The sequence below is a fragment of the Chelonia mydas genome, chromosome 12 (genome assembly GCF_015237465.2).
Source record: "Chelonia mydas isolate rCheMyd1 chromosome 12, rCheMyd1.pri.v2, whole genome shotgun sequence".
Taxonomy (NCBI): Eukaryota; Metazoa; Chordata; order Testudines; family Cheloniidae; genus Chelonia; species Chelonia mydas.
The window spans coordinates 20,006,629-20,078,717 of record NC_051252.2 but is presented as its reverse complement, the minus strand read 5'-3'; the positions used below and the strand labels follow the sequence as shown (position 1 = coordinate 20,078,717).

The 72,089-nt window shown below is 42.6% G+C and overlaps 1 protein-coding gene across 2 annotated transcripts; it reads right to left on the bottom strand.

The window, feature by feature from the left end:
* Positions 1 to 25,119: 25,119 nt before the first annotated feature.
* Positions 25,120 to 60,330, bottom strand: VSTM2B (V-set and transmembrane domain containing 2B). 2 transcript variants are annotated; one of them, XM_043526124.1, is made up of 6 exons: positions 60,213 to 60,330; positions 58,291 to 59,036; positions 57,326 to 57,510; positions 55,643 to 55,672; positions 51,521 to 51,917; positions 25,120 to 25,820 (listed from the first exon to the last, which is right to left on the bottom strand). In XM_043526124.1, the coding sequence occupies exons 2-6, from the start codon at positions 58,361 to 58,363 to the stop codon at positions 25,732 to 25,734; spliced, it is 774 nt and encodes a 257-aa protein (XP_043382059.1). In that variant the 5' UTR covers positions 58,364 to 59,036; positions 60,213 to 60,330; the 3' UTR covers positions 25,120 to 25,731. The 2 variants fall into 2 exon arrangements, with proteins under 2 accessions (XP_043382059.1, XP_037734111.1); XM_037878183.2 differs by lacking the exon at positions 60,213 to 60,330 and adding an exon at positions 59,624 to 59,877 and having other exon boundaries at positions 25,146 to 25,820.
* Between the last annotated feature and the right edge of the window lie 11,759 nt (positions 60,331 to 72,089).

Below are 72,089 nucleotides of genomic sequence, written 5' to 3'. Positions count from 1 at the left end.
CTTCCCAATACCACCCTGAAAGCACTCCTCTCCGGTACTATCCCTTTGTCACTAGCACATGCTTATCGATACCTCCCTGATACATCCCAATCCCACCCCTTTCCGGATTTCAGTCACTCCCTGATTCTAACCCCTCCCAATACTTTCATCCCTTTGTCTCTACAGTACCATGATGTCCCTAATACCGCCTTGCTGCTGCCATCCTCTCCCCAATATCTTCCCAATACTAACCGCTCACCAAATACTTCCTTGATTTCAGCCATTTGCCCATATGACCCTGATACCATCCTCTCCTCCGTACTTCACCAACACCATCCCTTCATTCATACCACTCACTCCCTAATACCATTCCCTTACTGATACCTCCCCCATACCACCCTCTGATAACCTCTTGATATCAGCCACCTACCAGTGCCACTGCAATACCATCCATTCTCTATACTACCTGCTCTATGTTATGTTTTTAACACAGTTCTCTCCACACTATCAACCCATTACCACTTCAGAAGTTATTTTTCCTCCTTTGGTATCCTGCTGTCAATTGAATTGTCTCGTTAGACTAACCTCACACTTGGTAAGGCAATTCACATCTTTTCATGTATTTATACCTGCTCCTGTATTTTCCACTCCATGCATCTGATGAAGTGGGTTCTAGCCCACAAAAGCTTATGCCCAAATAAATTTTATAGTCTTTAAGGTGCCACAAGGACTCCTCGTTGTTTTTCCAGTGTCATCTGTGACTTGATACCACAGGAGATACTATTCCTATCCTGATATCTCCCTGATACCATTGAATCCCCAGTATCATTCCCTGGTATCACCACCCTAATACCATCCAAACCAGCCAGAAACTAATAACTCCCCAGTATCCTCCCAATACCCCATACACCCTGATGCCACAGTTACCATCCTGGTACGTATTCCCTAAACCCTAAAATTCTAAATCTACAGAGATTTATAAAAAGAAAAGGAGTACTTGTGGCACCTTAGAGACTAACAAATTTATTTGAGCATAAGCTTTCATGAGCTACAGCTCACTTCATCGGATGCATGCAGTGGACAATACAGTTGGGAGATTTATATACACAGAGAACATGAAACAATGGGTGTTACTATACACACTGTAACGAGAGTGATCAGGTAAGGTGAGCTATTACCAGCAGGAGAGCGGGGGGACGACGGGACCTTTTGTAGTGATAATCAAGGTGGGCCATTTCCAGCAGTTAACAAGAACATGTGAGGAACAGTAGGGGGGAAAAATAAACATGGGGAAATAGTTTTATTTTGTGTAATGGCCCATCCACTCCCAGTCTTTATTCAAGCCTAAGTTAATTGTATCCAGTTTGCAAATTAATTCCAATTCAGCAGTCTCTCATTGGAGTCTGTTTTTGAAGTTTTTTTGTTGAAGAATTGCCACTTTTATGTCTGTAATCGAGTGACCAAAGAGATTGAAGTGTTCTCCGACTGGTTTTTGAATGCTATAATTCTTGACGATTTAGGTTCACTAAAGGAAGAGGATTTAGGTTCACTAAAGGAAGAAGAATGCTAAAGTCATGTCACAGGGATAGATATGGAGTTGGTGCATAATGAATTGCTCTTTGGTAGAGGAACAGATAGTTATGAGAGACAGTTACTTACTGAGGCAGTGTATAAAAAAAGATGACTACTCTGTTGAGTGCTACTGTGGAGCTGTAAAGCACTGGCTCGGTACCTGATAACAGTGAATTCAACTGTAAGTTTGAGTGAAAGCAAGAAATGGGCTGGTGGTGAATTCAAATCTCTATGGATGTAAATATGGGTATCCACTGAATCATCCTAAATATCTTCCCAGGATTCAGCACCACCACAACAGCAAGCAGATCTCTCTATTTTAAAAAGATTTAACTCTTTGAATTGTCACCGCTATTAAGAAAAACTCAGTTTTCCTGAACGGGAATATCAGGATAAGCACTATAGGTCTTTAGAGCCATATGAGTGCTCCTTCACTGGATTTATGCTGCAGTTCCTGAAGCACTTAAGGGATTAATAGTCAAATCAGTGTTGGCTGTGCTGGTGTTGTAAATCCAATGATCCAGGCTAAACTAGTGCCTGGGGAAGCCAGTCTCTTCCAGCAGTTCCATGTCTTCATCCTCCAATTTACCTTTACGTCTAATGTAGTGAGGGAGGAATGCATATATGAGTGTACATGTCCCAACAAAAAAATTCTAAGAAGCAGGAGTGAAAATTTAATCCAATAAATATGAGGAAGAATAAGAAAAGAAACAGAAAGTATACAAAGAAAGTGCAAGTGAGATTATGGAAATGAAAACCAATAGGTGAAATGTAGACAGAAAAAAATTGAAGTGAAACAGTGTGGACATAATTACAATACATTTCCATCAATACCTAGAACCATCAAATGGGTTTCACAATGCTTTTGAAGGGATGAAGTAATTTAGGGGTTGAGAAACAGATATAGTGATACAGCCCCCACTGTTATGTGGTATAAAGGTGCTTATATTGGTTTAATTTATTCCCCTAAATGTAAATATATATTTATTATCCTCCCTAAATTTAGGGGAGTAAACTATACCAATAAAAGCACCTTTATACCAGTATAACTTTATACAGTAGGTGGTTGTATTACTTTAATAGTATCTGTTTTTAAACCAATATACTTAAAATAGTACAAAAACTATGTGTAGTCCAAGTTTAGGGAGTCTTTTGGGGAAATTGCATATAGATGTGGAAGCAATGAAAGGATGACCTAACTGTGGAGAGTCATAAAAAGGGGAGAGAGTGGCTTCTTCTCTTTTCCATTTCAAAGGGCTAAAATTAGAGGAGCAAAGTGAACAAGTACAATAGTAGGATATGAGGTCAGAGTAGCAGGGAACAACATTTTGAAAAATAGGGGGAAGTTATCAATTGAATTTGGAGATGGATGGGACACAAATTAAGTTGATGGCTATGTGTAAAACTAGCCTAGGTTATATCAAAGTGTACCCTACACTTGTGCTAATAGAAACTGTTACCAGCAATAAATGTAAATAATACATAGAGGGAACATATCCAGCTATTTTAGTCTCTCATGACTGACATATTTCTGTTCCTCTAGGCCAAACTATATTAGGGGTATTGTGTTTTAGGGTACTTTGGTTTAGTGAAAACAATTTTTTCTGAAATTCTCGTGATCTGATTTCCTCCATCTAAATGCCAGTCCTTCTGGCAAATCCTCCACCCAACCTTGTTCACTACCAAACCACCACCATCAGTAGCACTTCTTGGATGAATCAGTGGCGTTCTTCTTACCTAGAAGAAATCATTTGGGGATGGATGTGTGGCCCAATCCCTTTCTTCATATCCCTTCCACTTCTCAACTCTATCAAGTATTTTCCTCCTAGGACCGTCTATCCCTTATTCCGTCTCCTGACATTTCCCCTCAGACTCTCCTCCCTGGAACAGGAAGTCATCTCTGAGTTTAGTGCACACGTTGGTTTTGTGCCTGTATTTCTGGAGCACTTAGGCTGATGATATTGAAATATGAACTCTGACTCTCAGCCTAGCACATGCATGGAGTACATTAATAGGAAGCCTGAAGATGTTCACCTGTTTTGTGCAGGAGTCCACCACAATTGCTGTAATGTTATTTTTTGTATAATTCACCTGTAGTGTGCCAGGCTCTGCCTTTGACCCTAATATCCTATTAGTATTTCTTACCAATTTGGTTTCAGATTGTCTCATTTTGCCTTTAAAGCACAGAATATTAAACAGGAATACACGTGGTTAAAAAAACAATGTTGTTATCTCCCCCCATTTTATTTTGACACTTACAGTTTGATTGGTTTCTTAAAGCCCCAAGTCCTGGAATCCTGTGAATACATCAGAATCTAAACTTTCATTCAAAAGAAAAAGTAAGTTACTGGCCCTCATTGTTTTGGAGAAAAGTTTGAACACATGACTCAAGTGCAACCTAAAGGAAAAAAAGATAAGGCAAATACCCAAAGTGCATTTTTTAAAAAAATTGCTAGATTTTAAAGCCAATATGATTATTTGCAGGGTCTGACTCATGATTTTTGAAAGCTTGTGTTTGGAAATACTGAAAAAATAAAAACTTAGCATGAGCCAAATGCACAGTGTGACAAGTACCTTTTTCACTAGATGGCAGCCTAAGATAAGAATTAAAGTGAAAAAGTCTCAGATACCAATTTCTGTGGTTCTACTGAAGAGAGTCGTTTTATCATGTCTTGCAGACACTTTGTTCAAGTCTGGCAGCAATACCTACCTGCTATTGAAACATATACTGCACCTCATTAAAAGGATTTTGCGTATTGCACATTTGCAGCTTCTCTCAACACATAGGGGCCAGATTCTCATTTACGCTCCGGCCCCTTTGCACCACTCCAGCTCTGTAAAAGGACAGTAATAAATAATTTACCCAGAGCAGTGTAAAGAAGCCTTGGTATAAATGGGAATTGGGTCCATAAAAAGCATTTAATGAGTAACAGCTAAGAACCAATAAAATTCCCATCAAATACCTTAGAGTAGGTTGTAATAAAATATAGACAGCAAAAAAATCTGATGTTTACCACATTTACAGTATTGAAAATTGTTTGTGTGGAGAAGTGTGCTGGACATTCCTATTTGGGAAAAAGGGGTTTTGGAGGGAGATAAATTTGCCTATTTTTCAAGGAAACCAATCATAAGAGCAGTGTTGCAATTGTGAACCCCGATATCCTGTCCCAATTCCAGTGTGAATAATTGGATTTTGCCATTTGAATTCTTCCTGCAGTTTCATTCAGAAAAGGTCATCTTTATTTTCTGTGCCAAACTGTTGTGTAGCATTTCTGTTTGCTGTTAAACAGTCATTCCTGTAGAATGGATTAAGTTTTGAGATCCTCTTTACTATATACAGAAACATCACTGCCGCACTAGTTTGGTTTTTCACTCAGCTTTTGATGCTGTCAAATGGCAACTTCTCAGCTGTCTCCTTTGCTATCAGTGGTGATTTGTTCTGTACACGGCCAATTCCCATCCTATTTGAATTTCCATTCGTTCTCTTGATGAATAACCTGATATGCTGTGACTGCTATAGACTGGTAGACTAGGAACCAATAGTTATGGTGGTTGTTACCTGCAGGTACATGAAGAATCAGAATTGTGGTCACATCTGTGTCTTTTGGGGTATTCTCTGTTGATATTTCAGGTATACAGAGATGGTGTACAATCAGTGCTTCTCTGTAGAATCTAATTCTACACAGCCCACTTCCAACCAGGAGTTAATGTTATTTGGCCACCTTTTGTTCTAGCATTACAGGTTTCCTATAGATCTTGATAGAGATAATTAACCTAACAGCAGTACAGTACCTTCCACGTGAATAGCAGAAATTGGGACAAGAAAAGGAGACTTAAAAGCAGTACTGTGTTACTAGGATGACCATAATTCCCAAAGTGAGAAATAGGGCCATGTGTTGTAGATGATGGTGGTAGGGGTGAAGTTCATGGAATAGTTTTGGTCAGGGTTCGGATGTCTGCACAGAAGGGCCCGGATAGGTGAGGGAGGAAGGAAAAAGCATGTCCAGGTCTTCCTTTCCCACTCTTTAGTTAAGATAACACCCTTCCCCTTTTGGAATAAAACCCTAGATGTGCCATAGTAAAGGGCAGAATAGGGGAAAATAGTATTGACATTTGTGTTCCCTTTCCTCCGAGGTCCAGCTCCTTTACTCTATTTTTACCTCGTGTCTGCAGGCACAATCCTTCCCCAATATCTCCTCTTATTGTCTCTCTGTCTTCTGCTCCTCCTGGCTTTTTCCCCTCTGCTCATTCCTTTTTTCTTCCTCCCTGTTTTAATCTACTCCTTTATTCTTTCCTCCCTATCTCACTGCTGCACTCCTCCTGTTTCCCTCTCTCTTTTTCTACCAGATTTGTTTTGTCAGTTTTTTGCCTTCTTTCTATTACTCCCTAGAAACAGATACCTTTTTCACTTCATACCTTGCATACCCATACAATCCAGGAAAGGGCTGATGAATAGGAGGGCAGATATCAACCAGGCTGTATCAGTAGCCACTTGCAATTGGTGGTTGCATGGCTGAGCTCCCTGGAGCCTTGTTACTTCCAAGGTTGCCTAAGCACAGTGAGTCTGACTCTCAAGGACTCATGAAGAGTGAAGACTTACCAAGAGATCTGTTCTGGGGGTGTCAGGGCAGCAACAAAAAACAAGCCTGGTGGGTACTGTTGGTCCTTGAGCACACATGCTGTCAACGAGCATGCTGTCAGTTTAATCAGCTCAGCTGGCCCCTTGCTTCTCAGGTGGAACCAGGTGCCAGTTTTATAAAACTCATAGATACTAGGAGAGTCCCTGAAAATAGGGACAGTCCATTTGCCAGGTACACATGATCACCTGTGTGTCAGCGCATTTAGATAAGTGAGTATAAATAGTCCCTTTGTAGGAAGTGTCTCTCTCCTCTGTAGGCACCTCTGCACAGTCATTGTAACAAGATTGATTTGTTCCCATACAGAAAGGTTACAGAGGGATTTTATGTTTGGGGTGGATGCATCTTTTTCCTGCTAGACAATGTAAACTGCCTTCAGAGACCAAGGGCCAGAATTTTAAAGGACTTGAGGCATATAAATACCTTTCAAAATCTGGCCCCTAGTCTCTAAGCACTGTGCCTCTAACAAACATAAACCTACTTGCAGCCTTCCAATTTAGCAAGACATAGCAGTTTGGCACAGATCCTCAAAAGGTATTCAGGTTCCTATCTTCCATTGATTTCAATGAAAGGTAGGGACCTAAATACCTTTGAGGATTTGGGCCTTGGTGCTTGGGTTAAGGAGAGAGTAGGGCTGAGGCACACCCATTTACCTTCTGCTGAGTTTCCCTGAAACTGCCTTCCACTTAGCAGAATCCAATGAGGAAAACCTCCAGCCTAGAGCTGATCACCACAAGCTCCAACACCTTCCTCTTGAGACCAAGTGCAGTGTACGTGGATAGAGGTAGTCTCAGTCATTCTCATACCTCACAGGTCTTCTGGAAAGGGAAATGGGAGAGGTGAGGAGCTGTCTCGCTTTTGGAGATGAGAGGAATGGAAGAGTTGTGGGTTTTTGTTTTTTGTTACATGGATGCTGATTACGTACCTCAAAAAAGTCTGCATTGGCTGCATCCATAATGTTCAGAATGACTATGAAATAGATTTTTATTTTAATGGGTCAATGTGTGTTACCAACATCATTTAAAGGGAATGCATGAGTTTACATATAATGTTGCTACACAGATTTCATCATGATTATTATTGTTCAGTGATCAAATGATACGTGACAAGGCACATTTTGTTCAAAGATTATTACAATAGTGTGTAGTGTGTGAATACAGGGGTGTATTCAGTCACAAACACCTTTACAGTTTTGTTCAACAATAATATGTACAACATCTCTTGTATTCTCACAGCATTTTTCCAGGGCCCAAAAGAAGAAGAGGTTTCCCATCCCGGAGACCTTTCTGACTCTGGGCTCAGCTAGCCCTGCTCCTCAATCTTGCACGTCCTCTTTCTGTGCCTTTCTTATAATTCTGGAGCGGATGGGCTAATTTGCTCTTTAGCTCACCCAGCCCACACCTAACTCATTACCCCAATCAGCCTTGGCTGGGGAACCAATTGGTGTGAGAGTGATCAGAGTGCAGGCTCATCTGTTAACTTCCTGCACTCTGTCACAGTCACACTTAATTGTTATAGATCTCTAGAGCGTTCAATAGATTGCTTATAACCATCTGCAATACTTTCTACTGATGTGAGTATAACTATGTTACACTTACACTCATATCTGCAACATGTTTGTAGCAGCAATTAGTCATGTATTAACCCTTTATCAATGGACCCTTAATAATATGAAGTGTGACATAAAACTTTAAGAGAAGTCCAGGTAGACTCCAGTAATAGAAATAAAAATGAGCCCACTTGTCCATGCACAGAAGGACTCTATTGCACTGAGATTTTACCATGAGACTGTCATACACAAGGAAAGGAAAACAACTGAGAAGATCTAAGTTTTGATTCCTGCAAGAAGCTGGGCTCTCAATTCCCACTGTAGTCAATGGGAGTTGAGAGTGCTCATCATTTTATCAGAGGTGCTCAGGTAAAGATATGTAACTGATTAAAGGCATTTGATCAGACTATATATAATATAGTTTCTCATGAGCTGCAGACTTCTGGCTGGGGTCAGTGCTATTGTATTGCATTTTAAATAAAAACTCTGGGGTCAACACCATTGTAATACATTAAAAAAACCCTGCCCTGTTCACGACAAGATATTCCTTCAATCTCTGCAACAAAAAGGTGATAAAATATAAAGAGACTAGTGTCTAAAGAGATCAAAAGTAATAAGTAGAGCTGCAGCTCTGGAGTGAGCTAGCTTGTCAGGTTGTTAATTAAATGAACCCTAATCTCAAGAAATGCTGGAAGCGGATAGATGAATGTGGCAATGCTAGTTCATTTGCCTCATCACTATGTTAATTTTATCATGAGATTAATTTATACATTTTGTAATGGAACAAGGAGAGAAAACCTTTTAGCCTGCCAAGGATTACTCCAGGAGAGAGTGATATTTCAGTTCTTTACACTTGTTAAAATAAAAGAGTAGCAGATTTTGGGCTCCTGTAATTGTGTACATCTTAAAATATTTAATTTGAACAATCCTGCGAACAGACTTAACCATTCACTGACTTGTGGCTGAAGCCGAACTGTGTTTGCAGACAGCTGCGTAGGGACCATGGTGCTCTTTTGGAGGGGAGTGAGCATAGAGCTCTATTTAACAAACATCTTGGGTCTGATTTGTTGCCTGATTTAGGAGGTTAATATAATTAATTTGGATAGTATGGGTTATAGGCTCGCCAGTTAATCTGATCAGAAGATAAGGTTCTTGTCCCAGAATCAGGCTACACAGAATGTGCACAGGACCCTGGGGGGTATGCCAGGACTCTCACACTGAGACCAAAATAGTCTTAAAGACTTTTATTGAGATAAAAAGGAATTATAATCAAATGGTAAAATAATCAGAGTTACAAATGCAATACTATTATTTTAAAGATACATATATTATATTATGTACTGTAAAGCTTTTGATTAATATACTGTACTCACACCCTTCCTTGATGACCTGGTTATAAGAGATCAAGGACCAGCCTTGCCTCGGGTTCCTCAATTCTTGAGTGAGAGGTGCAGAGCTTAGAAGAAGGTAGAGCTAAGAGCTATTGAAGCTGACTTAGAATTTCACGTAACTAACTGACTTAAAACTTAAAATTAAACTAACAGTAACAAACTAAGAAAGACGCTTGGAGCTTATGATCAGATTAGATTTCTTGGCATGGTGGGTCACCCCTCTTATAGGGCATGGGTGCTTGAGCCCTCCGTCTATGTCCAAACCTAGTTTCCTCACTCACCAAAGTGTTGGGGTTCACTTACTCCATAGGCTGGTATGTTTGTACATATTGATGACATATACATACATATTAATGACCTCAGATCATTCACACATTTGTTATTTTTGTTCTTCTGGTTATTTCGGTTCTTTTCTTGTGGTGTACCTGTTTACAGAGGGCATGAACTTCGGAAAGCCTCTATGCCCCCCTGCTTCAATGCATCCTTTATCTATCTAAGTTAAAGGTCACTGCCATATGTGGTCCTTATGCTTTTAACTTATCACTATCTATCTAGGTAAAAGGTCCCAGACATATGTATGCTAACTTTGCCTTAGCTTAACATACAGAATATGGCCTGTAGGTCTCTTGCGTTACACCCAAACTATTTTAATATAAAATTATAAACCTTTTATAGTAAAACAATCAAAACCATAAAAAAAATAAACCTATAAGAAAAATATATAGGCAAGCCAGCAAGCTAGCCTTATAGGCTACAGATTCACCACTGTTACACTCCAGTGTTATGAGGTTTTATGAGCGTTACATCAGCATACATTTGGGAACACCCCGCTGGGGAATCAGGGCCACCATTATTAGAAAGACAGCTATTATAACAGACATAATATTTGTGAGATTAATGATCCTCTGATCAATCTCTATCTGAACCATCTGTTCATAAGAGCTATCACAAATAATTTACTTGTACTTCAAATGATACTTTTAAGAAATAATCAGGTAAATATAATTTCATGTGTGATACATTCCCTCATGAGGACTGCTTGATGTTCATATTTTTGGAGCATGTCTGTTTTAGCGATTTGCCATTTATTTTATTGAGCTGTCCTGCTTTTGGTTTGGGAGTGTTCCATTTTGGAAAATAATTTGTTATTGAAAATTTTCAAAGACAAACTGGGGCCAAGATTTTTTTTTAAATGGGTGTCTATTGCTAGGGTCCTAAGTCCATAGTTCATCCTCTAAACAGGGAGTCCAGTTTTCAACAGTGCAGAGAACCAAGCAGTTGCAGGGATGCCAAGGGATGCTGCTAGCTGCTCACCTCTCTTGAAAATTAGGCCTCTTATTTAGTTGTCTAAATATGAATATGCAAGCCTAATTATAGGTACTTAAAATAAAAACACTGGCAATTACACTTCAGTATGGCAGGCTCTTTCCAAAAAAACACCATGGGTCTGTGAAAGGAGCGGTGGTCAGGCAGCAGAAGAAAAAGCAGTTGTTTCGTCTTCCCCCCCCCCCCCCACCTTTGAGGTAGACTGTTCGCTTGTCCTTCAGCTTGATTACATCCATTTGCTAATACTTCTTTTTGAATTTCTGACCTAGATTTGCTACAGCCGTGGCAAGAAGTGTTTTTCCTTAGTGCCTGGAGCAGTCAGTTCAAAAATAAACTTTATTTAATAAAACAATTAGTTCCAGCTGAATTCACTTTGTAGAATAACGATCCATTTGAAGTAAAATGGAAATGGTGGCAGGTTAAGGTCAAGAAAGAAGATAATGACGTCTGTTTCAAAGTGCATCCAACAAAACATCTTAAAAATTTAATGTTTCCACAAGGGCATTTTCCTCTTCTTAGTATAATTTCTCCCCACCATGTTACACACATGAATAAAGCCAAAACAATGTACAATAATAAAGCTAAGCTTGAGGCTTCCTTAAGCATAGTACATATGTATATTCAAAGTAAATATACTACAGTATATATCCTAAAATGTAATTGGTTTCACAATTATTGCTGAATTTAGCTACCCACCGAGCTGAGGTCAAGGTCATGGGTCCCCATCCTTCTTTCAGAATTATTGTGGAATCTATTCTATGGTATGAGGAGGTTTACTTTTGTAACTCCCATTAGTGGTTCTGGCAGTTACCAGCATGAATCCTCATTGCATTGCTGGCCGAAGACTCCCTCCCCCATATGGTCCATCCTTTGCCCCCACACAATACACTGCACAATCAGGACTTTAGCCAGTAGAAATTATTTTAAACACATTTTCTGTCAACCTGTAAATTAGCATAAGATGTAGGCCTTACAGTAAACAATGCTGCTCTTGGTTTCTCATCAATGCACCTTGAATACAATTTGCTATCTCAAATCTGGCTGAAGAGGCTTCTCTTCCCCCACCCCTAACTTGTGTCCCCACCACCTCAATGGTTTTATTATCCATGCTACTAGAAGAAGCAAACCCAACTAATGTTCATGCTCATTGTTGCTGCTGCATAGTGTAATCCCAGCTATCAAGAGCTGGGGTATGGTGTAAGTACAGCCATAAGGGGGAAGTTTTCTAGGAACTCCTGAAAACTTTTCTTGGTTTTAACCAGTATTATTACACCAGTACAGCCATGAGTACTAAACAACGATACTCAACCTTTTACTAAAAATGCCTTTCCCACAAACTAGAGAGCAAATTCTACTCCCAGTTACACCAGTGTCCATCTGGCATAACTCCACTGATGCAAGGTTATATCAGTGCAAATCAGGGCTAATTCCATTGATGCCAAGGGCAAGTGATTCCAGATGGGCACTGGTGCAAGGAGAACAGAATCTGACCTTACGTTTTCACGGAGGCCCTACACATGAATAAGCATTTTGACTATAGCTGCACTGACTTCCATAAACTACCCTCAAAAAAAGGAAATACAGCTCTCGTCCTAGCCCTTGTAGGTGCCAGTATGTGAGCATTAAAAAATATCTGAGCCTTTCACAGTGCAATATGATTTACTGAGACACTGGGCCAACCTTATAAATCATTTTAATTATTTCACTTAAATAGACTGTGGTAATAGATCAATAGAAATTACAGCATTTAGTCTCATAATACTGTGCATTCACTATGGGGAAGAAATTATATTAACTGATTTAGGAGCTGCTAGTAAATGAAAAACAATAATTTAATGGAATCTTTCCAATTTTGAAGTTTGCTTTGCTAGAAAAGAAAGGATACTGGTATACAAAGCCAATTTTTGACCCTAAAAGAAAGTAACATCTAGGTAAGATACTTATGGACTTAAAAACTTTCAGCATTCCATACATTACATTTTAAAAAACCCCAACAATCCATCCTTAAATAAATTAAGGGTAAGGTCATCATCAGGGCCCCATTGTAAATCAGCTGATACTACTGAATTGAGCTACCCTTACACAAATTTTTAATTTTAGTAAGAAAACACATAATAGCACTGTATGTAATAAATTCAGGTAAGAATAACATCTTCAAAAACAGCCTCTTAATTTGTGACTGCAGTTTTGCAAGTTTAAATGTACCTGTGTGACAACTGTGTGTGAAAATGGGGCCACTATCTAATGGCCTATTTTGCATGAGCAATTTCCATGAGAAAATTCTGGGGTTTGTGCTGGCAAATTTGGAGGCTGTTCAGAACCCCATCAAAAAATTGGCCCTCTGGTCTCAAATTCATGTAATTAAAAAAAGAATCAATGTAAGTTAAACAGAGAAAATGAAAATCTGATCTCATTTAAATTGTAAGTGTAAACTGAGGGTGAGACCACTGAATGCATGAATTCAATATCGGTGGCCTGTGTTTTTTGCATGTGTTATGTTAATTCATATTATTAAAAGTATTTTCCCCTGAACTAAGCTGTTATGTTTTAAATACTTAATGTACTGATAAAATAATACTGTACATTTGACTACTGTGGGTTTCACAGGTGTAACTGGGCAGGAATTTGCCCGCAATAGCAAACCATCATGTATTACACCAATGCTGTACCTATGCAATGTGCTCTTTTAAGAGCCTGAAATTCTATTGATAGCTAGTATGACAACTGCCTGCTATCTCAGTTAAACCTTTCTTTAGGCCCTCAAGCTTCATGGCATTTGAATTACGCACTTCATTACACCCCAATTAGGTAGAGCTGCACAGTGAAAATGATCATCAGTGGGATTCATTTATGAAAACGCCACATTATTATATATGGTTCAGTGCATATGAAAATATAAATATTTGTAACATTTTTATTATTGAAGAGTCTGTTTCAGAGCAGCTGAGATGTTCAGACTCCTCAAACCTGCCAAGTTTCAGTCCGAATTTTTCAGATATCTCCTTGACCTTTCAGATACTGTACTTTGGAACTATTGTTCAAATTAAAAGAAATGGATTGAACTTAATTGCATAACTAATTTCAAGTGCAGAATTATATATATTATTGGTCTCTTCCAGTTTATAAAAACAGCAGCTAGCACATTTTGCACTGTATTTAGGTAAACACCATCCTGAAGCTTTCAAACTCCCCTTTCCATAAATTTATTGGACTTTCAGATATAGGCAACAAATCAGACTAATGTTTTCCTCCAATCCTTTATATACCAGCCGCAATAGAGGAACACTGAATCAAGTGAAATACACAGCGTGAAACACATGGTGTTTTCATGGCAATGAACACGAGTAGTGTTTTTTCTGGCACTGCACTCCTAGAAAAGACTGCAGTGGCAAGGTTTAAATTACCACTGGGTAATGATCCTAACCTTGGTTGACTTTTTCCATGTACATTTATGACCATGCTGACAGATACTTTCCTGTGACTACGAAAACTCTAGATATTCTCTTCACAGATGCTTTGCTTTAGTGAAATAGAGTAGTCTGGCTATAACACAAGTTGTCCTACCAAAATAGGTCTCATAAAAAAATTGTTAATTTCTTGCATGCATGAAATCACAGATAAATTTTAGTTCCCCACTCTTGTATTTTGTACTTGGAATTTTTTTCATTTATGCAGTCATACATTTTGTTTGTTATTATAATGTGGTAATAAATGCCGACTTTAACACATACTCATCATGCATTTTTATATTACTGTTTGTCTGGGCCTGATTTTGACAGGTGCTAAGCACCCAAAATTCCAGAAGCAAAAAAATGGCACATTGTTCTCTGATTCCATATATTTCTGAGAAATATGACCAGGCAAAACCAGTGAAACTGAAAAACTCAGTTTTGGGTTATGCCTTATGCACCAAGGTATACCAGATTTTATTTTTCTGTCTTGTGTACCCACCCATTACCCTGTAGATTGCAGTACTGCGTATTATTAATTATTGCTATAAGCCATTTAAGAGAGTCTACTATATACGGAGTTTTGGCATTGACTTCAATGGCACTGGAATCTGGCTCTGAATGAAATTGTTTGTTCAACCAGCAACTTAACTGAGAGTCACTATAACCAGAGGTTTCAGAGTATAACCAGAGTTGCAGTTAGCACCTTGTAGTCCATTTAACCAGCTGAAGACTTTCATTCCACTACTATAAGTTTAAATTGTATCCAAGTCAATATAAATGGATTACACTGTATGCAGCATTATTTGTAGTCCCAAATTATTAATTTTTTAGTATATTGAACTAACATAAATGCATTGCAGATGTGAAATTTGGTAAAGATTAGAGTATTTGATGTTTCCTCAATCAAATAAGTTTTCATTGTCTTATTTGATCTTGTTGTCTTTAACTTGCATTGCACATTTTCTTGAGAGCTGCAGTTCCAAGCTAGTGATCAATATCACCGACAGACATAGCTCAGTCTGGGTCATCACTCAGTACAGTTATTCCTCTGCCTGACTCAGATTTAGACATGCACACTATGTCACAATCCTTATCCAATGATTTATCATCATTCCCAAGTGAACACAACTCCCATGCACACACACTGTTTGGCTCATTCACAGCACGACACACTACCTATATATTTCTAGCTTTCCAAACCTTGGAGCAATATATGTTGATGTGCAGTAAATGACAATTTGGAATGTTTCAGTTTACAGCCTCTTATGGAGCAAGTCCTAATACTTGTCAGAGATACAAGATTAGTTACAATGTAATAGGAAAGCAGTATTTTAAGTTGTGAACAATTTATGGAACTCTTCAAAATCCCTGAAAGATGCAGCTTTTCTTGGAGTTCCCTAGATCCAGTCTGACTGGGCTTGCTCAGACAAAGCTCTTATTAAAGTCATTGACAGTTTTACCTGAATAAAGGTTGCAAGATTGGGTTCTGTATAGGGTATGCTATAGAATACTACTGATTTTCTGATCAATTTCATAAACTCATTTCTGTGGTGATTTCACACTCTCACCACGGAGTCTAATTTACTCTACAGCGGTGCACACACAATTAAGGAAGGTTCCAACTTGTCTGCTTCTGGCCTGTCACCATCAGTGCAACTGCATATACTTGTGTGTTTAAGTCCCTTTCATAAGGCTGATCTGTAAGGCTGAGGCTGTGAATCCCTTGCAGTGGTGAGCAGTTACTTACAGAACTAACCTATGAGTAACCGATCACCATTGTGACTAAAGAGTTCATTATCTGGCCCTTCATGTGGCTCTAATTTTAGTGCCAAGGTATCAGAGACAGCAGAGAAGGAGAAAATAAACCCCTACTAGTCCATTCCCTAGAGGCCGTAATAGGATCGCTCCTCACAGAGTTTTTTCCTAATGCTTTAGCCAGTCTATTGTAGCCTTAAATATCTTGGGTGATAGGGCTTCCACCAATTGCTTTGGAAGGCTATTCCACACTCTACTGTGGTATCCACATGCGGATCTGTTCCCCGATAGCCTAAATTTACTTTTTTCATAATTGTATCCACTTCCTCTTTCTTCTACACCCTGAATAAAAAATGATCACTTTTGGGCGTGGTTTGGACTTTCCGCACAGCCCTGAAGAAAAGGTGGTGCAAAAGCTACATCACCCCAGAAGCCAGCCCAGGAGTCTCCATGACACCCGAGTCACAAAGCTCTCCCTTGCTCCCTCTTTGCTTAGGGCAATGGTAATTTGCTGTAGGTTTATAACAGGTATAAATTACAAGCCCAGTGCTGACAAGTGAGTAAGGGGTTAAGCTAGTTCCCCACTGCTCTCCACCTAGGGAAAGAGTAAGTATGCACATAGCTCTGCTTACACCTATACACCTGGAGAGGGGGGAAAGGGATTCATATTCCCTTTTACTTCGTTGTGTGGGCACACAATCCAAGTAATAATCTAGCCCATGGAATTTCCATCATGTTGAGTGCCTCCCCTTAGCCTTTCGCCAAGATATTCACACATGGTGCATCGTTACCTGAGGAGGTCAAAGGGAGTAAATTTCAGAGTAACAAAACAATTACCTTCCAGAGAGTACAACCAAATGGAAGTACAAATTACTTTTCTGTACAGCAGATGACACATATTTAAAGATGCAAAAGCTGCTTGGTTAATGACACACTGACAGATATCCATCACTCGGAGCAATTCTGACAAGCCAGGAAGTACTGAAATGGAACTACCCAGTGCAAACTAAAAGTGAATGAATACATTACATAAATTAAGAAATTCAAAATGCAATGCTACATCCAGCACTTTATACACACTGTGTAAATATATGTTTTCTGTGGCTTATAATATACTCTTTGAATAAGAACAACATTTACAAAAAGATATTGAGCGTATGGAACTCAGAAGTATAGTACTAGGATTTTGCCAAAGCAGTTGTGGATTTAGTTGAGACACCCAACATCAGCAGTCAGCTCCAGACACAATGCATGTGGCCCCTGAAGACCCAGAAGTGGAAATTAATGACCATACTCCCACTGACTGACTGTCAGAACTACTATAACCCTTATGAAATTTAATAAGAAATAAACTTTATTGGGTTTTTTTTTAAAAACCATCATCTATAATTTCATTGGAAATGACATGGCTTCAAAGATTTTAAAGCCAGAAAGGAGCACGTTCTGCAGTCATCTAGTCTGACTTCTTGTATAACCCAGGCCTTAAAATTTCACCAGTGATTCCTGCATCAAGCCCATTAACATGAAGTTGAACTAAAGCATCCTCCTTTAGAAAGACCTGGCTATAAAACCAAAGATAACAGTTAACAAAACCCACCCTCTATACATGCATCTATATATTATTATACATTTTGAGTAATTTCCATATAACCATATTAGTTTCACCCCTATTAAATTGTAGAGGACTTTTCCATTAGAGATGTGGGAAAATAATTTAAGGGAGGCACGTCTACAACATTACATAGAGATCCATTAATTAATCTGCGGCACGTTCCTTTTCAATTTTATTCTTAATTTTCATTTGGGGGTTTAGAATTGCTCATGAATTGCTATAATGAAAGGGCTGGATGTCACCGGGGTTATGATACAAGCTCCCTGCCATTAAAGAACAGATTAAATGTGTTCTTTTAAAGCGTATTTTTTTTAATATTGTACTTTTAAGATCACTGAGACCAATTTTAAAATAAGTAAAGCTGAAAAAAGTGTACCTTTCTATCAAATCTGGAACATAGAGAATCAAAGTGTCAGTGGTGGCCCTTCAAACTATGTGACCTATAAACCACATGGTACTCAACATCACAAGTACAGCCTCTGTCCACAGCACCATCCCTGATCCTGTCCCACTGTGACACTGGTGGTGAAAATGCAAATTCCTTAAATGCCTTCTTCACTTCCTACTTGGCTTCTTAGCAGGTGGTGTCACGTGAAGCTGCAGAGAGCCTCACTGTTGAGGGAGAAGTCAGGGGATGGCAACATGAATACCAATTTGGTCATTGAGTTCATTCCAGGTCTAGTCTATTCCAAGAAGAGAAGGGAGTTGAACTGGAACCCCAACAATCTACCTTCCATAGGAAACCCTTAAACCCAAAGCCAACTCTGTAAAGTCTTATAGTAAGCATAACAATAAACCATTTTAATCAAATAGAAATTCCTTTGACCTACAGTCCATATTCTGTATGTTTGCTAGCAAGAGAACAGAGATTGACTCAGCAGAGAGAGTAGACCATCTTCTCACCTCTGGATCAGATGTGCAGCATGCTGATGGGTCAGTGTGGGGAAGCTGGTGTGACTGCAGTAGTATGGTTAAACTGAGAAGACTTTGGATTGGAGGGCTGTCATTTCACAAATAAATCATTTAAAAATACATTATCAAAAGTTTTTGACCAGAAGTGTTTGAATATTACTTTGCTCTAGATATAAGTACAATTCTCCTTTTATGATTATTCACAAAGACAATGGTCAACTCTATCTAGGGTGATCAGATAGCAAGTGTGAAAAATCAGGACAGGGGGTGGGGGGTAATAGGAGCTCATATAAAAAAAATCCCCAAATATTGGGACTGTCCCTATAAAATCGAGACATCTGGTCACCCTAACTCTATCTAAATAATTAACAATTTTGGGGGGATTGGTTTCTTTTTGCTCGTGATTACATGCACTTTTTTTGTTTCCAAAACTTCTACTTCTTCAGATACAAAAGAATACTAATTGAAAAAGGATGCTCTTATACTGTCCCGTACATCAAGTGTTGAAAACACTCCAATCTGTCTTTGCTAAAAGCATTAAGACTAACATTTTTGATCCCATCAATTTTCTGTCCTATTCTAGTAAATAGAAGTACTGAGGGAGTTTGAATAATAACTGCCCAGAGATTCAGGATGATGAAAATGAACTTAGCCCGCCTCTGGCTAAGCACAAAATTTATTGTTTAGTAAAAGATGCTATGGAAGCAGCACTTATGTTACCAATTTGTTTTTGACATACAAGTTCTCCACAATGAAGCAGTTTATTTACTAAACTTTCAACTAAAATAAATCTCACAACCTGATTTCATGTTAGAAATGAAAATGTTCTCAAATGTCTTTTTACATTCTGAACGGAAGCCCTAAACTTGCTATGCTTCCTTATTGAGTGGAATCCTGGGTTTACTGAAGTCCATGAGGTTTTTGCCATTGACTTCAATAGAGGGAGGATTTCATCCACTGCCTTCTTTGATAGTTTTGCCTGATGTAGGCTTGGAAGACATTAAAAAAATGTAAGTGCATCAGATGGATACTCTGTAACACTATATTAACAGCTTGTAGGCTATATTTCTTTGATCTTTAAAGATTACATATGTAGGGGTCTACCAAACTCATGGCTGTGAAAATTGCATCATGGACTGTGAAATCTGGTCTCCCCATAAAATATGGTCTCCCTGTGAAATCTGGTTTCCAGCTTCCCAGCTCTGAAGGCAAAGTGAACAGCAGTGGCTGCTGGCTGGACACCCAGCCCTGAAGGCAGCACCACCACCAGCAGAAGCGGAGAAGTAAGGGTGTAAATACCACAACCCCTTAATAGGCTTGCGACCCCCTTTTGGGTTGGGGCTCCCAGTTTGAGAAATGCTGCAGAGAAACCTCACATTTTTCATGGGTTGGTCATGGCATAAAAAGCAAATTTTGCAGACGCGTAACATGATTTAAAAAGATCCCTACACATATGTATTGCAAAAGCTAATTTGTCCTGTGCATTTTGAGTACACACAGGGCCAGATTTGATCTGTAACACTGGTGTAAATCTGGAGTTAACTCCGTTTATGTCAGTGGATTGACACTAGTGTAAGTGCAACCAGACTGACGGTGCAGCCTGGAGCCATTAGGATGAAAAGTGCAAAGTTCCATTAATTTTTCAGTGAAACTGTGTACTGGTTATTAGCCTTGGTACATAAAAATCATTGCTTACTCTTAGCTCGCATTGGCACTGCAGTAGCCCAGGAGTTATGTGTACTGTCCCATGATAATAGAAGTAATGTACAAAAACCCCCCACAGCACTTGGATTTGATGTATCATGTCAAAAATTCAGTTAACCTAGTGTTAGGTTCTGAAGGTCTTCTGACTTATTATGGTAGGCAATTGGAAGAAACAAAACTCCCTGAAAGCTGTATAGTACATAGTACCTATTCCTAATGGACACGGAATCTTATGAAAGAGCAAAAGTTGCTGCAAGGCTTTGGCCATTAAAACTAAAGCAGAAACTGTAGAGGTATGTTGCCCTTTGTGAATATGATCAGGAGAAGCGAAGCCATTTCCCTTTTCAGGGAAGTAGTGCTCTCAAAGGAAAGATGTTTTAGTAAAAATCCCCAACACACTCAGAAGCAATAAAGCTGTAAAACCTCCTCCCAACATACATTCATTTTAAGTTTGTCAGGTATTAGGGCCATTTTCCTTCTGAATATTTCTTATGGTTACATTTAGTTTTAAGACTACAAATGTATTATGAGCAGTGCAGCCTCCATGTTTTTCAGCCAACGCTCCCCTGTACTACTCTCAAAATATTGGGCCAACTCCAAGTTGCTCCTTCTATGTATGTGTATTTGGGAAAAGAGTTGGCCAAGTGAGATAGAACCACTGCACTTTTCTCTAGGAGTAGCGTGACTATACGTCCTGTTTTGGCCAGGGTAGTCCCTTTTTAAAGCCCTGTCCCAACTTTTTTTTGCCAAAACTGTGCATTTGTCCCGTTTGCTCTTGCCAACTGAGGAATGTGCAGGGAGGGGGCCGGGTGAGCGGCAATGGCAGCCCTGCATGGGAGGGAGGGCTCGAGCTAATCATGTCAGAATACAAGTACTGAAGATGCTGTGGTACAGTACAGTCATGTCTCATAGAATGGAAAAAGTCCTGAATTTGGCCCAATAGATTTAATTGAATTTAAAATTCATACTTTTCTAATAAAACTTTTTCACCAAATCCTCTGGTGACTGTTTCACTTTTCAAATTGAGGTCTGAAACTCTTCTTATTTTCTACATTAGTCTAATTTAATTCTCATCTCAGTAATGATAAAGAAGTTATTAAAGTCTGAAACATTAAAAATCTTGGTAATTTCATTTTTTCCCAGTGGACTCAGATACCAAGGTCAGAAGGGACCATTATGATCATCTAGTCTGATCTCCTGCACAATGCAGGCCACAGAATCTCACCCACCCACTCCTGCGATAAACCTCTCACCTATGTCTGAGCTATTGAAGTCCTCAAATCATGGTTTAAAGACTTCAAGTACACAAAGCTTTTAATGGATGTCAAAGTCCTCTGCAGGTACACGTTCTGTGACCAAAATATAAAGTCAGGGGCAATTGTTATGAGATGTATGGCATTCCTAGCTCCTGAAAATCATGTTATATGATCAGTTTTCAGAGTAACAGCCGTGTTAGTCTGTATTCGCAAAAAGAAGAGGAGTACTTGTGGCACCTTAGAGACTAACTCATGCTCAAATAAATTGGTTAGTCTCTAAGGTGCCACAAGTACTCCTCTTCGTTATATGATCGGTTACTATGCTGATGAGTGTAGTCTAAGAACTGGACTAGAACATTCCACCACTTTATGCTTCAACTATTTACCCTTTTCTTGCCCCTTCTACTTCTTCCTCCTCTGAGAAGTTTTTTGCCATCCTCACCAGCATATTGTTGAACTCATCTAAGGAAATCAGTTAAAACCCATTCAGGTTTCACTTACATGACCAGAACTTTATCCAGAGGTGGGCAAACTATGGCCTGCGGGACTGCCCTGCCCGGCCCTTGAGCTCCTGGCGGGAGGCTAGTCCCCGGCTCCTCCCCTGCAGCTTCAGCTCACCGTGCCGCCAGCGCTCTGGGAAGCGGGGCTGCGAGCTCCTCCTGGGCAGCGCGGCTGCGAGAGCCGCCAGGTGTAGTGTATTAAAGTGCTCCCCGCAGGAATATGCTACTTATGGAGCACCAGGACTGGCAGCCATAAGTAGCACATTCCTGTGGGGAGCAATTTAATACACTACACCAGCCCTCCATATAGTTTCGGAACCCCGATGTGGCCCTCAGGCCAAAAAATTTGCCCACCCCTGAATTAATCAGTAGATTACCAAAGCTCTTGTTAACATTAGCAAACCCACAAAGTACTTCAGCTGGAATAACTGTCCGTGAACAATTTTCTGGTCATGAATTAAATGCTAGTATTAATTTAGGCAGCATCTAGCATTCACTTCTTTTCTTTTCACCCCTGCTTTTCTTCCCCACTGTAAAGGAGAATCCCACTCACCTTCACTTTCTGAAAGCAGGAATATCCCTTTTCCACCATCTTAGAACAGTGATTACGTATAGGATGTTCCAGGCTCCAGAACCTCAGAGTAACTGTTTCCACCATATGTTCTTCCAAAGTTCTGCTTTTTGTATAGATGCATCTACTACATACCCATGAAAGACTGAATGGATTTAAGGGAATTAGTACTGTGATATGGACTCACCAGCCTGAGTTTAGCACAACGTGGTAGCGACTCAGAGTTACCACCACATGGTGATATATATGAAATGAGCTGGTGTTTCAATCCAATGGCTAGTTGAGAAGTTTTCATCACAAATCCATCACTATGATTGGCAGTCTCATCAGAGAAGCCAGATTCCTCATATGTAGGGAGACTGAACAACCCTCTCATTCTCTTGTAGTCCCTCCAGAAGACGATTCAGGTCGATAGTCTGAGGAAGTTTGCAAAAATGACTGCCTTTGCTGTACCTGTTCTGTTGACAGAAACTTGTTGTCTCCATCGTGGTAAATATAGCACCTGTCATGAGCACTAAATTCATTTCTTTTTAAATATGTAAACAAAAGCAAGCAATAAAACCATAGCCAGTCCCCATGAACTCTCAGAAGCACTCTGCCAGATAAGAGAGTGTGTTTATTTACCAGTTTAACACATTAGGAAGAGTCCATTACAAATTTGCATCTTAGCATACAACAAATATTTGTATTAGTATATTTGGTGTTGACGAGGGCAGAGTGGAGCACAGAACTGTTCCAAAGGAAGAGATTCTGGAAGAAGATTCACATCTAAGTGTTTAGGTATAGTAAATACTCCAATTTCCACTATAATGTTAAAACACTAAAGCTGACTGAGCTAGAGAGTTATACAGAATCCTTCATTGTTTGAGTCAAACATCAAGAGCTGCATCTCCAGTACTCCACGTACATGGTTGGCAGAGGACTGCACGGTGGCTAAAGAACTTTAAAAGCCTCATTTGTTTCCTGCTAATCAAAACACCTAAAAAGTCAATCGCAAGGAACGGAACAGCCTCAACACCTGCTGAAGTCATTGAACCTACCACCATTTTTGCCCGCCGCCATCTGGTTATTTCTTTTTTAGGATTCAGTCTTGTAGATACAGCCATCTTCTCTTCGTAAGAGATATTCGGAAATGGTGCAGCAGCAACCTTAACTGGATCTTAATGAAGTACTTTAAGTGAATATTGTACATCTGCTTCCTCAGGCAAATCTTTCTGGAAATAAAACATCTGTAGGAAATGTAGCTCTTGAAATATCAACTCCGGGTGTTTCTTTTGAAAGCAATATCCCTTTCTCAGAAAAATGAAACAGACACAGATTTTGCTGTTTCACTGTCCAGCCCTTCTGGTCCCCTAGATAACGATAATAGCTAACTCTTTAAACTGACATTAGCACAGTGCAGTATTGAATGAACTATTTAAAAAATCATATATCCTTCAGGTCAGATTCCCTTTATCTCCAAAAAACAAGATTACATTTACAATTAGATTACTGATCAATATGAATGAAATCTGAAACAGCTTAATGTATTGACAAAATATGAGCCATGTGTACTGGCATTTAGCAGGCAACTCCTTATTTATGTTATCGGTTGGTTTTCTTCATATCGGTAAGAATATTTTCCTCTTTAAAAATCAAACTCAATTTGATCATTAGTGAAGCCTATTGACATTCATCACACTAGGGGTTTAAGATAAATGAATACACTGTTCAAATGTAAAAAGATTAACCTACTATTTTGTTTCTAAATATTTGCCCCCAAAATTCCATAACTGTAAGCATATTAAATATAAATTCCCTACTCTTTGACAGAAATTCAAACATATAAATGGAAATATTACATAATGATGTAAATATAAACTGAATCAGTTACAGACACCAGACAATTAAGCAGTAACAGTTTAAAAAAAATGGAGGACCCTATGATACATATTTAGGAGTGTTGTCTAAACCCCCAGTATAGATGCAGTGCTCCAATGTAAAGCAAGGCTTGCACAGGCAAACCTTATCCCAGTTTCAAACCAATCTCAGTGTTTGAAGTTGATCTCTCCCCCACATAACCATTTTTCAGTAAAGATGAAGTTTCAATAACCATTCTGTTTTTTTAAGAGATGACATTTTTGTTAATGAAAATGTTCTCAAACCATTTTTTTGTGAAAAAAATTGTTTGTTGCAAAAAGTCCATCTTTGGAGGAGAGGGGGGAACCCTTTTCATTCAAAAAAAAAAAAAGTCAACCAGCTCTGCTTGGTATTTGTCAACAGAAATTTAAGAGCCTGATCCAGAACCCATTGCAGTCAATGGATGTTGGTTCAGGCCCTACTTATATCACAGAATCATAGGACTGGAAGGGACCTCGAGAGGCCATCTAGTCCAGTCCCCTGCACTCCTGGCAGGACTAAGTACGATCTACATCACACAATACATTATTAGTTTTTAGTTTATTAATATTGCACATTTGAGAATGTAATTAATTTTTTTTCATTCCACTGTTTTTGCAAGGATATTGTAAAAACGGATACACCCAAAATTTAACCTACCTTCAACATTCCATATTGTTTAATGGTTCTTCTGACTTTGCATAATGTAGCAGCTTCCCCAGACTGAGGTTATCAGCATAGTGAAATAAATCTCTGCTTTGTGACCAGATACTAACACACCTGGCACTAGATTCCTTTTTGATATAGATTTAATATACAGTTACATGTTGCACCATCGTTCCTTTGCCCTGCTTGTTGTGAACAGGCAGGTGATAGCAAGATTCTTGGATGTTCTGAGTGCTTCAGAAAGTAGGCAAACAGCCATGAATTGTGACTGAAGGAGGAACACACAATACGTGTAGCAATTCAGTGCTGTCTCTGTATAAAGGCATTAAAACTCATACACAGCTGCAGAAACCTTATTTCAAAATCTTTTTATTCAACTGTTATTCAGCAATATACAATACAGTTTATAAACAAATGTCTTACCTTGCTTCCAATCTTTATTTAAAAATAAATATTATTGACAGTGAATATTAATTATGGTAAGATGTGCCTTTTTTAATCAAAATGTCTCAAAAAGAAATAATTTACTTTAATTAAAAAACAGAAAAAGGAAATCCAAAAAACCTAAACACAATAATCTACTAAAAATATTTCCCTTCTTTAGAAGGGCTTTGACTCAACATCTTTACATATTATCATAAAGATAACTGCTCAACAGTTCGTGCAAAATGAATAGTCAGAGGGAAGGTTTAGAAAAGAAAAAATATTACATTAAAATAGAGAAATCATAGGTGCCATGCACAGAGCGTGGCTTTACACCATATCATCTGGAAACTAGATTCATTATTTTAGGTGGTTTATTTTGTGTAACATCCCCAAAAATATGTTCCCCCCTCCCCATGTACAGTTTGTCATGCTTCTTTCAGTCTCTCTCTGTCCATCTTTAAAACTACAGTTCTTATCAAGGGTTTGTTTTGTTTTTAAACAGGTTCCTTTTTGTTTGGCTTAGGAATATTGGATAAAATAGTCCATCAGTGGTTTACTAATAAGTGTACAAGCTTATGCAGTATTAACAGGAACATATATAGAAGTGGGTCTGTAGCATAAATAGGTCCTGTACCTAGAAAAGAAAAAGACAAGGAGAGAGGGAGAGATTAATATCCTGTCTTTAAAAAAGTGTTACAACATAGCTTCTTAATATAGAAGAATATAGGAGGATTTATTTTCATCATTTCAGTCAGAGGCCAGAAGCTTAATTTTAATAGTAAGATCACATACTAGAGCTATCCAGCTCAAATGCCTTTATTCCCCAAAGCCTGCCTCTCACTTAGGTCATTTCATTATGCATTACTAATGGTATGGCCTAAACTTGGCATCTGTTATAGCAGCTATTGAGACTTCTATCAATATACCTTAACCCGTTACACCACTTCCTGACAGATGACAGGGATCAACCACCCAGCACTTTAAAAGAAAATGACAAATGCTGTGGCTGTACTCTGCAACATTCCTTGATCAACAAGACATGTACCAGTTTTGTTTGGAATTGAGGCAGCAAGGCCGAAGCATTTTGTTTACCTTCTACACATAAAGAGCAATATCTAGAAAAGTCAGATGTGGAAGAGACCGATTAAAGTCATCTAGTCCAAACCCCAGGAAGGGCAAGATTGTTTGGATTGTCTCAAAGGCTTTATCCAGATTAGTTTTAAATGCCACAAGCGATGGGACCTTCATCCTACCTCTTGGGACTTCTCCACAGCGTAGTAGATCTCATAGTTAAGAAGAATTTTCTCACATACAGATAAAATTTCTTATATCTATTACCTTGTGCTACCTTAAATAATTCTTCTCCCTGTGATGTTTACAAGTACTCAAAAGGTGTAAACAGTTATGTTCCCGGGTTTTTGTCCCTTAGCTAAGTATATTTAATTCTTTTAAATCATTCCTTGCAAGTCAGGTTTTAATCTCTGACTCTTTTTTATTGCTCTTCTCTAAATCTCTCCCTCCCCCCATTTGTCTAAATCATTCCAGTAACAAAGTGCCCAGAGCTCAAAATGGCAGGGATTCTCAAACTGGAGCCTGTGAACCGCTTGCTGGTGACCTGTGGAAAGCTGGCTGGTTGCATGGTGCTGGCTCCCCTCCTGGTTTCCATCTGCTCAGTCACATTAAGATAGTGATAAAAATGCATTACCTACTTTCCTATATTACTTTTCCATGTAAGAAATTGCTTTAGATGCCACAAGGATGTTATACACACTGCAAGTGATCTGTGATAGTGAATGGGAGGGGAGGTGTTTCTGCAATTTGCACCAAGGTTCTTACACTAGAGAGAACCCGCACAGAGGAAGATTCTGCTGCCCTTATGTGAAGTAGTGCCTTTTTCCACCAGCGTTCTCACTGATGTGAGCAAGACTGAACCAGGGGCTATCACTGCAGGGGTATCAGAATCTGGTCTACAGAGAGGATAAAACCCTGGAATTAGTGCATAAGGTATTTTCTCACCAGAGTCACAGAAAGAGTACTGTTGTCAGCTGGGGTTGCCAACTTTCTGATTGCAGAAAACCGAACACCCTTGCCCCGCCCCCTGTCCCCACCCATCGCTCACTCACTCTTTTTCACTGGGCTGGGACAGGGGGTTGGGGTGTAGGAGGGGGTGAAGGCTCTGGATGGGGGTGCGGGCTCTGGGGTGGGGCCAGGGATGAGGGGTGGAGGAGGGGGCTTCAGGCTGGGGCAGGAGAGTAGGAGGGGGTACGGAATCTGGGCTGGGGGTTTGGGCTCTGGGGTGGGGCCAGAAATGAGGGGTTCAGGGTGCTGGAAGGGGCTCCGGGCTGGGGCCAAGGAGTTTGGAGTGCAGGAGGGAGCTCAGGGATGGGGCAGGGGGTTGGGGTGTGGGAGGGGATGCAGTTTCTGGGAGGGAGTTTGGATACAGGAGAGGGCTCAGGGCTAGGGCAGGGGGTTGGCATGTGGGAAGAGGTTTGGGGTGCGGGCTCCGCTTACCTCAGGTGGCTCCCAGAAGCGGACGGCATGTTCCTCTAGCTGCTAGGCAGAGGGGCGGCCAGGAGGCTCCATGTGCTGCCCCCATCTGCAGACGCTGCCCCTGCAGCTCCCATTAGCCACAGGTCCCGGTCAATGAGAGCTGCAGAGCCAGTGCTCAGGGTTGCACCGGCGCTGCGGACAGGGTAGTGCCTGGAACCCCCTGGCCACCTCTGTGCCTAGGAGCTGAAGGGACATGCCAGCCGCTTCTGGGAGCTGTGTGGAGCCAGCTGCTGCGGCCAACCGGACTTTTAGTGGCCCCGTCAGCTGTGCTGACTGGAGCCGCCAGGGTCCCTTTTCGACCAGGCATTCTGGTCGAAAACTGGACACCTGGCAACTCTATTGTCAGCAGAGGCACCAAGGAGCATAACTGCCCTGCTACAGGTTGTTATGTTGTAGATCAAAACTGGGTCCTCCCTACTATTTTATCATATTCCCAACTCATATCTAGTTTGCTGTCCACTATCAGCTTTAGGCATTACTGCTTCTTAAGTGTGTTCCTCTGCCTTAATAGCTGCTGGATGCACTATTAAGTGCTGGAGCTTCTAATATAGGGAGTCTACAAGTTAAATGTTTAACTTTATAACAATGTAGAGAGGTTGGAAATGATTCTTCCCATAGCCAACTCCTTTCCATGCATCATAACAGTCAAAGAGTTTGCACAGAAATATTTCTAAAAATGTGATAAAATACAAGTTTTGTTTTCTATTCATTAGCTACTGGCATTAAAAAGAAAGAAGTTTACACTGTGCCACAAGGTTGAGTTTGCGGGGCTGGAGGAAGAAACAACTTTACACTTGTAAACCACCAAGTGTATTAGTTATGGAGTCATTGAGAGACAAACAGGGAACCATCCAGTGCTGTATTTACAGTCACTTTTCAGAGAGGAAACCTTCAAATGGGACCTGAAGCACTCAGTATCTCTGAAAAAAATCAGTCCACTTTTAATTTAGGAGTCAAGCTTTATATAACCTATTATGAAAATGTTAGTCTGGGTTTATTCCACAGGTTTGCATGCATTGTGAGTCTCTCCATGTGCGTTCTGTGGCTCAATTAAAAGGGAATACTTGGAAATGTTCTTCTGTAAACAAGGCACCACTGCTCAGATTAACTCATGGCCTACATTTGCCTCACCAGCAAAGATATATTACTATTCAATAGCAAAATAGTCAATCACAAATCTGCCAGCATGTTATTAAGAATTAATTTTCACACCATCTAGCTTCCAGACTCCAATGAGTTTATGAGAAGCCACCTTGCATGAATGCTGCTTGCCTTCAGTTACTGGCATTTTATTTTAAGTCTTTCCACGTACATTTGTATATGGGACCATCAACTAAGTAACAGCTGAGCATTAAAAGGAATTTTTACAGAAAATCATTAACAAATGCAATTAACTAAGGCAGAAAAAGAAGCAATTCATAAAGTTGTTATTGAAGGGCATTAGAGATGTGTGTGAAAGGAGGGAAGCATGGCATAGCTGTATAAACTCAAGATCTAAAAAGGTATTTCCTGGTCATCTTTTGTCCTATAATTGTGTGTTGCTGCGAGGGAGGCGGAAGGTACAAGTGGGAAAAAACAGCTCACAAAGAGAAAGGGTCACACTTGGTGCATCTAAACCAACTAAACTTCATGAGGCAGAGAATGAGCCTAATACAGGAAACACGTAACTCAGTTCTCCAAGGGTCAGCATATGTGGAAACGCAAAGGGCTAGGTGACGGTCAGGAGCAAGGAATCTGTGCCTTTCTGTCCCTTTGGAGGGGCTGGGTACATTCCCAGTCCTTGCACTCAGAAAGCACAAGTGTTGTCTATGCAAATCTTTCCAGACTCCCCTAAAATGGGCAAGGAGGAGGTGGGATGATACCCACCCCCAAATCCTTGCACGCGCCAGGGGAGCTACCTCCATGCAGGGGAGGGTGCATAGTTAACACTTTTGAAGGAGGTATCAGCAGACATACTCTCTTTGTACTGCCTCAAGGAGCTTCTGTTGAGGTAGTGGGCCTCCTCATCACCCCCTCCCTCCCAGTCATAATCCTGCCCCAACTGTCTGGTCAATGAAGGCCTGTGACAAGCCAGCCAGAGTAACAGTACCTGGGACAAATGGAACCTGTATACAGGAATGGCTCTGGACACCAGGTATGTCCCTATGACAGACTCCAAAGGCTGCTCTGACAGTTGGGACTGGGGTTACCTGGTGTAAGAGCCTCTCTTCTTCCCTCCCCCCTTTAGAGTGACCTTTCTCATGCTTGTTCTTTGCCCTAAGAAAAATAATTCTGGGGAAGGTGGAAAAGTTATTTAAAATTCTATTTGGCCTTTTAGTCATTCAAGAAGAGGGGCAAACGTAAGGACATTTTTATATCAATATGTTTTCCAGATTTGTGTCTATGCTTATATAACTCACAAATGTTCTGTTTAGAGAAGCCCAGGGCAGGTCTAGGGACAAGGCTCTTTGGCATGTAGAAAGAAATATAGTTCAGAAATAACTACGGGGAAGAGTTCCCACTCCAGACATTCTTTTCACATCGGTATGTCTGGAGCTCTGTGCATTACACATAAATAGGGCTCTGTTTACATCTACGTATGAGCCCGTAGACATACAGGAACACTGACGTCAACAGAGGGACCAAGTACAGTTAAAACTCAGTCAAATAAATGCAGACTATCATACTGCAGTTGCTGGCATTAATACATTGTGCACACTGAAATAAAGGCACAGTGACCCCAATCCTCTGAGGTGCTGAAGGGCTCCTATAACTTCCAAGTGTCTTTGAAACACACTGATCCAAATGGGAACCGAGGGTGTTCGGTACTTGGCAGGTCTGGATCCTAAGGGCCCAAGCCTGCATATTACACACATTCTAAATTCTCATTTATAGCAAGAGGAGATTTGAATGCCGGTGGTTATAGGATCAGCCCCATGTATAATGTATTTACTGATATACATGATCAACAGCCGTTCTCCTAATTTTTCCTTAAAAAAAGGGTCCGTGCACAAATATGTATATGCTAATACATAGTGATGTCTGAAAACATAAATGCATCAAGGTCAGAAAACGCAAAGTTAAAATTGACCAGAGAAGCTGTTAAGTTGACCACATCCTTTACTGCCACTCTATTTGCTATTTTTTTGTTCTTATTGCTATCATACCAACAGATGTAACGAAATAGTTAAATGTTTGATGTTTTAAAAAATCTGTTTAATTTTTTGTGGTTTAAAGAGCAAGTATAATATAGCAAATGTACATGTAAAAACATGACCACTTCAACATCTCTATACTTATTATATGCATCTAAATCACTGGTACCATGAGTTCCAGCTGACAGCCCCATTTCCAAACTGTCAGCCTCATCTCATGCCTGGACCACTCTAACAGCTTTGGAGGGGCCAGCCCTTGAACTAGGGCATATAGGATTCAGCATCTCCCACAGAAGTGCCACAGTTACTGTGTGTGGCCATCTGCAGCGAAGCCTAAGACTCTGCCTCTGAAGCAGGTGGCTGCTCTTGATGGCTATGCAAAGCTTGCCAGGGCACAGGCGCTCAGCCAGCTCCACACCTGCAGAGCACTAAGGTGAGGATTTGGCCTGGTATATTTTGTATGCTATTAAAATCTAAGATTGGGTAGAGGAGCACTGCTGCCGCGGACATCAAACCTGTTCAGTGAATAAACAGGACTTTGATTTCTAGGGTTGCTACAGTTCATTTAAGGAAAAAGAAAAAGGAGAATTTTAATAAATGGAAAAATTCCCTTGAAACAGCAGCTAAGAACTGATCATCTATAAATTTGGTCTTTTAACAGGTATTCTGAAGTGGGGCCAATAGCACCTGGTTAGGATTTCTCTTATTATGCCACGCAACCATCATCTATAACTATATATAATAACTGTAAATTTACAAGATCCGCTATAGCAAATTGTTCAGCTTGGCCAACACTCCTTACTGCTTTTAACAATTATTACAGGCTACTTGAATTCAGTGAGCCATACTTTGCTTTCAGTTGCATCAGTGTAAGTCTAAGTATCTCCCTTGAAGTCAGTGGGATGACCCTTAAATTTACTTCCACAAGTTACTTGACAAGCCTAGGTGTAACTGAGCAGTACTTGGACCCAGATTTTCAGGATTTTGTCGTGAGAAAGAACTGTGGGATTGGATCCAGATTTGAAAGTAGCAAACTACTGTACCGAGGATCCTGACCGGGGTATCTGTCTCTATGCAGTTACTTCTGTAGTGCAGACCCTTGGAAGATGAAATTTCATTTTATTTTTAGATATATATTTGCTATTTTTATGTTATTACTGTCATACAAACATATGTAACTAAATATTTAAAAGTTTGATGTTTTAAAAATCTATTTAATTACTTGTGGTTTAAAGAGAAAGCATAATATAGCTAATGTACATGAAAAACATGACATACTATATACTACAACTATTGATGTGTCATGAAATAATGGAAAAATAAAAAATATCAAATATTATTTTATTCAAATGAAATAGTTTAAAAACATTTAAATTTCGTTTTGAAACAAGCTTTCAAAACAGTTCTTCTTCTTCTTCAGAATTTCTGTTTTGCTGGAAATTTTGAAAATATTCCAATTTGGAATGAAAACAAATTTTAAAATGTCAAAGTTTTCTGCAAAACAGAAATGTGAAATTTCAAAGAGCAGTACTAAGCAATAATCCCAGCAAAATTAAGAGCGGACGTTGTGAGACGAAGACACACTTCGCATTTGGGTACGGAGGTATACCTGAGATGAGCCAAGCAGAGTTCCGACTGGCCAGACATGAATGCTCATTTGAGAGAGCACATGGAAGCAAAGCAAGATGTGCAAAGAAAGCATAGCGATTGACAACTGGAGGAGACGCTACAATTTAATGAAATCTCAGCCTGATGCTGGAAAAAGGTCAGAATACACCTGTCCACTTTTAATGAAAGGAACTACAAGGTCACAGTAGGTCACTCCAATTTGTGTGTGTTGGACAATCAGGCAACTGAACACGCATTTTGCAACATCTGGCATACCTGACATGCTACGCTCAGACAAATAGGCCACAGTACACTGCAACAGGATTCAAATGATTTAGCACAAGATGTCTTCCCCTGGGTACCCACAAAGCAATGGGAAGGCAGAGTGGGCAGTAAAAGCAGCAAAGAGACCAATGGTAAAAGCAAAACAGATCAGAAAGGGTCGTTACCTGGCAATATTGGACCATCAGAATGCATTGTTCCAGGGACTAGATAGTTGCCCAGCACAGGGACCGGTGGATCAGAAGACCAAGACAGGGCTTCCTATGAGGGGCAGCCCAGCAGAGGAACAACTGCCAGGACAAGAAGCTCTTAAGAGAATGCTAAGCTAAGCAGCAGCCTGCTACAACAACAGAACGAAGGATCTGAGGCCATTACACACACACAAGCAGGGCTGGGTCCAACCATCAAAGAGCCACACAAGGCAATGGCAAAAGATAATAGTGGGATATGCATCGTATGAGGTAGCTACAGATTCAGTACAGCAGTGGAGATGAAACCAAAGACAACTACAGAGTAGCAGCAGACAGCTGGCACACCCAGACAGGGCCAAGACCAAGACCAGGAGGCTTTATAACGAGCCTCAGCCATGTGCTGGCACGACAGAAATACAGAGGACCAACAGAATAAAAGCAGCAACAGGGTAGAAACAAGTCCCCCACCAACAACAATAACAAAAACAAGATGACTGGTTCAAAGACCACTATATTGGAAGAACTATGAGGCCTAACAGGCCACAATGGGCCGCCAGTAAAGGCTGTTTCCCATGGGTGGGCTACATACTGGAAACCTCTGGTCCCAGCAAGTCAGCAAATGCTTGCACAGAAGAGGCAACAAACATTACTGAATGGAAAGATGCAGCAAACTGCATGGAATTTGTAGGGAGGAGCACAGATTGCAGGAGGCACCAGGAAGTTAGTCTATGTGCACATATTGAATGCTAGCTGCAGGTGCAGCATCTCTGTAAAAAGTTCTCTCTAATTTCACAAGCATGGAGTCCTCTCGTGTCATTTCCCTGCCCACAGCACATGTCAACAGCACTCACTGTTGAAGAGGTCAAGGACTGAATGGATTGTGGAGACTGAATTATTCTTTCACCCCAGAAGCAGCCACTGCAGGCCATGCTTGAGACACATTAGTGGGGAACTTGCACCTCAGTCACGTATGTACCTATGCTGTAGACTCAGAGAAACAGAGGCCTTCATTTTCCAGGATGTCAATCCAACACCACTACAAACACTCTCACAAACAAAACAGAGTCAAAAAATTCAGAACCAAATATTCTTCCTCTCATCCTTCATCTTCTCTTTTCTGGGCTGGGTCTCTCTTATTTTAGGATTGTCATTACCAGAACAGTGAGGTCCTGACCCTGGCTGGAACCTGTAGGTGCTATTGTAATTAATACAGATATAAATTATTATAAGTTGTTAACTATCAATGTTAATTATTTTTAAACGGCAGCATGGAGGGTTTTATTTAGGAGTCTGCATATTCCATTGAAATGTTGGAAACCGAGACATAACAGCATAGTGCATTAGAATCCAAAAATTAAATTGTTCAGTCTAGTTTCAGTGTCCAAGTTGAGTGAAATGCAAAAGTTAGATGAACAGCATCAATGAGGAAAGTGAACTAGTTATGAACAATTATTTCATTCTGATGGATTTAAAATGTTATTAGTAACAAAAACAAATACAATGGCTCTGATTTTGTTTTCTTACTCTAATATAAATCTGGAGTAAGTCTACTGAAATGACTGGAATTACTCCAGTTTCACACCAGTGTAAATGAAAAGAAAAATGAAGCCCATACATTTTAACTTGACATGATCCCTTTAATTAAATTATTACGCCACACAGTAATGGGCTACACTACATTTGAATGACTTTGCAGTTTGAGAAGTAATTCTGTAAGCTGAATACACTCTAATTCCATCTTTATAGATGTACATTGACATCAGCACAGTATTGCTTTACTATCACTGAGTCTTTGAAAGTTCCAGCCCCACAGCTGGTATCCCAGCTTCACTACTGCTTGGCAAGCACAACATTTTCAGTGTGGTGCCGAGGGATTTATCTACATCACTCATTAACTTAATGCAATCTTCCAGCGAAATCCTCGTACACCACTAGTTAAAAGCAGGTGCTCCATTGTCACAAAATTATTCCCAGCCTTTGGTAACATGAAGATTCATGCAAGGCTACTAAACTCTCTGCACTCCACTGGTTTAAAGTCCTGACTTCCAACTGGCTCTGCACAGTTGGACCCTGCACATCCTAGATAAGCGCCACCGTGCAGCTAGAAGCAGAATCAGGGCCTAGATTTGGCTGATAGAATGCTGTCCTCCCACATGTTCTTAAACCACTGAATGGGATGAATTCACATTGAGCCACATGGGATGAAGCATGAAGTAGTGATGGTAATGAGTTTTTCACCCATTGCACACTTCTGCTTATGACTTAGAATTTTAACTCTCCTTCCATGATTATGGTGTCTTGAGAAAGCTACTTCACATCAGACTGGATTTACAATACTATGCAGCTGCGAAAGAGGATGCGAGTGGTGGTCCTTCTCTCTCCCGTCTTCTGCCTATTGCTGTGGTTTACCAGGTCACCGACAGACCCTCATATATGTTTGGGTGAAGGATATTCTTATTTCCTGTTTTTGTGGGTTCCTGAAAGAGTAAAAAGTCCATCCCCCATGCCCCTCCCACCTGCCCATACATTTACACCTCAAACTCCTTGAAGAAATGGAAGTTAGTTTTATTTGCCAACAGTCCTGGGAGATCTTACAAAATTCCATCATCATCTTAAGTCTCTTCAATCACACCCAGATCCCCCCTCAACTTACTCCAAATCTATTTGAGCATGTCAGCATAGCCTCACTGTACTTATTAATCATGTCAATCCTCTAGTTGTAATGGAAAAATACAAGAAAAATTATTCTAATGATATTTCCAGCCCAATTGCACAGACCCAAAGATTCTGACAGGTCAGATAAGGTTTGAAATAGCATCTGGACTATTCAGTATTTATCTAAAAAAGCATTTTGAGGTTCACCCGTCACAGTACTATGGTGCTGAGTTAGGGAAAAACATGGGGGGTGAGGTTGATTAGAGAGGATACAGAAGGTTTTGCAGAGATTGTGTATAGGGCTGAACAAGGTATATGTTCAACACTGGTGAGAAATCATATTTTTGTAAAAAAAAATTAGATCTGTGAAGCAGTTGACTTTTTATTTTGTTTGCTCCTTCAGCAGGTGGAAGATGTTGGTGTCTTGATGAATGCTCTGCTTTTATATGAAATATGGATAAGGCTACATTTTAGTCACATCTATTTTTAGTAGGCCTATTGATTAATTGCAGTTAACTCATGCGATTAACTCAAAAAAATTAATCGTGATTAAAAAAATTAATCGCGATTAATCACACTGTTAAACAATAGAATACCAACTGAAATTTATTAAATATTTTGGATGTTTTTCTACATTTTCGAATATATTTCAATTACAACACACAATACAAAGTGTAAAGTGCTCACTTTAAATTATTTTTATTACAAATATTTGCACTGTAAAAATGATAAACAAAAGAAATAATATTTTTCAGTTCACCTCAGACAAGTACTATAGTGCAATCTCTTTATCATGAAAGTGCAAGTTACAAATGCAGGGGTTTTTGTTACATAACTGCGCTCAAAAACAAAACAGTGTAAAACTTTAGCGCTTACAAGTCCATTCAGTCCTACTTCTTGTTCAGCCAATCGCTAAGAGAAATATGTTTGTTTACATTTATGGGAGATAAGGCTGCCCACTTCTTAATTACAATGTCACCTGAAAGTGAGAAGAGACATCACATGACACTGTTGTAGCTGGCATCGCAAGATATTTATGTGCCAGATGCACTAAAGATTCATATGCCTCATATGCTTTGGCCGTCATTCCAGAGAACATGCTTTCATGCTGATGACGCTTGTTCAAAAAAAAAAAAATGCATTGATTAAATTTGTGACTGAACTCCTTGGGGAAGAATTGTATGTCTCCTGCTCTGTTTTACCCACATTCTGCCATATATTTCATGTTATAAGTGTCACCGATAATGACCCAGCACATGTTCATTTTAAGACACTTTCACTGCAAATTTGACAAAATGAAAAGAAGATACCAATGTGAAATTTCTAAAGATAGCTCCAACACTCGACCCAAGATTTAGGAATCTGAAGTGCCTTCCAAAATCTGAGAGGGACGAGGTGTGGAGCATGCTTTCAGAAGTCTTAAGAGAGCAACACTCTGATGTGGAAACTACAGAACCCGAACCATCAAAAAAGAAAATCAACCTTCTGCTGGTGGCATCTGACTCAGGATGATGAAAATGAACAAGCGTCGGTCTACACTGCTTTGGATGGTTATCAAGCAGAATCTGTCATCAGCATGGACGCGTGTCCCCTGGAATGGTGGCTGAAGTATTAAGGAACATATGAATCTTTAGTACATCTGGCATGTAAATATCTTGCTACACTAGCTACAAGAGTGCCAGGCAAACACCTGTTTTCACTTTCAAGTGGCATTGTAAACAAGAAGCGGGCAGCATTATCTTCTGCAAATGTAAACAAACTTGTTTGTTTGAGCAATTGGCTGAACAAGAAGTAGGACTGAGTGGATTTGTAGGCTCTAAAGTTTTACATTGTACAAAAAAAACCTGCATTCAAAAATAAAACATAGTTCTACATTTGTAAGTTCATCTTTCATGATAAAAGACTGGTGCTGTGGGAGGGAGGGTTGGCGGGACTCCCTATCCGGCTTTGCATCCCTGCAGCTCCTAGGTGGAGAAGGCAGGGGCTCCTCCGCTGCTCCCGCCAGAAGCGCTGGCTGCCATAGCTCCCATGGGCCTGGAACCGCAGCCAATGGGAGCTCCGGGGGCGGGGCCAGCAGGTGCCAGCAGCACACGGCACAGAGAACCCCCCCAGCCCCTCCGCCACCTAGGAGCTGTGGGGAGGCCCCCCAACCCCAGGTAAGCGCCCCCTACTCCAATCCCCTGCCCCTAGCCCTGAGCCCCTTCCCACACACCTAAACACCAGCTGCTGCAGAAGTCACGGAAGTCAGGGAAAATCATGGAATCTATGACGTCTGTGACAGATTCACAGCCTTAAATATGGGGCATCACTATGAGCTAAATACTACCATTATGGATGCATTAGAAGTATATAAACAGATTAGGCGGGGAGGAGAGGAGAGAGGCAATGGGGGAAATCTGTGAGCTTTTGCCATGAAGCAATGTTAGGCTGCTCCTTCAATGTTTATTTTCTAAAGCATTACAATGTTTTGCTGGCAGAGAATTTGTTTGCACGCCTGTGGGGCTACATAGGACAGATTGAGGAACTGATGGGGAAATAAAGTATAATGTATCTTCTGTAAGCCACCACAATTATCAAAAGTGGATGGATCTCTGATTACAGTAGAGCTCATTACAACTGAAATTTATTAGGACCAAATACAATATTTTCAAAACATTAGGACTGACAATCCCTTCCAAACATACATATATGGTACAGAGGCCCATCAATCATCCTTTTAGGAGGTTTTTACAGTTTCTGCTGGATCATCTGGTTTTGGACACTTTTTAAGAAGTTATAGGAGTCAATAGCTCAGTAGCATGATCCAGTAGAACAACTGCTATGTTCCTACGTAGCACATTATTTCTATTGTTTAATTACTGTTTGTTAATGGTTATATTTAATAGAGGCAAGTTACACTAATGCGTTTGGTAAATTTGCTGGAATGCACATAAGGAAGAGAGCAGAAAATCAAGACAGCATCTCTGTTCTTCCATGGCAGGATGGATACCTACAAATCATGTTAGTAAACTTGGGAGAGCCGAGCTCGCAGGGAAAGTCTCAAGAAGGATCAGAAGAGCACGTTTAAAGGAATCAGTGTGCTCTTATTCCCAAACAACCACTTGCACCACTTAGGACAGGAATTGCCACACAGAGCAGTCTTAAGGAAAGTCTAATTCTGCCTCTCATAAATACCAACATTTGATTATGGAAACTGTTGAATCAGGTCTGAGCTCTGCATCCACAAAGCCCAGCAGAGAAATGTCTCTCTACACATAAACTATGGTAATTTGTTTTTTCTAGCTTATACAGCCAGAATACTATTATACCAGTCTGAATTTAAATAAACTAATACAGTTCCGCTTCTGGGGTCTGCAGTCAGGTTCTTCGTCATGGTAAATTAATAGAATAGATTGCTGCTCTGGTGTCCGTGAGCAAGTCTCCATGATGTGGAACCAAGACACCAAAAATCAGATAAGAATATATTGCTGTGGATGTGCGCCAGTTATAGAATTTCCTATAGCAGTATGCCTAGGATGCTAACAGAACAATAATGTCATTAATTTTCCCCCTGGAGCTTTGATAATGTGGGATAAAATACGCTATTCTTTTTAAAAGGAAAGACTAGTGAGATTAGTGAAAGATTGATCTTCAACTAATAAGCTTTAAAAGATAGAAGAGAATAAATTACCACATTAGTAGTTGTTAAAATGTTAAGAAATTAGGACCCAGTCTGCAAACACTTTACTACTAGGCTTAGTGCTTCCTTCTGTGAATAGTCACGCTGCTATAGCGCCAACTCCAAACATCCAAAAATAATGAGCCAGCACCCCAAAATTAAGAGATTGATTTAAAAATGGTAGGTTTCAGAGTAACAGCCGTGTTAGTCTGTATTCGCAAAAAGAAAAGGAGTACTTGTGGCACCTTAGAGACTAACCAATTTATTTGAGCATAAGCTTTCGTGAGCTACAGCTCACTTCATCGGATGCATAATACTGTGGAAAGTGTAGAAGATCTTTTTATACACACAAAGCATGAAAAAATACCTCCTCCCACTCCACTCTCCTACAGGTAATAGCTTATCTAAAGTGATCACTCTCCTTACAATGTGTATGATAATCAAATTGGGCCATTTCCAGCACAAATCCAGGTTTTCTCACCCCCCGCCTCGTTCCCTAATGCCCCTACTCTACTTGCGCTATATTGATGACATCTTCATCATCTGGACCCATGGAAAAGAAGCCCTTGAGGAATTCCACCATGATTTCAACAATTTCCATCCCACCATCAACCTCAGCCTGGTCCAGTCCACACAAGAGATCCACTTCCTGGACACTACAGTGCTAATAAACGATGGTCACATAAACACCACCCTATACCGGAAACCTACTGACCGCTATTCCTACCTACATGCCTCCAGCTTTCACCCTGACCACACCACACGATCCATCGTCTACAGCCAAGCTCTGCGATACAACCGCATTTGCTCCAACCCCTCAGACAAACACCTACAAGATCTCTATCAAGCATTCTTACAACTACAATACCCACCTGCGGAAGTGAAGAAACAAATTGACAGAGCCAGAAGAGTTCCCAGAAGTCACCTACTACAGGACAGGCCTAACAAAGAAAATAACAGAACGCCACTAGCCGTCACCTTCAGCCCCCAACTAAAACCCTCCAACGCATTATTAAGGATCTACAACCTATCCTGAAGGATGACCCAACACTCTCACAAATCTTGGGAGACAGGACAGTCCTTGCCTACAGACAGCCCCCCAACCTGAAGCAAATACTCACCAGCAACCACATACCACACAACAGAACCACTAACCCAGGAACCTATCCTTGCAACAAAGCCCGTTGCCAACTGTGCCCACATATCTATTCAGGGGATACCATCACAGGGCCTAATAACATCAGCCACACTATCAGAGGCTCGTTCACCTGCACATCCACCAATGTGATATATGCCATCATGTGCCAGCAATGCCCCTCTGCCATGTACACTGGTCAAACTGGACAGTCTCTACATAAAAGAATAAATGGACACAAATCAGATGTCAAGAATTATAACATTCATAAACCAGTCGGAGAACACTTCAATCTCTCTGGTCACGCAATTACAGACATGAAAGTTGCTATATTACAACAAAAAAAACTTCAAATCCAGACTCCAGCGAGAAACTGTTGAATTGGAATTCATTTGCAAATTGGATACAATTAACTTAGGCTTGAATAGAGACTGGGAGTGGCTAAGTCATTATGCAAGGTAACCTATTTCCCCTTGTTTTTTCCTACCTCGCCTCGCCCCGCCCCGCCCCCCCCCCCGACGTTCTTGTTAAACCCTGGATTTGTGCTGGAAATGGCCCACCTTGATTATCATACACATTGTAAGGAGAGTGGTCACTTTAGATAAGCTATTACCAGCAGGAGAGTGGGTTTGTGGGGGGGGGGGGTGAGAAAACCTGGATTTGTGCTGGAAATGGCCCACCTTAATTATCATACACATTGTAAGGAGAGTGATCACTTTAGATAAGCTATTACCAGCAGGAGAGTGGGGTGGGAGGAGGTATTTTTTCATGCTTTGTGTGTATAAAAAGATCTTCTACACTTTCCACAGTATGCATCCGATGAAGTGAGCTGTAGCTCATGAAAGCTTATGCTCAAATAAATTGGTTAGTCTCTAAGGTGCCACAAGTACTCCTTTTCTTTTTGATTTAAAAATGAGATTTTGTATAAACAGTACATTTGGGGGGTTTTACTTGCCTTCTGGTTTTTAGAGTGCACTCGGGCCACATTTTCAAACTTTCCTCTGCAACCATGACAGCTAGAAACTATTTTTAAAGTGAAAGCTGGGATATTTATGTGTTCAGATGACTCCAGGAGCTGGACTTCAAGAGAAACACGAACTATTGTAAGGCTTACAACAAAACTGCAAAAGATGACAATTTAACTTCACTGTAGTAAGCTAGTAGTAAACGCTATGCCCTGTATTCAGTGTTCACAGGAGTGGGGCCTTAGGTAGCAAACAAGGTTTTACCATTCATAGGTCCAACACTTGTCAGTGAAGTAGCTTTGACTTCACAGGAGAAATCCCTATATGTTGTTAATTAGCATTTAAATCTGGAAGTTTCTGAATTACTGAAGTCAATGTACTTTTACTTTGGGATTTTCCAGACAATAACTATCTCCCTTCCATAGGTCAAAGAATAAGTATTAGGTGTGTTAGCAGAGTACTTTACATGAATAAGACAAGAGAGAGGTTCAGGAGCAGTCTTGAAATCTCAGGCCCCAGTCTACATGGGAAAAGTAAATATTTTAAGAGCTGCGAACCTCAGTCTCTATGAAGAGATCACCCTCCCTCTGTCTATACATACATACACTCATAAACGTTTGTGTGTGCACCTGTGCGCATGCACACACACTTTCCATTGGTGAATCTGACAAAAAGGACAGCCACCATCCTCTTCTGGATTAAAAGAAAGTAGCTGTAACACTTTCCATTGAGAGCTATGAAATACAATTTTTACAAAAACAGCCAACAAGACACTTGCTAGGGAAAAAGTGTAGGCAGAGGGATAACAGTGAATGCCATCTTTTTATGTGAAATGGAAAGAAGTAAAAACAAAAACAAAAAACCAATAGGATTCAGATTAGAAGCACTTGGAAGCACACTACTTTTTTATATCTACAAGGCACGTAAAATGTGTTTTAGTTAAACTAAGCTAGAGTATGTCTGAAAATTGACTAATATGATAGATATAAGATAGCATCAAATTAATTGTTAATCCTGTCATAATTAGTCTTGAGGTTAACACCTGTCATTAGCACATTCAAAAAGAACATTCTGCTTCATACCACTAATCTATGCAAATATATGGGCAGGCCTCAGCAAGTTATTGTAACCACTTGACATCATAACTAAATTTCTTTTCTCCGACTGGGTCACAATAAGCTCTGTATTGCAAACACACCAGCTTCTCCACAGAACACAGTTACTGTTCTGTCAAACTGCTCTACTTTCCTGTTAACACAATTGCCTCCCAACTGAGGACAGCCTAGCAACACAAAATACTTGGCTGTTAACTGCTGTTGTGACAAATAATACTATTTTGCTGACACCCCCATTTTATTACTGACACATAGAATTGCTTTGCCATTATCTAATTTTAACAACACATAGTAAATAGCAATTGTGAACCTGTCACAATACTCACTGCTTTAACAGAGCTAAATTAAAACCTATAATGAAGCCACCTTATTACTAACACAGTCCTGTCAGACTGGTAAGTAAAGACAAACTACTGTCTTTATAGGACTATTATCAGACTCATTTTCTAGCAGATGCTGTCATACTTTTCCTTTTCAACTACAAACCCCACTATAATAATCCTCTTTATAACTAGGTTTGATTATTGCATTCTTGGCTCCCAATGCTGGTGTTATAAAAGTATTTTAAGTGTACTACTTTAAAGATTAGGGGAATACAATATTAAATATTACAATACAATCCACCCCCTAAAAATGAATACATTAACGCTATACCAATATACTGGAGTCCTCAACTATCTATTACCAGCTTCTCTTGCAAGAAGTACTGATTGTGAACAAGTTCTACACATTAGAGACTGATTTTGCAAAACAACCATCGGACATGTACCTTCAAAATTTGCAAAGTGTTCTTGTTTGCATGCACAGAAACCATGCAACTTATATGCTTGGGTACACAGACAGACATTTAGGCACAGTTTTCGACCTCCAAATGATCATTTTTCACTCATAAATAGATACATGGGCAAGTATTATTGATGCAAATGCAATTTAGAAAGCTCTTTGAAAATGTAGTCCACAATAGATAAGGCTCTCCAAACATTTAAAAAGAAACTGGAGCCCAGTTTCCATTACTTTTCTAATACTTTTTCTTTATTACAATTTACACATACTTTAAAATATATAAATAAACGTCTAGCTTTCTTTGTTCTAGTCTGGCATAGGCTAGTATACTTTTGCATTGCAGGTGAGAGCTAATTAAATAAATAATATTTTTCACAATAATTAGCCTGGCCTAACTCGTTTGTGCTGAAGACATTGCAACAGAGTTCTTACTTTTGTCCAGTCTATGAACTAATCAATATCACGTTACAAAAAAGCACTTGACCTCACTTGTCCCTACTGGAAACCAAGAGAATCCTTAATATGCCTAGCTTTTAAAACATTAGCGATGTGTATTTAATGAGAAATTCCTTTTGCACTTTTATCACTCAGTGACATTTAGGAGCTTATTCTGATTTCATTAATGCCCAGTGTATCTTGGTATCGTACTTCATGTATATGAAAAAGGCGATATGACCAAGATTTCATTTACATTGTGCAATGGCAATAGTCAGCCTCTTGGAATGTGGAGTGTGATCTCACTGAAAGCACCAGGTGCAGATATTGGGGAGCTGGGAGAGTGGGGAAACTGAACCATATAAAAAGTTACAAGGTTTTGCCTTTCCAAGTTACTGTATGAAAAACTGATGCATAAAAGGTAAATTAGCTCCACTGGAAACTCTTTGGACTGACATGCATCAGACCAGCCCGAGCCTGACTAAACTCTAAAGCAGAGCTTTAGACCCAAGCTGTAGTTTTTGTCCCCAATTCCAGTCTCAAACTGAGCCCAAATCCAATCTGAACAAAGGGCTTCCAACAAACCACAACAAAGGGCTATCACAACAAATCTAAGTGCTTACTCTAACTTCCCTGCTCTGACAAAATGCCTTCTGCAGTCCCCATAGCAGGCGCTAATGTCTTCTCACCTCAGTGGATTCTCTGATCCAAACTTTGTGGCTCCACAGCCCATCCCAGCTCAAGGCCTGTCTACATATATGCACTCCCCTCCAATGGAACTGGGAGTTCTGCATGCACAACGACTACAGAATTAGGCGCTTTCATTGGCTATATTATCTCAGAACATATGCTCCAACAGAGAAGGCACAAACAGGGATTTCTTTAGCATCAGCCAGAAAAGGCTTTTTTTTTTTTTGCACTCATTTGCTTCCCTACTATGAACAATCCATCTCTGCATTCAGGCTCGAGTTTTGCAGTGTACTTCCGAGCATTTCAAGCATAATGAAGAATAGCTTTTTGTTCCACACTCTTATCTTTGTTAATTTTATTTAAAGGCTTCTGCTTCAGAACTTTGACTAGAGATCAAGCAAATAAAAGGGAATTCTGAAGCTCCTATTTGTAATCTATGTTCAAAGCACAGGTTCATCTAAAATCTGCCCCAAAGCCAGTACATAGGCACATATTTGGGGCAATCATAAATTATGGGACACATTTTTGGTGATTACCCCCTTGTAACACTGAAACATGCAAAACAAAGGACCCACCTACCCCACAATGTGTTACATAGCTTACGGGCAGCCCCTTTTAGACATTCTTTACAAGACTATTGTGCAGACAACACAGCCGACTTGTCTTTCAGGAGATAAATATGTAGATTATATGTGTCTGTCACTTAATCAGAGTGTAAGGTTTGTCTTGTTAAGGCAGTGGACTGAAATTCAGGAGGCATGGGTTCAATTTCTAGCTATGCCACAGCTTGGGCAAATCACTTGATCTTTTCTCCCTTCCACCCTTTGTCGGCCTTGTCTATTTAGACTGTACACTCTTTGGGGCAGGGACTTTCTTGTACTGTACAGTTTTATAGACAAATGTAGAATCCCTAGATAATGGGGCCCTGATACACTTAGGGCCACTAAATGCTACTTCAGTACAATAAAGTCAAACACAGATGCACGTCTGAAAACTTTAATGCTCTGCATGTTGTTATACTTGTTCAGCCTGATTTTATTTGACAGTTCTAGTTTAACTTTTATTTTTTAAATTGAGTTTAATTTTGGTCTTCTTTGTATTTTGGGGCTCATACAGATGACCCCCAAGTATTACAACATGACTATTATCAAAGGTAATCTTAGTAGTAGGGCTTGCCTTACTTACAGCCTAAGTAACAATTTCCATATTGATTTAAATACTTTAGATAATCCACCTTTATGGCAGGCAAACAATAATCTCTCTAAATCTCATTAGATCACAGCTCTGTTGTTTTATATATTAGTTTAAATATTACAGATAATCTTCTATTTGACACGCTAATATTTGACATATTATGCAACAATTTTACAACAACGTTGGATTTGTTCTCTTCTGTCTTTACAAAGCTGATCAGAAGTTTGCACTACATGCTATTTCGAACTACAGGCCAGTGATGCTGGAAGTAAGGAAGCTTGGGGTGCTACCACACCCCTCTTGCTTGAAGTAGTAATACCAAACGCATGGTTTCCACCATTAGCACCCCGACTCTAAACATTGTTCCAGCACCCCTGCTACAGCCTACATGCCCCATAGTATGGATTTCCCATTTAGATCTGGGTCTGTCAAATGGAACTACGTATCCTTTAGAAAATGTCTATAATAGCCACATCTAATCCACTTTAAAATCAATTAGAAGATAAAAAGGACCACGTTTTTGTCCTTGAATGCATGCGTGGGACTCCCACTGAAGAGCCCTGCAAGCACATTTGAGGGCAGCAATTGACCCTATAATTAAAACTGCTCGAGTACCATACATAGGAAGCCCTATACCACTTCACTGAAAATACTGGGAAAACTCTTTTTGCACTGGGAACAGGAGGAGTCCCAAATTATCCAGCAAACAGTAGCCCATATCATGTCGTCAACTTTTACACTGAACAGCCCATTGAAATAAACAGGAGCTCGTCTTAAAAACTGATGGCAACTATATACCCTGTGTTTGGGACCATTTCTGCTTTTATTTAATGACAAAACCCCACATAATATATGAGTAGGAGGATTAGGTCTTTTATAACTAAAAATGTTTTGGGGCTTATGGCATTACAAACATTCTACTAATGATGTTGTGCACGTTTTTAAAGTGCAAATAACTGGACATACATTATTTATATAGTGCCATCAGTGTGTTTTACAAAACCCAGAACAACATAAGATGATGTGTGTAATTTTGCTAAACGGAATAGATATGTGGGACAGATAGTTAATGCTACAGTGGAAAGACTGACTTCTGCCACTCAACTGTCACACTTTGCTTTTCCTTTAATAAAGGGCAATATTCCCACAAAGCCAACCGTGACCACGCATGTTTTTCTTGTTTTAAAATATTTTCTACAATAGGTACTATATTATTTATGGTAAATGGACTACTCTCCATCAAAATCCATTCAGTATGTTTGGTCAATAACATTTTATTTAAGAAGCATATATTGATAATTAATTATTGCTTTACAGGTTATTAATATGGGCCCAGTAATGGGAACCCTTACTTAGATGAGTAGTTGCATTAAAGCCCATGGATCCACTCAGGCAATAGGGTTTGCAAGGCAGTGACCTATATTACCACTTTTAACAGATGTCTTATTGAGTTCATATTTAGTGGGATTTGCTCCCTTCCCTGTGCAGTTTCCTTTTATTCAGTTCACACCTTTCTTGATGGTCTGTACACTTCCTCTACTGCCTGTTGATGCTTCTACCATGTTATGCCATATCCTCACCCAAGGGTCCCAATCTCGCATTTTCCAATAAATTGGGATTACTACTATGCTAACAAGTTATCCCACAGCACACTGAATGCTGAACAGACTGGAGAGCCAGAAAGGCAAGTGTGTAGCTGGACAAGAAGGTAGTAGGGGCACAGTGAGAAGGCTTCCCAAACAAAAAGATATGCACAGCCCTTCTAGATGCATTGCCTATTGCATCACTCACCAGCTTCAGATCTAGAGCTGTGTAGTAATGAGGTGGCAAGGTCATAGTGTAAAACTTTACATACCCTCTCGCTAACTTTGGGTTTAGCTATTCATTTTGGAATTTAGCTCAGGCAGGTATGCAGGCAAATAGATCTCCAGTTACTGCTGCTCAGCTCCTACACCAACAATCAATGGTACCTGGAGCATTTGTACTTCTGCATATGGAACAGCCCTTCTTTGTGGGTTGCATACTCACTTTCCTCTTCTAGTTTCCCTTGTGAAAAGCTACTACATATCCTCGGACAAATCTGCAGTGTGCATGGGGAGTTAGAGCCTAGCAACGTGAGTTGTCAGATGCTTTTCCCACTGGTGCTACAGATACCCTGTATTTCCACAGCTATTGAGTCATACTGAGCCTCTGTAAGCCAGCACAGGATTTAGTGTCTTATGGGCTCATTCACCTCTGATTGTAGAGGTTTGACGTGGACTGTCAGCCCTATTCAGTGAAGAGCTAAACAAGAAACTGCCATGAGTGGGTCCACTCAAAATAAGGCTTCTTTTCTGAGAGCAAGACAAAGAAAGAGAAGCCATTATTTATGAAAAAAGCCTAATTACCTCAGTCAAAATATCTCCTAAACACCAGCCATTAAAATATTAATTATTAGACGCCTCGCAGGGTGATGCTGACTGTTTCTTTCAACACATTTAAAGAGATGTTAGTGTTTGTGCAAGCACATGTCCAAGTAAGAGCCCTAGAGTGAAGACTTTTCTATTTTTCCACAAAAACGGGCAAAACACTAGTACCGGTAATGTCACCTTCCCCTAAAGCACCTTGCCCCTGTGCCTTAGTTCTGAGAAGGAGGGACCGCTCCATTCAAATCTGTGTCTCTCTACAGCAAAAATGGCATCAGCTGCAACTGTGGTTTTTAGGATGCGGACACCAGTTCCCTAGAATCTGGACAGCAACCACCAGTTTGTTTCACAAAGGCCACCAAATAGCCATCAGATGGCAATAACTTTCAGTCACGATCAATCTGGAATGCATTAGAAAGAGCAACTTGGTGGTCCAAGTCTTCATGTTACTAATCCCGTGAGCGGTATAGTGGATCTCCTTCCCATACCGACATTTTATTATCAGAATAATTCTACGCTGATCCTACCTGTGCAAAACTATGGAAACGGTAACAGACCAAAGTAAAATGTTGTCATTTGGTGACTCTTGAGTCAAGTGGAGGAAAAGCCCATTATCGTCACAAGACACAAGCACAGAATATAAAACACAATGTATTATCTGCAGGTAGACACAAGTAATGGCTCCTGCACACCTTATTAAATAAGCCCTATGACAACTAGCAACTACCCAAGCTCTACAGAACCACCTCAACTTTCTTCCTGAAAGGTAACCAACTTGTATGCCATTGTGTGGCTGTGTTCATTGACGCTAGCCTGTGCAAAGAGGATGTCACAACAGCAAATCTTGGTTTAGCCTATTTTGTAAGGGTGTCCAAATGGAGACTCTCCCTGACAGGACTACAAGATGCTTTTCTGCATTCCGCCATCTTTCACTTGATTTAAATGAGCCCAGTATCTCCATATCTGGCTGCAACAGTTGTGGTTTTATTTTTGGAAATTAATCCAGTCTAGGAATGATGTAGCAGTGACACATCCCCTAACAACAGGCATGTAAAAATCAGGCTAGACAGCAATTTAGATAATCTAGGCAGCAGATCTTGCCCTAACAGACACTGCTAAGGTGCTCTCTTGGCTGCACACACTCATGCACATCTGTTAAGGTGGCACTGTGCCAATTACAATTTGAGCAGACTGTTTTATCAGGGCTTATGCACTATGCAAGTGTTGACTCAGATGGGCAGGTTGCATAACAGTACATATCCTAAATGAGACATCTTTTATATAGCAAGACCCTTCCTTGTGTCAGTAATGAAACACTGGCATCACAAGACGTTTTAATCCTCCACACATCTGTTAAACTTAGATCAACAGGGGGAAGGGGAAGACGTGAAAACAACATGCAAAGCCAATTCTGGCTGCTAAAATGACAATCTACATGTTTAATGGAAAAGAATGGCTCACAGGTATTCTATTGTTCTAGTTTAATTCCCTGGTGTCACTGTCAGCCATGGGAGTATCTACAACCAATACTGCACACAGAAAGGTTTAAGACAGAACTTTTTCATTTGTCTTGAAAAATCACTATTAGACAGATGGCATGCCATCCTCACTAGCCCAAGTGACTAGTCAACAAAACAGTACACAATACTCTTTCAGATGGTACAAAACAAAACCCAGATTTCACAGGATGATGTTTGACTGTGCAAAGAACAGAGATAAGTAAAAATCACAGAAGACAGTTTATCTGTGAGCTACATACAGTTCCTGGATAGTAACAGCTGACATGCCTGGTTTCAATTATCTGATCCAAAGCCTGTAAATATTTGATGCAAGAGTGTAAATGGGAATAAAGAAAGGTGTATATTTCCATTTAAAGATGAGTCTCGCTCCAAAAGCCCTCTCCTGTGAGGTAACCTCAATTCTTTTTCTGAGCATGCTCAACTATCCATATGTCATCTTCCATATATACAGGCATGATTACTTGCTCTACATTATGTAAAAGATAGTGGCCAACACATGAACCAAACACAGCCAGAATAATGCTGAATATCTTGACAGTCTTCACAATGCAGAACAAAAAGGGCCAGATCCTGCTACCACTAAAGTAAATGGAATTTTACAACTGACCTCAATGGGAGCAGGATTGAGCCATAATACAGTAATAATTACTGTGATGAAAGAAATTAACTTAGCTTAGAAAGGCTTCTCAGTGTTTGCATTTGCAAGTTTTTTTAAAAGAAATGGTAATATAATCACTTTGAATGCTAAAAGCTAAAATATAGAATCATTGTACAGCAGCTGACATTTAGCTTTCTTCTGTCCTAATTCTGCATACCGTTCTATGTGGGATCAAGGGCTTGCCCATAGAGGTCAACATGTAGCATTGAAGCTTTAAAACCTCTATAGAAAAACTGTAACATTTTACTTTATGAATGTTGTTACCACTCAAAACCAAACCAAACCAAAAAGCACAGATGTAGAAAATTACTTTGAAAATGTAACATTGTATAGTTTATACCTCCATAAAAAGCTCTGGTTTCTATCCTACTCCCAGTGGAGTTCCCCACAAAACTCTCACTGACTTTAAAATAGTGCAGGATTTAGTCTTAAAACTTGATCCTTTCAACACTTAAATATATAAATAAATTTACTCACATACTTAACTATTTGCAGAATTGGAACCTTAGAAAGAAATGTAATTTAGGGAGTAAAAACTACTGCTGGTCTGCACTAATATATTTTAATAAAGGCAACAATTTTAAACTATTTATAATGTTGCCATGACAGAGAATCTGAAGTGCTTTATTGCCACTTGGTCCATTCTACCACTCCCACATGTAAAGGCTGTATTATGATTTTAAATGGTCTGTCCTTCAATTCAGACACAATTGCCACCCCCATTTTAATCCATTACTTTCAATACAATTTATGTCTACTTTTATCTATGGAAAGATAAATCCATGATAAGCCTTTAAAGACAACTGAAACATCCATTGAAGTAAAAGGTAAATGTTTATTACATGTGCAATCGAAAAACAAAAACAAAAACCATCCATAGTGGAAGCCAGGAAACTCTCTGGTAGCTACAATGACTAGGCCGAAAGAATTTGCAATACCGGGGCCAGTAATGGACTTTTTTCCCTTTACTAGCAGATACAATTTGCTGATACCAGTTGGAAAGGAAATCTATGTACTCCACAAACAAACAAACCCTAATCCTCAAAATCCCCCATTTGCAACCCATTCCTCTAGGGCTCCCCACTTTAGAGGCCTGTTCTCTTAGCTCCCAAATCCCTTTTGCTTACAGGATTTTGGCCGGGTGCCTCGCTGACTCAGAAGGGGGGGGGGCTGAGCCCGAAGAGCCTCCCAATACTACTAACACCCCTGGGCTCACTGTGTGGCAGGGCCAGTTTTATGGCCCGTTGTTCCTCCCCGCAGAACACTGAGCCTCGCTCGGCGCCTTGCGCTTCCCCCCGCGCCCCGCTGGGTGTCGCTGCGCCCCCACCGCGCTCCCCGAGCCCGCAGGGCACCTACCTGATCCGTGCTGCTGGCGGAGGATGGCGGCCTTGCCGGGAGGGGGCGAGGCCGAGGAGGACGCCGCGGTGGTGGAAGCGGCGGGCGAGGAGGCGGCCGCGGCCCCGGCCCCCTCGGGCGGCAGCAGGCGCTTCTCCAGGCCGGGCTCGGCGGTGGCCCTGCCGGCCGGGCTGTACCTGCGCGGCCCGCTGCTCTGGATGTGCGACACCGCCTCGGCCGCCTGCATGTCGGGCGGGGCGAAGCGCGACAGGACCCGCAGCAGCGCCTGGGCTTTGTGCTCCTGGGTCTCGTCGTCGCTGTAGTCCGACACCCGGCACTCGTACACGCCCTCGTCCTGCCGCCGCACGCCGGACAGCCGCAGCCGGTGCGAGATGTCATTGCCCTGGACCCGCACCGTCTGCAAGAGACCACAGCCCGCGGCCGGTCACTGCCCCGCGCAGCCCCGCCGGCGGTCAGCAGCCTGCCCCGGTGCCGGGCCCTCCCCCAAGCCTGGCCCAGTGCGCCTCCCCTCCGATCTCCTCCCCGAGCCTGGCCCAGTGCGCCTGCCCCCGGCCCCAGTGCGCCTCCCCTCCGATCTCCTCCCCGAGTCTGGCCCAGTGCACCTGCCCCCGGCCCCAGGGCCCCTCCCCTCCGATCGCCTCCCCGAGCCTGGCCCAGTGCACCTCTCCTCCGATCGCCTCCCCGAGCCTGGCCCAGTGCACCTGCCCCCGGCCCCAGGGCGCCTCCCCTCCGATCTCCTCCCCGAGCCTGCCCCAGTGCGCCTCCCCTCCGATCTCCTCCCAGAGCCTGGCCCAGTGCACTTCCCCTCTGATCTCCTCCCCGAGCCTGGCCCAGGGCGCCTCCCCTCCGATCGCCTCCCCGAGCCTGGCCCAGGGCGCCTCCCCTCCGATCGCCTCCCCGAGCCTGGCCCAGTGCGCCTCCCCTCCGATCGCCTCCCCGAGCCTGGCCCAGTGCACCTGCCCCCGGCCCCAGTGCGCCTCCCCTCCGATCTCCTCCCCGAACCTGCCCCAGGGCGCCTCCCCTCTGATCTCCTCCCCGAGCCTGGCCCAATGCACCTGCCCCCGGCCCCAGTGCGTCTCCCCTCCGATCTCCTCCCCCAGCCTGGCCCAGTGCGCCTCCCCTCCGATCTCCTCCCCGAGCCTGGCCCAGTGCACCTGCCCCCGGCCCCAGTGCGCCTCCCCTCCGATCTCCTCCCCGAACCTGCCCCAGTGCACTTCCCCTCTGATCTCCTCCCCGAGCCTGGCCCAATGCACCTGCCCACGGCCCCAGTGCGCCTCCCCTCCGATCTCCTCCCCCAGCCTGGCCCAGTGCGCCTCCCCTCCGATCTCCTCCCCGAGCCTGGCCCAGTGCACCTGCCCCCGGCCCCAGTGCGCCTCCCCTCCGATCTCCTCCCCGAACCTGCCCCAGTGCACTTCCCCTCTGATCTCCTCCCCCAGCCTGGCCCAGTGCGCCTCCCCTCCGATCTCCTCCCCGAGCCTGGCCCAGTGCACCTGTCCCCGGCCCCAGTGAGCCTCCCCTCCGATCTCCTCCCCGAGCCTGGCCCAGTGTGCCTCCCCTCCGATCTCCTCCCCCAGCCTGGCCCAGTGCGCCTCCTCTCCGATCTCCTCCCCGAACCTGCCCCAGTGCACTTCCCCTCTGATCTCCTCCCCGAGCCTGGCCCAATGCACCTGCCCCCGGCCCCAGGGCGCCTCCCCTCCGATCTCCTCCCCGAGCCTGGCCCAGTGCGCCTCCCCTCCGATCTCCTCCCGGAGCCTGCCCCAGTGCACCTGCCCCCGGCCCCAGTGCGCCTCCCCTCCGATCTCCTCCCCGAGCCTGCCCCAGTGCGCCTCCCCTCCGATGTCCTCCCCGAGCCTGCCCCAATGCACCTGTCCCCGGCCCCAGTGCACTTCCCCTCTGATCTCCTCCCCGAGCCTGCCCCAATGCACCTGCCCCCGGCCCCAATGCACCTCCCCTCCGATCTCCTCCCCTTGCCTGCCACAATGCATGCCCCATCCCACAGCCTACCTCAATGCACCTCCCCCAATCTCCTCCTGGAGCCTGCCCCAATGTACCTCCCCCCTTATCGCCTCCCTGAGACTGCCCCAGTGCTCCTCCCTCTGCCCCCAAACCTGCCCCAATGCACCTCCTCCCAATATCCTCCCCGAGCCTGCCCCAATGCACCGTCCCCTGCCCCCGAGCCTGTCCCAATGCACCTCCCCCAGGCACCCAGCCTGCCCCAATGCACCTCCCCCAATCTCCTTCCGGAGCCTGCCCCAATGCACCTCCCATCTGATCTCCTCCTGGAGCCTGCCCCAGTGTACCTCCCTCTGCCCCTGAACCTACCCCAGTGCACCTCCCCGATCTCCTCCCCCAGTCTGCTCCAATGCACCCTCCCCCTACCCCAATGCACCTTTCCCTCTTGCCGCAGCCCCAAGCCTGCTCCTCCCAGAAATTAATGCATCTCCCCTCCAGCCTGCTTTACCACCTCTAAGAATTTAGAGGATCTCCCCTCCAATAAGCAAACACGTAGCATCTGAGACCACCCCAGCTGCTCTCCAAAATCAAATCTCTCTCCTTCTGTAATCCAACCTTCCAGCTCCTCCTTAAAATAAATGACTCCCTCCCCCAAATTACCAAGTCACTGAACCTATCCCAGCCCTTCCAAAATTAAATGCAGTAAGTGATGCATACTCTAGTCAAGCACCAAGCTACCGAATCCACCACTTCCGAATCCACCACTTCCGAACAACGTACTCAAAAGGGCACCCATGCATGGCACTCATACACCCTTCAGCTCCAAAATGCATTTCTTTCCTTCCCTCCCAGAAATCAAACACAAAAACACACAACCATTGCTCCTACCCCATTATCTTCCATAAATACTGTAAGCACTGCATTTCCCCATCAAAGTCCAAAACCCAGCCATCAATTCCTGTTCTTCTTTTCCAAACTGAATGCACCTCTTCACAGCACTCAAATCACCAGCTACTAATCCTGTCCCTCTCTCTTCCCAAGGTTCATAATTAAACATGCCATCTTCTTTCTACATTTATTGTTAAAAAGCCACTAATCCTGCCCTCATCCCCTTCCAAAACTGAAGGCATCTCCCAACTAAAACCAACAGTCAGCCACTAATCCTCCAATTGCCTTTCTAAAAATAAATCTGAGGAGTAATCTTTCCCCAAAATGAAACACAGCCACTTAATCCTCCCAACTCCAACACCTCACCTGCTAAAAACAATGCATTTCCTCTCTCTTACCCCCTACAAAGTGGAATATAAACCACCCAGCCACTAACCCTCCCCTCCCTTCTAAAAATACACATCTTAACTAATGCATCTCTCCCTACCCCCAATTCAACACAAAATACCCAAATACCTTCATATGTAGTGGCCAGACTGCCCACACCATCACCAAGTCTGACACCCTAGCCATTACCTAGTGCCTTCTACCCTCAGATATCCCCATTATAAACACAGGATGAAGGATCAAATTCTGCTGGCTTTACTGATTGCCTTTAATTTCAGTGGGACTATTAGGATGAGATCTTTAATTCACTCAGGCTATCTCCACTCCCAACTGCAGTGTTTAATCTCTGCAAGATTCTCCCTACCTTCCCTAGCATCCTTTTCTTACTCCCTCTAGCCTGCACAGATGGACATAGAAAAGTGACAGTGATGGGATTAAAACCAAACAAATAAATGGGCCTGCCCATGCTCCCAGTGAAATCAGTGACTGGATCGGGCCCCAAATCAACAACACTTGGATATAATGTGCTATAAAGAAATTTGACCTTGCTGGGGGGAGTGGGTTTTCAGTAGTGGGGGCAGCCACATGAAAAGTAGAATTATCATTTGACCGGACCTCCAGTACTTTCCAGGTGAGATCAAAGAAGAGGAGAAAAAACAAATACCTCTTGCCTGGATTTGCAAGTAAAAAACTCCACAGTTAAAATAGCAACAGATGGTAACATTTTGATGGCGATATGGCACACCAAGGAGAGGAAAATATGCACATGCCCACTGTGCTCCGCCATTTCTGTTGCTCTAGAGGGTTAAACTGGCTGAAATCATGTGTTGGGGTGTTACAAAACCAGCATGGACATACAGAAATTGTGCATCACTCTGTCTGATCTGCACTTACGCTGATTTTAGTTGCATCCTTATTTGTTACCTAAAAAAGCAGAGAAGGAAACATGTTAGGCTAGACTCCTAAAGCATATTAACATTATTATAAGCACCTAAGTCCCCAGCTAAACAGAGGTAGGGCAGACAGATCTTCAGTGCAACTTTCATAACTTGAACTGATTGTGTGTGACTACGGGGAGAATTTGGATTTGATTTAATCAATTGGCGCTCAAGGAACAGGATTGCTTTGGAAAAATGTAAGTGGGCTTACTGGATGCCTGTAGTAAAAGTTTTGCCGTTGCTAAGGGATATATGTCTGCAGAAGAATATTTGCTCCTTGTATAAACAGAGCAATGGTAATTGTAAAAAGACCAATTACATTTGAAATAGCTATTTTAGACAGGAGTGGTTGTTTTCTATGGTAGTGCAGAGCAGCGCATGGAAATGACTCGGGGAAGCCAGATTCTGAATTGCTTTAGTGCAGGGATGAGGTCCCTAAACAGCACAAGATCAGATGCAGCTCATCAGTTTTTGGATCGGATTATTTCCTTGTTACAATCAACTTCACTGTAAAAGGAAATGATGCTTCTGATCTCTCTTAATGCGCCTCCCAAGGAGATAGTCATTTTCTGGGCATGCCCTGTCACCATTTATTGTAAAAGCAGCTCGCAGTTTTATATAAGGTTAAAGAAGACATTTAAATCCAAGCGATTTATTTCCCTCTCTGACAACAGACTTTACATTACAGCCAGACGGCAGCACGTTAGTTCGGAGTCTTTATGCTTTGCATCTATATTGGAGCCTTGCAGGAAAACAAGCCTGCCATATAGATAGGACCTGGTGTAGGCATGAGGGGCTCCTCAGGGAGGATCATCAGGCTTAATGGCTCTGTGGTAGCAAAAGGTCAGATGTTGTGTACTTTAGAAAGACACACCTTGGAACGCCTGCTCAAGACTTCTCCTCTGCTGTTTAACCTGGTTTATATACTGGGCAGCATTACGCTGCCAATCCAGGCTGTTGCGCCAAGATCTGGGCTGCAGAATAAACTGGGTGATAGGGAAAAGTCGCCTACACATTAAGACTCGAGCCTATATTGAAGCCAAGAGGCCGACTGTGGGTTGAGACAGAATACACAAGATTTACCCTGCTTTCCTTAACGCCTGTTAATCACTTCATTTGAGTACGTAAATAGATCTGCACAATTGTCCTGCAGGATCTCCAGCTAGGAGTCTATCCCTCTCTCCTCCATCTGCTCTCGTTAATCATCTACAGAGAGGAGCTCGGCTTGTTTCATCAAGCTCTCCCGCGTTTGTTCGTAGTGATTTCCAGCTCGGTTCAGACTGGCTCAGTTTCGCAGTTGCCTCCTGTTTATCCCCGCTTTGTAATGTAATACAATAAACCCGGTTAAAGCTTAACGATGGGGCTTGCAGGGAGACAGACATTTATCATTCTTGAACAACATGTTTACAATCCCCAACGTGCTGTCGGATTTTTTGGGGGCGCATGATCACCAATTTCTAGTCTCTCCTCCACTCCCCCGTTCCACGGGGGAGTTTAGGATACCAGGGGAGAACTACCTACTTCACGGGATGTAACAGGGGACGCTCCTGCCACCGGCAGTGTCCGTTAGCTTTGTTTTAAGCACTCTCTGAGCAGGTTGCACTTAATGAATATGTATGTTTCCGTGGCACTTTGTTACCTTGCTTCTGCTGCCGGGGGCACTGATGGCTAATTCATGGGCAAGTTCTCTGGCTGGTTCTTTAAGGTACCACCACTGGATTTCCAAGGAGTAAGAGGTGGATCCGCTGGCCCGAAAAGCACAAGGCATCTCAATATCATCTCCCTCCCTAACAGCCACATCTTTGGGAACTTCAGTAAATGCAGCTGGGAGGAGAAGATAGAATTACAAGGGCTGGTTAACAGAGATTAAGAGACAAAATCAGTCCGGTTCGTCGTAATCTGATCTGCTTTCACTCGAGGGCTAAACGCTGTCGGGTAAAAGAGCGTCCCGCCTTCCAGGGCTGAAGACCGAGCTCGGTTCTCCTCCCCCCGCAGCCTGGGCACCTACCGGCGCATCCACGCCAGCGCCAACGGAGACAAGCCTGGGGAGTGTTTGACAGAAAAGCGCCTCTCGGAAAAGGAGGAAACGGATGTTCAGATTCCCTTGGCCGAAAATCTGCCACACAAATCGACAGCCAACACCTCTGCGCGCTTCAGATCGCTCTCCTCCAGACAGCCCGGCGCCGGCAGGCTGCAGACCCTGCTGCGTGCCCTGTGCCTCCCGGCTTCAGACAACTACCCCCCAGTGACCCCCTGAAATTGCCCTCGCGTCACCTCCTTTTCCTCTTCTGTATAACCCCCCCCCCCCCCCGTACGCTGCACAAACAGGAAAGTTCTTACAACACAAAGGTGCAAGCCCGTTAGGTCTATTGCGCTCAATAGTGACCGGTGACAGGAACAAGGATTTGATTGATCGGATCTGATAATATAACACAGGTTGTTATCTGCTGGGAACAGAAGTACAATAACGTTTTACCGAGTCAAACACACGGTCCCCCGGCCACCTTAGACTTCGCCCCGCGCTCTTCTACCGGCTCCCTTTCTAACAAGCTGTGTTTGGGGTGGCGATTCGCTATGGGAAGATTGCGAAAGTTTGCGACTTACCGTTCACTATGAACAGCAGGGGTGCATTGAACATCAGGTAAGAAAGGGCGCCGAACAGCCCTCGATTTCCCATTTCATATATGGAAACTTGAGGGTGGAGGGCAAGTCGAGAATTTAGCGTGACCACAACACAGCTAAGAAATCTGCAATCCCATTGCAAAGGGAAGCCGCGTCTCCGACACTAGTCCAGGGGTACGACACTTTCCAAAAAAAAAAAAAAAAAAAAAGCAAACAGCCACCAAGCTAACTTTTAAAAAACCAGTAAATCTGGAAGCAAGTATAACATCCACAGCCGGCTGATCAAAGGTGCTGCCGGGAGGAGGGGTAGTTCCTGAGGATGAAACGATCAGTCTTGTCCCGGGTGTCTCCCCCCGCTGGATTCTACCCAACACTAAGCGCGATTCAACTTCCTTGCGTTGAACAGGATTTTTTGCCGTCCAGAAGCAGGGGAAGGACCCTGAGCTCCGCTCCAAGACCCATCACAATGGCAAGGCTGGTCTCGGATTCTCAAGGAAGGTCTAAGGAGGCGGCAGGGGATTATTCGCTTCACCCGAAATCTGGGGAGCAATCGATACTTTCCTGTTTGTGGCCCCGGGTGGCTCTGCCGGCGATGGTGATGGCTACAGCCGGGAGGCGCTTTGGCAGGTCCGGATCCGCCGTTTGCTTGTGGCGCGACGTGCGGTCCGGCCGGGGAACCAAACCAGAGGCTTCCCCCCCGCCACTCTCACACCAACGCGCGGTTCGACCTATGAGAGGGAATTTCAGGATCTGACGTCCCCGCGTAATGCAGCCCCGAACACCCAAAGCGCATCAGACCGCTGGGGTTGTGCTCCCACCCCTGCAATCGAGCGGCGCAGCGAAAAGCGCCCTCAGTGTGTGCTGACGGTTTCCCCAACAAGGCAGGACAAAACCCGGATCCCTTTGCTTGGCCCCCCACCCGCCTCCCCCGAGCCTTCGGGTCTGGTTCCGCGTTCGGAGCGCGGGCGCCCGGCTCGGGCTGGGGGCTGCAGGATTCAATCCACCCCCCCCCCCGTCACTCCCACAGCGGCGCCGGGAGCCCCCCAGTGCGGAGCGACCCGAGCCGGGCAGCTCGCCTGTGACTACCCGGCACGGCTGGGCCCCCAGAACAGCTGGACTTGCTGGTTAACAGCATCTGGATGGCTGTTCACCGGGCCGGCCACGCTCCCTGCCCGGCCAGGATTAACACCCAGCCCGCCGCGAACTGCCGTGGGCAGGAATCACCCTCCGCCCCGGCGTGCAGCCGGTCTCTCTCCCCGGGCACCGCTGCTGGGCAGCCCGCAGCCTCCGCAAGCCCCGGTCTCCCCCGCCTTACCTGGGGCTCCCGCCGCCTCGCCCCCGGCCGGCCCGGCGCGGCTGCTGCCCCATGGCGGGGAAAGCTCGGCGGGGCGAACGAGCAGCCCAAGCGCCCGGCGGAGCCAGCAGCTGTGACCCAGGCAGGGCCGGGGCGCACGGGCCGAGCGAGCGGGGCCCGGGAGCGCTCCGGGGTCCCGGCGTCCGCTGGGGGCCGCGAGCAGGTGCCGCGCTCGGAGCCGGGGGCCGGGGAGACACAGACTCGTTGATTCAGAGCAAGGCAGGTTTCCGGTTGGGCCCCCGGGCGGGAGGGGGTGTTTCCTGCCCTCGTCTAGGGAGACAGACCCTCCCCGCGTCCGCCCCCTCCGGCGGCTGGCCTGGGCAGCGCTGCCGCCGGGCGCGGGGGGACCGCGGGTCCCGGGCGGCGCGGAGCCGCCCCTCGCCCCCTGCAGCAGCTGGGCCAAGCTGCCAACAGACTCGGCGGAGCGAGCCTCGCCTCGCCTCCTCGGCCAGCTGCCCGGGACAGGGGCAGAGAAACGCCCCTGCCGCAAACCCAGCTAGGGGGTTACCCCCTGGGAAGTGAAATAACGATGGAGGGGCAAGGGACTGACCCGGAGACCCCGATCGGCGCGGGCGCTTCATTAACTCCGGGGCTGGCCGGGCAGCGCGCAGGGAACTAGCCCCAGCTGCTCTTCCCACAGCGCCGACCCACCGGCGTGTCACGAGTGTGCAAGTCTCCAGAGCCCAGCCCCTGGTCTAGCCCCTGCGCATTTCACCTGCCTCGGCGGAGGAGAATGACAGGATCGGAGTCTCGGGCTCTAGCCGACGCCGGATACTCATAATAAAGTGCAGGGCCAGAGTTTCTCTGGAATTAGTCGTGTTCTGGTTCATGCGATTCCCCGAGGAACTAGGAGGAGCGGGGGATGTGTTTGGAAGAGGGGTGAGTGATGGAAGACAAGGAATTCCACCCTCTACCTCTTCCCAGGCAGAGACTCTATTTGTCCCCTCCTCCTCTTCTCTGTAGTGCTGTGGGTTGTATAATTAGTTTGCTAAAGAAATTATAACACACACCACTTACCTCAATCTGCAGCATTTTCCAGTGCTAGTCAACGTTATATGGTCAACCATACAAGTGCTATCATGCACAATCTTCATTAGAAAGCGCACTTCCAGGGAGCTTTTCAATTGGCACTGAAAATTTGCTACAAACTGAAATAGAAGGTGTTGGCAAAGCAATCACAGGAAAGCTTATTTCTTAGACACATTAAACTTAAATTATTTAATCCTTCCTTGTTTATTAACTGAATAGATGACTATCCATATATTGAGTTAATAAAAGTTACCTTAAATATTTTTATTTTGCATTTGCAGCATCAAATTTTCAGCATTGGTACTAATCAATAAATTTCCATTTCCATGAAATGGTGGGAGACTGTGGCAAATAGCCTCAGTGTGCTCTCTCAACTCAACCACAGCCATATCTTTGGATAACAAACACTTGGGGCCTGGAGTTTTTTACTTGAGGAGCCAGTTATAATTACTGAGTTAATGGGAGCATCCCCATGTTAATATTATACTGATATTTCTGATTAAATATTTGTCAGCCAGAAGTTTTCCCTCTGCTACTTGGATGACAAGAGAAGGCGAGATGGCTACGGTTGCTGTATGTGTGTGAGTGGTGAGTTGTGAGGACAGTAGTCAACCAGTGCAAGGAATGATATAGAGGACACACTACTAACTCATAACTAACCAGTGGGTTTTTTTTAAAGCATGAAGCATCTTTGTATCTCTGTGATTGGCAGAGACCATGGTGGTCTGAATACAGTTTAGTACCGCTCCCTCTCTAATCTTTCATGGTGGGTTTGGTCAGAATGGGAAACTCCCAAGGAATATCTAGTTTCAGAGTAGCAGCCATGTTAGTCTGTGTCCGTAAAAAGAAAAGGAGGACTTGTGGCACCTTAGAGACTAACAAATTTATTAGAGCATAAGCTTTCGTGAGCTACAGCTCACTTCATCGGATGCATAATATCTAGGTGCTGCAGAAAGCTGCTTTGGAAATTCAGCAGGTGGCACTCTTCCTTTTGTGTTAGTGATTAATCAATACTCAATAGTGGTTTGGTGCACTGTGCTGCTGAAGGTGTTGTCTTTCATATGAGAGGTGAAACTGATTATCTGGGCACCTGTACTCATTACAGTTGCCATGACTTTTTTTTTTTTTTTTTTTTTTTTTGAAGGAGCAAGGATCCACTCAAACTGTACCTCAGAAATTGCATTCTGTGTACTCAAATTTGCCCTGCATTTCCAGCTGGAAAGAATAATTTAAAAGCTGTGTGAAGTGACCACAAAAGGAACTGAAAAAAACCCTGGTCATCATTTTTAATAAAGATGGAACAAGTTCTTTTAATATATAAAAACAACAAGGAGTCCTTGTGGCACCTTTGAGACTAACACATTTATTTGGTCTCTAAGGTACCACAAGGACTCTTCGTTGTTTTTGCTGATACAGACTAACACGGCTACCGCTCTAAAATCTTTCAATATATAGGCTCTTTTGAGACAGAAGTTTGTCTGAAAAAGGTGATGCACACAAGGCTTTTTTTGCCAAAATTCCCACTGGTGCTACAGCTAGTTAATCTTCAACCTTGGTAGCATGAGTGGGAGAGCTGCTATAGACAGGACTCCATGGCTGGCAGGGTTTCAACCATGGTGTCATCTAACCCTGCTCAGAGCAGATCTTGAAGATACAGTAGCTGACACCAGCAGTGGCAGACACCAGAGCTTTGCGTACCCTAGCTTCTACATTGTTGGTATCACTGATTCAATCATAGCAACTCTGAGAAAGTTGTTAGTACAAAAGCTCAGTGTATAGGAAGCTTCCTGCAGGCTTCACTGTATTCAGTTTCACTTCCTATTTTGTATCCTGTGTTCCACCTCAGCAGTGACTGCATTTCCGTGAGAGGGAATGTGACCTTTCAATAGCCTGTGGTCACCTCAGCGTGGATAGTGAGAAGCTTATTAGATGTTAAGTGTTGTGATGCTTGTAAGTTAACATAAAGCATCCTGAGATCCTTCGATATCAGATAATATATATTATTTTTATTTTATTATGCTTCATATATGCATATCGGCATGAGAGAAACACCAAATCATTAATTTAACTGACCCTTCCCAGTGAATCCGAAGTGTGACTCTATAGCTTCATACATTTACAGCCCTGCAAACTGAATTTGTTTGGCTGGAGAATATCGATTATACAGATAACATCAACATTTTTCATGCAATGTAGTTTCCTTGGCACTCTAACTATTACCACAGCTTTTTAAAGATTTTAGTCACTGACTAAAAGTAACTTTAAAATTACTTCATTGGAACAGCAATAAATTAATTTTGCACTGTCAGCACATTGTTCAACGTCCAAGCATTTTCTTGGAGTGCTTGCTCCATGAGCAGAGTTGATTTCCCAGTTACCACCAGCTTTTCCATATTCAACAGATTTGTCCCTTCTTTAGTAACACTGTTTTTAGTCATAGAATCATAGAATCTTAGGGTTGGAAGGGACCTCAGGAGGTCATCTAGTCCAACCCCCTGCTCAAAGCAGGACCAATCCCCAACTAAATCATCCCAGCCAGGGCTTTGTCAAGCCTCACCTTAAAAACCTCTAAGGAATGTAGAGGTAGGTCCCTAGGTAACCCATTTCAGTGCTTCACCACCCTCCTAGTGAAAAAGTTTTTCGTAATATCCAACCTAAACCTCCCCCACTGCAACTTGAGACCATTACTCCTTGTTCTGTCATCAGGTACCACTGAGAACAGTCTAGAGCCATCAAGTCAATGCATTTTCATTTAAAATACAGATCATTTGTAGCACAGAGAGAAAAAGGTTCACAGGATTGGAACCTCTCTCTGGCAGACTTCAAAATAAAAACAAAAAGTTTCCATGAGTAAAGGCTGCAGGGTTGGGCGTACACTGTGTGTTATAATCACATGGTAGTTTGGTATTTGTCTAAGCTATGTGGAGAGAGACATGGTTAAATAAGTGTGAGATGCACTTCCAAAATCTAATCTAATCTTGTTCTGAATTTCATTGAGTGACATCACTGTCCATCCATGTCTTCATTTAATCACTAGAGCAGTGCAGAAATTGGAATTTCTGTCCTGTGGGCTATTTCAGATTTCTGAAACTTCTTCCTTTCTGAATTGGTACAAAAAGTCAGATATACAAAATTTTCTGTGGAACGGACAATTTTGAAAAAATTCATTTTGGAAAAACTGAAACGGAATTTTTGGAAAATTTCTGAGCTGGCAAGTCAGTTTCCTGGCTGGTGTCAGCAAATTGGCTGGGTGGCTGGTGAACAGGTAGCCTGCCTGGCCACTGGATGGACAGTCCTGGAAACTGGACTGCCCATCAGTCTGCCTTTCCTTCAGCTGGCTGGCTGGTGGGCAGGATGGCAGGAAATCAAACCTGCCTGTCTGGTTTGTGCTGAAAGATTTGATGGACTCAACATGACTGTTTAGATTCATTGGACATTTTTTAACCTGCTCAATTAATCACATACCAAAGTAAATCTTAGCTATTTACACAGTTTGTAAAACACCTCTAACAGCTGGCAGCATCTAAGACCCTGTATATTATTACAATAGTAATACAGGGCCACTCTTTGTAGTCATCCTGTTCATCAGACTTGAACCACTCCTGTAGGTCCAGCTGAATCATACTAGCAGGTGGAGTCAGTTAGCTCCCACCATGATATAAGAGCCCATCTAATAAATAATAATGCAATAATCTTGCACAACACTTTTCTTTTATTGATCTCAAAGATCTTTGTGAAGGAGGTAAGCATTATTCCCCATTTTAAAGATAGATCAGGGATGTGAAGTGACTTGTTCAAAGTCACCCAACAATCCAGTGGCACTGCTAGGAATAGACACCCCCGGCTCTTGGGAGTCCTAGTTTGGTCCCAGTAGCCACTAAGCCATATTGCTTCCCTTAGGAAAAAAGATAACTATGGTTTAGGACAGATAGATCCTGCAAGAAAAATCTAGGACCAAGTAAGTTTGGAGAGAAAGTTTATGTTGTTGTTGTTACTTAACTTACTAATAAAACCAAATCCTAGGAAGGGGGTAGGTTGGACTTTATAGTATATGCATCAGATCCTCAGCAGGAATAGATTGGTGTAACTCCATGACTTGCTTTAGCACTTATCAACAAGCGTGGTGATTAGAAAACACCTAGCAAGATAACACAGTGTCAGGTCAGATCATAATTCAGATCCAAAATAAATATCTTCCAGAACTTGGAAGAAGTTACTTACTTGAATTCCTTGCAGAACTGAGAAAGCTGCAACATTTTGTAGCTGATGACCTTGACTTTACAATAACTTCTTCTGCTTTCTTATCCTCAGTACTTAGCCGAGGAAGCTCCAGTGGCTTGCAGATCCAGATGTCTTCAGATTTTATCTGTATTTTTACATACCAAGCTGCCAAGTGCATTAATGAAAAAATGGCAAACATTTCATATTTATAAGGGACATTTATAAAGTAGTTTTACCCAAAATTTAGATTTTTATTAAAATATATATTTAAGGTATTCCTCAAAATATTTACAATTCAAACACTGCAGCATTGAATTAACTCTAAACGGGCTATATTAATTTAGTTTCACTCCTTAGACAGACGAAAAATAAGAATATGAAAAGCGAGAAGGAAATGTAAATTTTAAAAGAACCTTTTATTTGCAATAAGTCTAACGTTATTAGTAGCAGACACAATTTGAAATGTCCTTTTGTATTGGTAGTGTCCCTTGGATTAAAAACAGCCCTCCAGGGATATCCTGTTTGTATCCCACCTGGCCAATCTGATTTTATATGTAACAACTGAGTGCTCTAGTTATGTTATCAATCCATACAATTAGAACAGGAAACGTGGACTCAAGTATCATTTTTCACAATTATTAATCTAGGGTAAGGATAAATCTCTTTATGCTTTGGTCTAATACTAAACAATAACAATACTATTATATACTTATCTGAGGAGCAAACATTTTATGCACATCACTGTGCTTCTATGGTGTCAACAAGTTTTGGCGTTCGCTATTGATTGGGCCCTGCCACTAAATAGGCTTGCCAGAACCTGGAATCCATCACTTACCTGCGTATGTCTACAACACGCAGGCGATGAAAGCCTAGAATGCCATTCCTTGGAGCAAGAAGCCACAAACATATACTGCACATTTAGTCACAGATTCTTCAGTGGGATCCACTCGAACAAATCCCAGTGAAACCCTCTTACATGCTTAAAGTGAAGCATGTGTTTAGGTACTTTGCTAGATCAGGGCCCCATAGTACTTTCCATGTAAGGAATCAATTCGCAGTTATTAGTTGAACCTCACAGCGCTCTTGAGTGGTAGGTGAATATTAATATAAAGGTGACTATAATATAACTATTTTACCGGTAAATGGAAATGACTTGCTTTTATAGAAACGTCCTATAGCATTTCCATAGGATTTTATTTTTTCTGAATCAACCATTAGATTTCAATAGAAAATTACATCACTGCTGTATAATTCTACAAGTGGTTCAAAAACATATAGAAAACAGTTTTTAGAATAATTTCTATAGGATCATATTAGACTTCAATTGGACCCTAGCACTTTCATCCTTATTCTATGCTGATTAACACAAACTGAGTATCTGGCCTTTTAAAAAGACAGTCAGAATTATGAAGATGATTAATGTGAATTATTTGCCTTTGCTGATGCTAGACCATGTTTTATAGAAACCTAAGAAATCCCATAAAAGACACCAGTAATCTGTAGCTGATGACATTTAAGGTCATTTCTTCTCCCCCCACCCCAATTTTTAATAGCCAGCAACTCCATTATCTAAATATTCAAAATACTTTCAAATGACTGGCTCAGGAGGCTTGTGGTTTAACAGATCATTCTGCTGTTTGGTGTTAACTCACTAAAGAAAAAAACATCGTAGGCCACCCTTTAAAAAAGGATAAAACTGTAAAGTTTCCCCCAGTTATTGCCCATGCCCAGAGCATATATGGTGAGTCACTTTTTTTGTCTTAATGTGAAATCCCAGATCCATCTGTCTCTGGGTTTGCCCATCCCTGTAATCTCTCATCTAATCTAATCCATCCTCACCCATCACTCTCCCAAAAGTCAGAAAGAGGTCCTGTTCCTTGGAGTCCCTTTCCTTTCTTAGATTTGTATTATGGGCTTTTTCTCATTAGAGACTCAAGTTTTTTCCCCCCCACAATCAAGGGGACCTATTTTGCTGTTGCTAGAGAGATTAGTTTTCCAGGTGATTCCAAATAATGGTAATGGCAGCCCTGTTCATATATATCTCCCACCCCCGATGTGAGAGACACTTGCAGACTACTCAGTCTAGCACCACTGTAGCTTAGACGCAGGTTTCATAGGAAACTTTAGTGCTCGATGTTTGTCCTCAGGAATATAAATACTCTGATAGTGTATTTTAACAAGTTTCTGCAGGCTGTTATCTTTAGAAAATAGGTGAGGAGCAAAAAACAAGTATTGAATACAAACACCACCACCAAAAAAGTGATGCTAAAATGTTCACATCTTTGCTTCCAGCACTGTGACCTTCACTGTGGAGTTTATGCTTCACTGTAGCTCATAACAATAGACTGGCAACTGCCAGCATGGTTCTTTTTAAAATGTCAGTGGTTTAACATCAATTCAGGAGACTTTATTGCATTTTTCCTTCCCCCTCCCCACCAATGAGATTTCAATTCCAATCAAGCCAAAACCAAAGTGACAGGATATTTGTATTCCCATAAGAAGTTTGTAAAAGGTCATAAATGCAGCAAGTTCAAAGGGTCCACATGGTTTTCAATATACATGATTACTTTCTTATTTCCCATTAGCAAACAGTGGGCCACATTGTCTTGAAGCAATTTCAGGATTTAGAAAATAGGTGGAAATCTAACAAATTCTCCTAGCTACAATTGATTAGTCCTGTTTTGGCACAATGGGGTTAAAAACAATGAGAAAACTATGATCTTAGTGGGTTTATTTATGAAGCATCTCCTCACTTTAGACAAATAAAATGTTCAGTGATAGGTTTTGTTTTACTTTACAAGGTGCTTAAGATAGAGCTTTCCTGCAGTTTGGTGAGATACACTTTTGCTTTATACAGTAAATGTATTTTTTATTGGCTTTCATTTCCATCTCTTTCTTGCCTGCTTTTTGCTAATAAATGTAAGATCTAAAGCTATAAGAGAAGATGTACACTTTAAGAGCTTGTGGAAGAAGGAGGCAACATATGCTTATCATGAGGCAATAGTAATGTGTCTTATAGTGCACCATGCTTTGCAAAAATATGCTAAATGCATAGAGGCAGCCAGATTTTAATGCTACTGCGGGACACATTGCCTGCAAGAGGTACTGGAACCCATATAACTAATAGGGAAATATCTCTTTAAGAGATCTATTGCGGGGAGGGGAGTGATAGGCATGAGTTGTGGCTGGGTCAGTGTTGCTAGGCAGATGCACAATTAGCACTCATAGCCAGACGTTTCTGCAATTGGGTGTGGTAGTTTTGGGTATACTGCACACGTTCCGTGATGCTGGACTCAGAAACCATGAGGGCAAGTAGTCAGTGCAGCTGCTTTACTCATGGCCACGTGCCCTGGGTGGGCTGGGAGCAGATGAGAAAAAGCAGGCTGTTTCCCCTAACTTGGAAGCATTTTGCTGCAGTTTTTTAAATCTGTGCACTTAAACCGAGTGGTTGGTTAATTCGTTAGCGGACTAGCTAACTGAGCGATTTCAGCAGAGGAGGAGGAGGAAGAGTCTGCATGGATTCCAGATGAAGGTTTCTGCAAGCAAGAGGAGAGAAGTATAGCTGCAGTGCTTTTGACTCAACAGACTGTATAGATTTTGGGGATCAAAGACTGTAACGGAGACTCAGATGAACTCAACGTAAGCCTCTAGGAACTCTGACTCACTTCTCACTCTGTTCCTGTGGGGACTGACCTGTTTAGATTTAATTTGTCTTCTTTGTTTACGTATGTGTAACTGTGAATATAATGTATGTGGATTATAACGTAGCCATGTTATGCTGAAGAAAGTAAGTTATTGTTATTTATTATGTTTCTTTATCATTAGAAGATCTTATAAAATTGGTACTTAAGGATTAAGTTCATTCCTTTTGTTCTTTTGGACTCGATTGTGAGGATGGTCAATGGTCAATCGACGCTGAAAATCCTTAATGACTGAATTCTTGATCTCCATGTGTAGTCCCACTGAACACTAAGCTAGAGAAAAATACTGCTAAAATTGCAGAGCTTGAGGAGAACGTCTCTACAGGAATTTAAAAGTCACCTGCAATTGAAAACAAATTTATTTTGTGCCCCTTTTGTTTGTTTTCTCTGATGTGTGGAGATGTACGAAAGTACATTTTGTTTTGTTTTTTAAAAACGAATGTTTGGCTTGTTTTATTACTATTGTTGGGACCCCTTTGTGCTAGGTGCTGTACCAAGAGAACAGAAAGATGGTTCCTGCTCCAAATGCATTAGAAATTCAAGTCCTGCCTTCTCTTTTTGCCAGGAAGATGCTATGGATGACTGGAGAACTAGTGTAATTACCGGAACATCGCACATACCATCCAAATGTACCCTCCCCTCCCCTTGGAGTTTGCCAGCTCCTGTATTCTGGACTGAGCCTCTAGGGCAGAGGTGGGCAAACTACGGCCTGCAGGCCACATCCGGCCCGCGGGACCCTCCTGCCCTGCCCTGCCCCGAGCTCCTGGCCGGGGAGGCTAATCCCCGGCCCCTCCCCTGCTGTCCCTCCCCCACAGCCTCAGCGTGCTGCTGTTGCAGAGCTGCGGCCTGACCCACTGCTCTGGGCGGCACAGCTGTAGCGCCGCCAGCCACCGGTGCTCCAGGCAGCGTGGTAAGGGGGCAGGGGGGTTGGATAGAGGGCAGGGGAGTTTGGGGGTGTGGTCAGGGGGGTCGGGGCAATCAGAGGGGAGGGAACAGGGGGGTTGGATGGGGCAGGGGTCCCGGGGGCAGTCAGGAATGAGGGGGGGTTGGATGGTATGGGAGGGGGCAGTCAGGGGTGGGAGGTCCGGGGGTGGTCAGGAGACAGGGAGCGGGGGGTGGTGGATGGGACAGGAGTCCCGGGGGAGCCATCAGGGGGCGAGAAGTGGGGGGATTGATAGGAGGGGGGGGCCGGGCCACCCCTGGCTGTTTGGGGAGACACAGCCTCTCCTAACCAGCCCTCCATACAATTTTGGAAACCTGATGTGGCCCTCAGGCCAAAAAGTTTGCCTGCCCCTGCTCTAGGGCATCCTACTCTATGGACAACAGCAATGGTGGCTACAAGAGCGCTCTGACACCATTTCCCAGCATGCTCGGAGTCAGGTGTGCTGGCAGAATCGACTAGAGACTCCTGCTGAGGCCAATTGGGAGGCTTCTCAATAGGATGATGTGGTCGGGCAGTTTACTGGGCCAGCGATGAGCCTGGGCTGCTCAGCCCCTCAATGGAGGGGAGAGCTTGACTCAGAGACAAAGAAACTAGTTTTACTTCAAGGTTTGAGTAGCCTTGAATGTCCGAGCAGAGGGAGAAGCAGAACAACTCAGGGAATCTGATTACCTTTCCCTCCCCACAAAAGGAGGCTTTGGACTGCTGTGGGATCTAGTGCAAGGGTCAGACGGTTCCTTCCAGCCCTGCGGATCCAACCTGGCACCAGCTACCAAGGGTCAGCTGAGACCCCCACAGGACTCCAGAGCAGGGACCCATCCTGGGGTGAAGACATAAAGAGGATCCCTTTGTTTGTTCAGCAGGCCAGCATTCACAGCTCCACAGCACTTGCTTCCAGCCTCATGCTCTGTGTACCAGCTAGCTGGGAAGGTGCCAGGGAGGGCACTGGGGGCTGGGAAGACTTGTGAGTGTTGGGAGATAGTAATTACCCCTAACCCGTTCCCAGAGCCTAGTTTTCTGCTCCCAAGAAAGTCCCTGTTTGCTCTATTGTTATTTTTGGGTGTGCCATTTCTGTGCTGGGGTTTATGTTGATGGATTATATTGTTCCCTGTGTACTGGGTTTTATAGTCCTTGCCAGCAGTGGTAGCATTATTCATTTTCCCAAGGGACAACACCCCTTGTGGGTTAGGTCCAGTGAGGAGTCACTTTGTGGGGAGGCACCAGGCATCACAAACAACTCAGGACCCAACTCATGTGAGGAGAGAAGCCACTAAGTAGAAAGAACCAGGGAGGAGGCTTAAGCCACACTGCGGTGAGGAGCTGTATAAAAACCCTCCAATTAACTGGGGGGTGGAGAGGTGATTTTTATTCATTACTTAAAATTCAGTGTTTGTTTTTGTTAACTCAGAATGCCCTATAAACTATTAGAAGACAATATGTCACTATTAAAGACTCACCGTCTTAATTCAAGGGCTGAGGCAGCTTCCAATCTATATCTCTGAGTCCTCCAAGAACACCTGCAGCAAAACCAGGGAGAACAGATTGGATATTTCTAAGGTTTAAAAAAAATAAGCAACCTCCTTTTAAAACACACTCTCCTAGCAACCTCCTCCCCCCGGCCTTCTTTATACATTGATAAAAACAGAAAATGGTCACAAACCCAGACACCCCACCACATACACTCTGCTTCATGTTAAGGGCTATAACATCAGAGAGTTACAGGGAGTCCAGAATAGATAACAATACCTTGATTATAAAACTGGAGACCTGGAAGATAGGTCTCCATGTTCAAACTTGAGAATAACAAGTATCCAAAGGGCAAAGACATGCTTGTGGTGGGTATGCAGAAAATATCCAGACCTGGGGCATGAGGACTGATCTGTCCCTCAGATACAATATTCACAATGACTACAAAGGATGCTGTCTGAGGGGATAAAACGGAAGCAGTTTGCCGAAAATCCTGTTTAGTGCCCATGTTGCTATCTAGCCAATGCAAACTGGCCCAGTAGCAGTGAGAACATTGCTCCTGCAGAAAGGAATGGTAAAAAACGAGCTGAGCCAGCATGATGTCTTGTCCTGTGACAGCAGCATTTCTTGTATACTGGTTATCCAAGTACGTACCGCTACCCCTGCTACCATGGCTTGTGGTCACGTTGCCAGGATCTGTCAGTTTTGTGATACTGCAGCCATATTCTTCACAGTGATATTATTATATGATTAGAGCATAATTATGATGCATTTTATGCAAGATGGGTCATGTAAGGTGTCATCAGAAAAGTTATGATTTGCTGAATATGATTATCCTATTTGTATGCATGTATCATTTTTGTATCTCAAGTTATGAATATTGACTATGTAGCTGTATTTCAAATGTACATTTGTGTGACGCCCACTAGGCAAGATGTTTTCAGGCTAGATAGTGGGTGGGGAAGGGCCTATTCAGGGTAATGAGCCATTAGGGAAAACAATAGGTCTTAGGAGAAGCTTATCCATCACCTGGTGAGCCTTCTTGTAAAGGTTCCAGACAGCCTATAAG

Coding starts and splice junctions, on each gene's coding strand:
- VSTM2B (XM_043526124.1), bottom strand. CDS start 58,363: ATGGGAAATCGAGGGCTGTTCGGCGCCCTTTCTTACCTGATGTTCAAT. Junction 51,918..55,642: donor AGGATGCAACTAAAATCAGC/GTAAGTGCAGAT, acceptor GGTCTCTTGCAG/ACGGTGCGGGTCCAGGGCAA. Junction 25,821..51,520: donor CCGCCAGCAGCACGGATCAG/GTAGGTGCCCTG, acceptor TTTCTTTTCTAG/GTACAGGACCTATTTATGCT.